The sequence below is a fragment of the Chlorocebus sabaeus genome, chromosome 9 (assembly GCF_047675955.1).
Source record: "Chlorocebus sabaeus isolate Y175 chromosome 9, mChlSab1.0.hap1, whole genome shotgun sequence".
Lineage (NCBI taxonomy): Eukaryota > Metazoa > Chordata > Mammalia > Primates > Cercopithecidae > Chlorocebus > Chlorocebus sabaeus.
This window is the reverse complement of record NC_132912.1, coordinates 52,392,726-52,464,814: the sequence shown is the minus strand read 5'-3', so window position 1 is coordinate 52,464,814 and position 72,089 is coordinate 52,392,726. Positions and strand designations below refer to the sequence as shown.

At 44.9% G+C, this 72,089-nt stretch overlaps 1 pseudogene; it reads left to right on the top strand.

The window, feature by feature from the left end:
- The first annotated feature begins 56,808 nt into the window (after window positions 1–56,808).
- LOC103215847 (regulator of chromosome condensation pseudogene) lies at window positions 56,809–58,945 on the top strand (annotated as a pseudogene).
- The last annotated feature ends 13,144 nt before the right edge of the window (window positions 58,946–72,089 follow it).

The window sequence follows — 72,089 nt, the reverse complement described above, 5'->3', positions numbered from 1 at the left end:
GTAAAGTCTCTGTCTCCAAATGAGGTCACATTCTGAGGTTCTGTGTGTTAGGATATCAACATATGAATTTTTGGTGAACACTATTCAACCTTAACACTGTCATAGCTCCAGTTCCTAACACAGTATCTGGCACTAAAAAAATTTGGAGAATTAATGTATGAAGACATAGTTGGAATCTGTTTTATCAATAGACAGAGTGTGTTCAAGGCCCAAGAATTTAATGTTATAGCAATAATTCTGGGCTGGAAAATTTAAAATAGGTGTTACTAAATGCTCATGTTAGTCATAAAAGACTTAGCAAAGTTTAGCAGAAGATATCTAACTTAGTTATGTGACTTCCTGAGGAACAATCCAAGATAAACCCATTATAAAAAGTACCTCTTAACAAACAAATGAGTTGAACTTGCACCTACATAGGGTCATTACCCAAACATACAGGTACACCTTGGAGATACTATAGGTTTGGTTTCACACCACTGCATTAGAGTGAATATCTCAATAAAGCAAGTTGTATTCATCTGTTCTCATGCTGCTGTGAAGAAATACCCAAGACTGGGTAATTTATAAAGAAAAAGAAGTTTAATGGACTCAACAGTTCCACATGGCTGAAGAGGCCACACAAACATGGCGGAAGGTGAAGGAGGAACAAAGGCACATCTTATATGGCAACAGGAAAGAGAGTGTGTCCTTTTTAAACCATCAGATCTCATGAGACTTATTCACTATCATGAGAGCAGCATGGGGAAAACCCCATCTCCCACCCCATGATTCAATTACCTCCCACCGGGTCCCACCGGGTCCCACCAGGTCCCACTGGGATTATGGGAGCTACAATTCAAGATGAGATTTGGGTGGAGACACAGCCAAACTATATCACAAGTCACACGGTTTTTTGGTGTCCCGGTACATATAAAAGTTATATTGTAGAGTATACTGTAGTCTACTAAGTGTTCACTGTCTAAAAAACATACCTTAATTTAAAAATACTTTGCTGCTAAAAATGTTAACAATCATTTGAGTCTTCAGTGAGCCATTATCTTTTTGTTGGTGGAGGGTCTTACCTTGATGTTGATGGCTGCTGACTGATCAGGGTGGTGGTTGCTGAAGGTTGAGGTAGCTGTGTCAATTTCCTAAGATAAGACATCAATGGAGTTTTTAGCACCAATTGAGCCATCTTTCAATGAAAGATTTATCTGTAGCATGCAGTGCTGTTTGATAGCATTTTGTATACAGAACTTCTTTCAGATTTGAAGTCCATCCTCACAAACCCTGATTTATCAAACAAGTTTATGCAATATTCTAAATTCTTTATCATTTCAACGATGTTCGCAGTTTCTTCACTAGGAGTAGATTGCATTTCAAGAAATCAGTTTTTTTGCTCATCCATAAGCAACTCCTCTTTCTTTCTAGTTTAATCACTAAATATCAGCAATTCAGCCACATTTCAGGCTTTGCTTCTAATTCTAGGTCTCTTACTATTTCCACCACATTTGCAATTACTTTCTCTACTGAAATCTTGAATCTCTCAAAGTTATCCATAAGGTTTGGGATCAACTTCTTCCAAATTCCCATTAATGTTGATATTTTGACCTCCTCCCATGAATGATGAATTCTCTTAATGGCATCTATGATGATGAATCCTTTCACAAGGTTTTCAATGTATTTTTCCCAGACCTATCAGAGTAATCATCATCTATGGAAGCAATGGCCTGGCAAAGTGTATTTCTTAAGTAGTAAGACTTGAAAGTTGAAATTACTTCTCGATCCTTGGGCTGCAGAAAGGATCTTGTGTTAGCAGGCACGAAACAACATTCATCTCCTTGTACATCTCCATCAGAGCTCTTGGGTGACCGGGTACATTGCCAATAAGCAGTAATATTTTGAAAGAAACCTTTTTTTCTGAGCAGTAGGTCTCAAAAGTGGACATAAAATATTCAGTAAACCATGCTGTAAACAGATGTGCTGTCATCTAGACTTTATTATTCCATTTATAGAACTCAGGTAGAGATTTAGCATAATTCTTAAGGGCTTTAGTATTTTTGGAATGATCAATGAGCACTGTCTTAAATTTCATGTCACCAGCTGCATTAGTCCTTAACAAGAGAGTCAGCCTGATCTTTGAAGCTTTGAAGCCAGGCATTGACTTCTCTCTACCTATGAAAGTTTTAGATGACGTCTTCTTCCAATAGAAGGCTGTTTTGTGTACATTAGAAATCTGTTGTGGCTGGGCACAGTGACTCATGCCTGTAATCCCAGCACTTCGGGAGGCCGAAATGTGTGGGTCATGAGGTCAGGAGTTCGAGACCAGCCTGACTAACATGGTGAAACCCCGTCTCTGCTAAAAGTACAAAAATTAACTGGGCTTGGTGGCTTACACCTGTAATCCCAGCTACTCAGGAGGCTGAGGCAGGAGAATCACTTGAACCTGGGAGGCAGGGATTGTAGTGAGCTGAGATCACGTCACCGCACTCCAGACTGGACGACAGAGCAAGACTCCGTCTCAAAAAAAAAAAAAAAAAAAAAAATCTGTTGTTTGGTATAGCCACCTTCATCAATGATCTTAGCTAGATCTTCTGGATAACTGGCTGCAGCATCTGGATCAGCACTTGCTGCTTTACCTTGCACTTTATGTTATGAAGATGGCTTCTTTTAAATGTCATGAACCAACCTCTGCTAGCTTCAAACATTTATTTTGCAGCTTCCTCACCTCTCTCAGCCTTTGTAGAGTTAAAGAAAACCTGGGCCTTTCTCTGGGTTACGCTTTGTCTTAAGGGAATGTTGTGGCTGGTTTGATTCTCTATCCAGACCACTAAAACTTTCTCCATATCAGAAATCAGGCTGTTTTGCTTTCTTATCATTCATGTGTTCACTGGAGTAGCACTTTTAAGTTCCTTCAAGAACTTTTCCTTGGCATTCACAGCTTGGCTAACTATTTGGCACAAGAGACCTAATGTTTGGCCTTTTTGGTTTTCAACATGCCTTCCTCAGTAAGCTTAATCATTTCTAGCTTTTGATTGAAAGTGAGAGACGTGTGACTCTTCCTTTCACCTGAACACTTGGAGTTCATTGTAGGTTTATTAATTGGCCTAATTTTAATATTGCTGTTTCAGGGAATAAGGAGGCCTGAGGAGAAAGAAAGAGACAGGGGAATGGCCAGTTGGTGGAGCAGTCAGAACTCACCCACTTATCAATAGAGTTTGCTGTCTTGTATGGGCATGGTTCCTGGTGTCTCAAAACAATTACAATAGTAACATCAAAGATCACTGATCACAGATCACCATAACGGATGCAATAATTAAGGAAAAGTTCAAAATATTGTGAGAATTACCAAAATGTGGCACAGAGACATGAAGCGAGCACATACTGTTGGAAGAATGGCACTGATAGACTTGCTCGACCCAGGGTTGCCACAGATCTTCAATTTGTAAAAACATGCAACATCTGCAAAGTGCAATAAAGTGAAGAGCACAAAAATAAGGTATGCTTGTAGTTAACATGAAAGGAAAACTTCCAAAGTGATGACTTGGGCTTGAAAGGGCTGGTCTTGATCTAACACTAAGGAGACATCCAGTGAGCTATCTGACCTCATAACTTTAACATGAGCACTTCTGCTCCAAACTGTGCTATCACAGCTGCAATTGAGAGGCATTCCTTATTCTCCTTCCCCCACCAAAATGTAAATAGCTGTGTTTATTTTTTCTGATCGAATGGGTAATGCATGCTAACTGTAAAGAAGATGACTAACAATTCTGAAAATTAAAAAGAAAATGTTCTTTATAAACCTCTAGAAGTTTGTGATAGCAACTTCACAATGAAACTGTATATCATTCCAAACATTTAAACTAAATATGTCAAATTAGACATATATTTATTCAAATGGGATCATACAATATGCACTATTTCATCACTTGAATTTGGCACGTAATGAATCATGACCATGAAGCATGCTGAAACCTACTTGGGAGCATTGTAGGATGTAGCTCTGGCTAGAAACCTGGCTCTTTACTGAAGAACATGCAGCATTTCTAGTTTCTGCTATTAAAAATATCATTTCATAAACCTTCAGATATGTACACATTTGTATGATCACCCAATAATTTCCTAATGAAGTGCCCAGAAGTAGGATTGCCACATTAAAATGAATACATATTATACTACAGATTTTTACAATATCCTTCGGAAATATTGTACCAGTACTCACCCTTACCAATAGTCCTTGAAATTGTGTTTACCCACAACTTAAACTATATCAGATGTTATTCTTTTTTAATTTTGCCAATCTGATGGATAAAACTAATATCTCGTGTTCAGTATAATTTACATTTCTTTTATAACCTGGTCTGTTCATTGGTCACTTGCCTTTTTTTCCTTTTTGAGTTTCTTTTTTCATTTTTTTATGTTTATTATTTATTTGTCAATTTTCTCCCCTACGTCTTCTCCATTGCCCCTTTCTGAAACTTCAATTCATTCAATTTTGGATGCATATTTTGGTTTTTCTTTTGCTTTATATTGTGTGAGAATTCTCTTTATTTTCTATAATATCTAATGAATTGCTATCTTGGCAATTATATCTCTAAGAAGTCTTTATTGTTCTCAGATTGTTCTCTTTTCATAGTCCCTTCTTCTTGCTTTAAATAAATAAATATATAGATACATTTGTTGCTTCTTAATTAGCTTATTTATTTTAATCTATCTGTCTGTCATCTATTATCATCATATGTAGATAAATCCTTTAATTATTTTGGCTTCCAAGAGAATAGGTTGACATATCAGCACTATCAGTTGATATAAAGTTGCCCATATTGTGCACAAGTTCTGCACCCTGCAAGTAGTTTTGGAATGGGTGGAGGGAGAGAGGTATTAGCAGGTTTGGGACTGCCTTATAGTTCCCAGTATCCTCTGTTTCCTTTTCCTTCACTTTTGAAATGTTTGTCCGTTTTCACAGAAGCCATGATTACCATATTAGTTAGAGTCTTTGTTTTGACACAAATAATGCAATGCACTCAGGAGTAGCTAAACATATTACTATGACAGGATGGATATTGTTGTTTTTCCTCATGTGCCTGGGATCTGGTTCAGAGGCTCAGGACTGTCAGAACCATGATCTGAAATTCTTGTGGCCTTTCCTAAATGATTGCAAGATGGAAACACACTCTTGTTTTCTGGGAGGGGGAGAGTGAAGAGATAAGGAAGAAAGAGTGACACTTAGAGCTAGAAGCAGAAACCCCTGCTGATGCTGCTCTCATTGCATTGGCCTTTTAGAACAATTTCCCAGGATCCCCGGAGTTTGAGGTGATCATGTGACACCGTGACTGGCGCAGACACTGTTAGCTTCCTATCTACTGCCCGTTCTTAACTTCTTTCTTACTAATATGCCTCAGATTTTTGCTTAGTCTGTTTTTGTTTTGGTTCCTGATAGATTTTGGGACTTTTCTGAGTGACCTGTTAGTCACCTTATTTTAAAACTCCCTAACAGTGCTTAGCCTAGGCTTGAGCACACAGCAAGCAGGTGTCCACAGTTCCTGGAATTTGGTTGGCTGCCAGTCTAGAACTTAATAAAACATAAATACTACTTCCTGAAATTCACCTATGCCAAGTACACTTCCAAATGCATCACATGTATTAATACATGTTATCCCACCATAGCTTTATGAGATAGATATTATTGTTATTACACCCATTTAACTGATGAGGAAACCAAAGCACAGAGCGGCTCTGAACTTGCCTGAAACCACACAGCTAGAAAGCAGAAAGGAAGGAATTGGAATTTGAAGGCAGGCAGGCTGCTTCCTGCACTTGTTCGCTACCAAATTGCATTAGTAAAGTAAGCCATAAGTGGCTTACGCCTTCAAATCTTCATTACATGTTGAAAAGTGATAAAAAGCAAACAAAATATACAACTACTTTAAACCTATACATTAAGAGGAAATTGACAGCCATGTGAAGCCAAAGAGCAAAGGAAACCTTGGTGCTACAGATGGTCCATCCCTCACCTCTTGTCCACGTGGATCACACTGAAAACCTAATCACCTTCTTCCTCATTCATTCTGTGTTTGTGGAAACTTCACAGTGATCAAAGCTGTCTTGGGGTAAAGGGTGAGCCTGGCGGTAAAGTGAGCTCTATGAAGACTGCTACTTTTCCTCCAGCCAGGGCTCTCAACACGGTGGCTGGGGAGTGTTGTGTGACTCTCCTTTGAACCAATAGGTTCATTGTGCAAACTCCATAGCATGTCCTAGTGAGAAGACAGAAGCCCAAAGGGCCCAGTGTAAGCTCATTCAGAAACTAGGAGACCACAGTTCCACCTCTATGAAATAAGGCTAGTTTGAATTTCTGGGAAGGAAGTAGTTTATAAAATCAGCAGATAATGTGTAGATCCAGATGTGATTTGTTTGCAGACACAATGGGGGTGGCTTTTTCTCACCAAAGAGAGTCTTTGATCTTTGCACAGAGCCAAGGTGGTCATTCCAGCAGCCTAGTTTAACTTCATTTCATTATCTGTGACCTTCTTCGTTCCCAAACTTTCATGTAGGGTATTGCCCATTTAACAGGAGAGGAGACCTAGTCGGGGCATCTGGGAACTGGAGTAATATGTACAGTGCTCCAAGCCTCCATGAAAATAGGCAGGCCCAGGGATCTGACTCTCCTTTTATCTGTCTCTTCAGAGCCCTGCTCATCTTCTCTAGTCTCTTCTATGGTCCAACAGGAAACTAAAATGCCCTTTGTTCTCAAAGCATAGCAGCTAGGGTAGGCTAAACTGTGCTGCAGTAACAAATCACCTAAAACTCTCTGTGGGTTACCACAAGAAGTGGATATCTTGTTCTCATAAAGTCGACTGCAGATCTGGGTGATTCTCCAGGGCAGTTTTCCTCCATATTTAGCAAGTCAGATTGCTTCCTTTTTTGGTCTTTCCATTTCAACACTGAGGAACCCCTCTGCTGGTGCGGATGAAGAAAGAGGTGGAGGGTCAAGCAGCTGTAGTTAATTGCTTCAGCCTAGGAGTGGCACTATTTCTATTCATGTTTCTTTGGTGAGAACCAGTTACTTAGCCATATCTAAGTTCAAGGAATACCTTATGATTATCTGTGTAACTGAAAGTAGCAAAGTACTAAATATTGGTGAACATTAACTCTGTTGATCATACAGACCAAAGCTCTCTTCACTTGCTAAAGAGTTCCATCTGGCTAATCTCTGAGCTATTACCTTTGTGTTAGCCAGATTCAGGATTATGGAGTCTTGGTAAGGAAGAAACATGGAGGCCATTAGTCCAGTTTACCGCAAGTCAGGATCTTTGACATTAATCCTAACAAATGATTATCAAGCCTCTCTTTGGACATTTTCATGATGGAGTCTCACTGTCTTATGCGCCAGAAAATTCTGTGTTGAGACAGCTCTTTGTAAAATTCCTCCATGTTCTGAGCCTGTCTACCTTCCTGGCAGGGCCAGTTCTCAAGTCCAGTTCTCTAGGCTTAATAGAACTGGCTCTATCCACACCCACTGTCCCATGCCCCTTCAAATGCCTGAGGCCATTGACATGTTTCCATTTCATCTCCTTCTCGCTTGGTTCCACAGCCTCAGTTCCCTCCACCACGCCTCACATAACCTCCAATTTCTCTCTGTCTTGATCACCACTCTGCATGTCACCTCCTTTCAGTGTGGTATTCAGAACCTCATGGTCTGATGGTTGCCAGATAAAGTGTTATCACTGATTTTGTTCTAGGTGTTGCACGATTCTAGCAATGTCACCTAAGATAGCATTAGTTTTCTCAGCAACCACATCACACTCTGGGCTTATATTCCAACTGGAGCTATTGGGATTTGAAGTCTGAAACTGATCCCTTCTTCCCTTTCAGGGTTCTGTCCCATGGTTTATAGGCAAAAAGAGAGGTAAATAAATGTGACAGGCTGATTAATGGTTGGGCATGCATCCCAAGATTGACAAAAGGCAGACCTCTTTGATTTAAACTGGAATGGAGAATTCATCTTGAATTTTTGAGGCTGAAGGGTGACCGCAGCTCTCTGCATCCTTTATTGAAGACAACTGGGAACTAATATAAGGCTGACTTAACTCACTCATTTGAAGGTAAAGAAACTGGAACACACACAGGTATGCCTGCACACACACATACACATTAGAAGATGGCCAGGCCTGCCTACAGAAGATTAGCCCTTGGCCTGGCCACTTATGCTTAGACTGCAGAGAAGGAGGAAGAGTCTTCTGGCTCCTCTGCTGGCCTTGAAGCAAGCTGTGAAATAAATGGGTGAAAAGACACAGTAGCCCTGTCCATTAGCTAAGGACTATCAGTAATATGCTTTATTTCTTTATTGAAATGTCTACTAGACCACTTCCCAATCTAGCAAGATAATTTTGAATCATGATTTGATGACTCAGTAGATTAACTTTCCCCCATCCCAGGTGGTGCTGACTGGTTTTGTGTTATGCAGCCTACTTAGGGGTAGGTTGAATTGTCACTGCAACACAATTTAACCTACGCTGGCTCTGTGCTTTGAAAACAGAGGGTATGTGAGTTTCCTGTTGGATCAGAGAAGAGACTAGACGGGCTGGGCAGGAGTCTGGTGAGGCAGGAGAGCAACAGTTATACAGAGAAGTGGGACACACATATTAGTATTTCTAACCAGGCTGATGCTCCTTGAATATCATTTTAAACTATAAATTAATACGTCACATAGCACTAGATTTAAAAAAAAAGTCTTTGAATGTGTTCTGCTAAAATTTTACAAATAGTAAAGCCTTCCCGAAGAGGAAATGGGATTGGTTTGTCATGGCTTATTCTTGGTGAACCCCTGTTGGCTCATATTTTCCAGGTATGCCACCATCTTCAATGTAATGGCTTCACTTAGAATCTGTCTATGAAGGAGTATCTTGTCTTGTCTTTTGTAATCCACCATTTTCTTCTTTATGCTCACCAGGACAACATCTGTCCATCTACCTCTTTACTAGGCTGATAGATTCTTTAATGTTCAAAAGGCTTTTGCGCAAGAAGAATGGTTATACTTGTACATCTTGGATTTGATAGGAAGTTTATGAATCTTAAGATTGTAATAATAAATATTTTTATGTGATGATAATGAATATTTCCTCTAATCATATATTTCTAATATAATCTTTCACAATTATGAATATAATAAATTAAACATTTCCTAATGTTTATACATCATTACAAATCTATTTGATCAAACTTTCCACTTAATAAAAAATGCAGATCAAATATGTGAGATTCTCTTTAATGTCTTACATGCTTTGTAATAGTGGTTAAATATCTGAATCTCTTCTGAGTAGCTGCCCCAATGTAGGTCTCCTGTCTGCCTGGGTGCGTGGGAGGAGCCTGCGGCCCCTAGCAATCTGATATGACTCCTTGGCCAATTCTGGGTGAAGGGCTGACAGCAGAAATGAAATGTGCCTCTTCTGGCTAAAACACTGAACTGCTAGAACAAGACCTTCCAGTGGTCTTTTCCTTTGTCTCATGGTATTGGTTGTTCTTAGCTATATAACAAATTGCCCCAAAACTTGGGAGTATAAGACAACAGACACTTGTTATTTCACAGTTTCTGTGGGTCAGGAATTCAGAAACGGCTTCGTTTGGTGGTTCTGGCTCCATGGTCTCTCGTGAGGTTACAGCCCAGATCAAGAGTGGGCTGCAGTTATCTCCTGGAGGATTTGCTTGTATGACTACTCACTTACATACTGTTGGTGCAAGGCCTCAGTTCCTCACTGGCTGTTGGAAAGAGACCTCCACTCCATACCACATGGACCTCTCCTAGGACTCATTGAGTAGCCTCAAACATGATAGCTGGCTTCCTCAGGAATGAGTTATCCAAGGTAGAATAAGGCAGAAGTCACATTGCCTTCTATGACTGCTCTTGGAAAACACAGGTTGTTACTTCTGACACATTCTATTCATTAAAGGCAAGTGACTAAGAACTTAAGGGGAAGAGCGTCAGTCTCTAATTTTTGAGTGAAGAAGTATAAAATAATTTGTGAACAAAATTTTAAAACCACCACATTGAGTGACTGAACAGGTCACATTTTCTGGATGAGGCAACTGCAAGGCTGTGGAGCACCTGTCAGTCTGGGTTCCTGAGTGACCTGGTGGAGCAGAGAGCTCTTTGCTGAACTAAGATGGATATGAAGTACAAGAAAGAAATAAACCTTCATTGTATCAAGTCATTGGAATTTTACCTACACTATCCTGACTAGTAGTCATTTTAAGACATAAACATAAATAAAATCACACTGATAATATGTAAATGTGGTTACAAAATTATGAATTATCTGTGTTTAAATGATTTTTATTTTTATATCATTCAAAAAGTTTCATTTTTTACACTCACATAGGGCTTCAGTAATTCTAGGAGATACTAATAATCTCAGCAGACCCCAAATCAGGTGCATACCATTTCAGGAGAGAAGAAGTCGCAGATTCTGGTCCAGGATAAGTCTGTTTGTTTAAAGTGATCGAAACCAAACCCCTGATTGAGTGTCTTTTGATAATAAAGTTCTATTTGTTACATTTGGACTTTTAAGCCTCTGCCTTTCAAAAGCTAAATTAAAAGACTTAATTTTTTAAAACTTGGTGTCTTTCCCAGAAATGATGTATTGTAAAAAGTTTCTTATGGCTGGCTGGCAGTACCTAAACTATTGTCCTGTCATTATGATAAATTGGCTTAGTCTATAAATATTAATTGGAAACGTATGCATGCCTTATCAATATTACATTATAATTAGTGGGGTCATCTTGAGGTTCCATCCACTAAAAGATGGGAGATGGAGTGTGTGCAATGTTTAACTAATTAATCATCTTAGAACACTGTGAAATTCTCTGTTTAATTGGTTGCTGTGTAGGATCACGAGAGCAATCAATTGCTTGACTCCCTATACTATGCATGTTTCGGGGGATTATTTTGGTTTATTTATAGTTCTCTGTGTTTATTCTTTCTTATGCACAGAGATAGTGAGAAAGATAACTCTATACTTTGTAAATGGATATATGCTCAATAGAAAAATGTAAATACAAACATAAGTACTTTTCTATTTATTAAAGCAAGAAAACTAAACAAATCCTAATATGTGCATTCTTTTGCACACATTATATTAACTTTGCTTTTTCAAATATTGTTGTAAATTCATGATCTTTCACAAAAGCAACTTGTTTCAGGTAACCTTGAGTATTATTTTATTTTTCATGCTCTGCTTGGTTGATGGGACCCTTCAAACTGGTACCTTTGTCCTTTCAACAGCAACTTGTTGTCATTTTTAAAACAGCCTTATATTCTGGCATTGAGATTGTCCATACTCAATATTTTTTCTGTCCTGAGATTTGGAACCAAGAGTCTTAATTCCTTTTGGGAGGAAAAGAATCAAATCTGCAACCAGAGGCACACAGGAGCTGTGGCAGATGCTGCAGCCACCCAGCCTATAACCTTTCTCACCTTCTGTGATGGTTAATTTTATGTGTCAACTTGACTGGGCCACAGGGTGCCCAGATATTTGGTCAAACATTATTCTGAATATTTCTGGATGAAATTAGCATTTGAATGGGTAGACTGAATAAAGTAGATTGCCCTCCCTAATGTGGGTGGACCCCATCCAAACATTAGAAGACCTGAATACAACAGAAAGGCTGACCCTCCCAAGTGTAAGAGGGAACTCCTTTTCCCTGACTGCCCTGAGTTGAGGTCCTCTCCTTTGGACTTCAACAGAAACATCAGCTCTTCCTAGATCTTGAGCCTACTGACCCTTGGACTGGAACTACCTTCAGTCCCTTGGTTCTCAGGCCTTTGGATTCAAACTGGAACTACACCACCAGCTCTCCTGGGACTCCAGTTTGCCAATTGCAGATCCTGGGACTTCTCAGTCCTGATAATCATGTGAGCCCCTTTCATATCATAAGACTCTCTCTCTCTCTCTCTGTCTCTGTGTGTGTGTGTGTGTGTGTGTATGAATATATATATATATATATATATATATATAGTTGTGTTTCTCTGGACAACCCTGACTAATATGCCTTGCTCCTTATGAGAACTCTGATTGCATGCAGGTGACAATGTGCTCAGCTAGATAGATGTGCCTTCATGGACTCTTGCAGCTGAAGATGGCCCAGGTTGGCATGGTTAAGCTGCATCAACTCTTGCCTGGATCATTGTAGCCGACTTCTAGTTCCTGATCCTGCTTTGCTCCCTAAACTAGTTCTTCTCATGCATCCAGAGCAATTCGTTCACAGTGTAACTGGATCACATCACTTTTATGCCCAAGACTCACCAACAGCTTCCATTTCTACAAAGCGAGAGCAACATCTCTACAGTGGTCTCCAAAGCCCTGTGTGATATGAATACCGAAAGTGTACCTCAAATGTGGAAAGGAATTACATTTCCGCACCTGTTTCTCCCATGTCCACTTCACTGTTTTTCAGCAATGCAGCACTGTGTGGAGAAAATCTTTCCATGTCCCATTGGATTCACAGTCTTGAGGCATAGTCCTCACATATTACAGTAGACGTGGTGCCCATTGACTTGCTCCAGGCCTCTTTACGCTGTCCTCACAGCACGCTGTACCTTGTCCTCCATCTCAGTGTATGACTGTGTCTTGTGTGCTGGTCCTGGGTGTTCTGGCACCTCACCAGAGAACCTGTGACACAGACAGTTACAGGCAAATGCTCATCCTTCTGTTTTACTCTCTAGAATTTCTTCTGTAAAGATTGGGGTAAAAGGTGGGGTACAACATACACGGGGGATACAAATGAGAAAGATTCAACTTGGTACTTATTTATTCACTTCATTTCGTCCCACAAATAATTGGAAGGGGTTTATATTTCAGCTTAGTATTAAGAAGAGCTGCCCAACAAAGACTCCTAATGGAATGGAAAATTTGGGGAGGCAGTGGATTCCCCATCTCAGCAGGCATTCAAGTACAAACTGAAGGACAGGGCACTAAGGTTGCTGTAACAAAGTGTTCTGAGAGCCCCTGCTCTGGATGCTCAGTCTGTTTCCTGTCCAGTTTTCTCTGGGATGTTGTCCTCCTTCTGAGCTCCACTGGCTGAGCTAAATGCTGTTCCTTCAGAAATCCTAGAGAAGCCAAGGGCCTGTCACCATGGTTATGCTCATCATAGACATAACCATGACAAAAGACAGGAGAGGACCCCCACCTCTCTTTTCGCAGGTTCATCTTCTGACAACAATGGTACAAAGGGGAGGGAAGCTGGGGAAATGCACCACCTGATTACATGACATCAGCATGATGGAATAGATTAGAAGTTAGGCTGCTCTCTAAGCCAATGAAATGAGTTTGATTTTTCCATCCTTTCTCAAGAATCCCTCCTTCTCCATTGCTTCTTCTAGGGGATTGATATTTAAAAGTTGTTTTTGGCATTTGTCAACATACATTCCTTCCAGATGTTAACCAAAGGTCCCAGACCAGTTTTGATGGCATGGAAGTGCTCAAATAAGTCATAAGAATTTTTTAAAACACTAAATTGGTGGTGAGTCTAGCCTGGGTCTTGAACAGGATTTTTTATTTGCTGAAGGCAAAAGCCTGTCCTCAATGCTCTACTGGCCAAAAATATTATTTGCATTTAAAGAAAAATAATCAAATGCTTTTTTGGGTGATTACACCTATTTTTCCCTTCTGTTTAGACTGAGGACAGTGGGGCCCTGTTCTCAGTTAACCTCAACATCCCCAAACCCCTGCCTTCATCTCTAATTAAAGAGATAGAACCAATGGCATTTTAAATTTCTTTAAAATTGTTCAATAAACAAACACACATTTCAGCATCCAGTATTCTATTTATTCTAAAGATGTTCAGAATAAATAGAACAAACAGAATTTACGTTCTCTGCTCCCCACTTCATTTTAAATGTCTTGAATAAAACATCTCACCCTCCCTTTAGAAAATATGACATCTATTCCAATGAGATAGATGAAGATCCTGAGTTGAAAAACAGTCTGTTTTTACTTGCCCAAATTCCTACTGAAATGAACCCAGTAGAACCTGGGAGTTCTTGGCTGGAACAAATTTGTTGATGGAGATTAGGGCCTAATGTTTTTCTTTTAGTTTTCAACTTAGATCAAGCAACAGTCTGATTTTGGAAATTACCCTGTAGGAAAGATGGAAGAAATATTTTTTTTTCACAGAGTCTGGGATGTCATATTTTAAATATGCACAAGAATATGTGCCTGCAAAAGAGCTTTCTTTGAGCAGATTGCTGTTGGTGCCTGCTTTCATCCTTGTGCTTAAAACCCGATTTTGGAGAAGGAGGATCAGTGTCAATTCGGCAGAGGGAAAAAGAAAAGGAGATTTCAGCTGGGTATATGTATTTCAATTTATCTGCTATTCATTTTGTGGCAGGTTGTATATTCCCAAAAAGAGTACAACAACAGTTTCCGTCCCACATGCTCTTTGACAATGTGACTTTGCAACCCTCACATGGACAGATGGACCCCACCGTGTTCCGTCCTCTTGAATTTTATGAGCTTGTAAAAAAAAAATAAAGCAATACATCTTCCTCCTTAACCACTCAAATAGTAGCGCTAGAGGCCTGAACCAATTATCCACGTGGCCGCCATCTTATGAGGAAGACAAGGTGACATGGAGAGGCCACACATAGGAGCTGAGTGAAGAGGTCATCAGATGATTCCTGCTGCCAGCCATCAAGTCACTCCCAGCTATTCTAGGAATCCCAGCAGAGGCTGCAGACCTTATGGAGCAGAGACAGGCCATCCTACTGTGCTCTGACTGAATTCGAGACCCAACAGTCATGAGAATAATAAATGAGGATGGTGTCTGGGGCTGCTCAACAAAAGCCCCTGTGACATCCTTGTTCTCAGGTGCCTGCAGGAGCTCTGCACCCCCACCCCCCCGGGGTAAGCCGAACAGCCTCTGGGCAGTCAGCTGCCCTCAGGCAAAGGCCCACACACAGGTTCTAATGAGTGGCAGAGCCAGCAGAGGCCTCCCTGAAGCCACAGCCTCCTGTGGGGGCTCTGATTGTGCTGAAATGGATCTGTCTTGAGGCCACTTTGAACTCCTGGGAAACTCCACAAGTTGAAAGTATCATCCACCAGAATGGCTGATACATGAACTGGGCACTACGGTTGGCTTAACTTTACAGAGGGGTTGGAAGTCAACTCATATGTATGGAGCATACCCTTTGTGCCGGACCTTGGGTTAAGGTTCTCTCTACTGCAAATCCTAGGCAATAAGCCTCGAACCCAACAAGCTTCAGTTTCTTCGACTTAGAGTTGCTGTCTCTATAGGGCCTCAAGGCTGATGAGAGACAGATCCTCATCACCTCATCACTTGGTGGAAAAACTTGGTGCTGGGCAGAGCATGGTTAATATTTGTTATTATTATTACTATTATTATATTATTATCCTCAGTACCTAAAGTCAGCTCCACAAAGAGAGTATTGTCACCCCCATCTCATGTGCAGTAATGAGCAATCAGGAGGCTGAGAACTTGCCAAGAGCCACAGGTCTCTGAGAACTTGAGCTAGAATTCAAACCCAGGTCTCCTGTCCTCCAGGCAGGGCACCAACTGGCAGCCACCACCTCAAGCAAGCAGCCCTTGTCTTTGACTTGGACCCTTGCAGTGGCTGCCAATGAGGTCTTTGTCCAGCTCACTTTCTACTCTGCAGGTACAGCAGTTGGAGGGATCACTCCCTCACAGTGTCCCCCTTCCCAGGTTGGGACTGTGTCCCTTACCCACAGCAGTTTAATCCATAGAGACGGAAAGGAGAATGAAGGTTGTCAGGGGCTGGGGGCTGGGTGTTGTGTAACGGGAACAGAGTTTCAGTTTGGGGTGATGGAGATGGATGGTGGTTATGGTTGCACAGCAATGTGAATGCACTTAATGCCACTGAACTTAAAAATGGCTAATATGGTACATTTTATGTTATATGTATTTTACCACAATTTTAAAAAGTGACTGCATCCCCTAAAGGATGAGGCCCAAGCTCCTCCGCTTGGCATGTGGGACTCTCCCCGAAAGCCATCTGGTGGGGTTTGAGCCGCCCCTACAGCCTCATCTGTCTGCCCTGTCTCCCCAGCACCCTGCAGCTCTCTCCTGGCTTCCTTACATACACCACACCATTTCTCGTTCTTGCTCAGGCTGTTCCTGAGATTCTCCTTAATCCCCACTTTCTTCTCATTTTGAGGGTTCGGCCCAGGTAGGACCTTGGTAAGGCCACCTCTCCTCACAGGCCTCAGACTTTGAGCCCATGCTCTGTGCTCTGAGGTATTTGCAGGCCCACCCTGCAGAGGACTGTGGTGATCTTGCCATCTCTCTCTGCTAACGTGGGGGCTTCTCAGACTAGGAACTGCCCCCAAGTCATCCTGTGACTCCAGCTCATCATACCGGTGCTAGCCAATGACCCAGTCAACTGGAGGAGCAGCAACGATGTGGGGCAGCAGCCTGGAGCCCTTGCCGGAGAGTAGAGGTCCTGGGGAATGGTGTGGCCCTGAACTCACCCTGACATCCACATCTGGGTCCAGGGATGTGGGGTGGAGTAGACTGGCCTAAGGGCATAGGGTTGCACAGGTGGGACATGCCGTCACCCTGCATCACAGAGGGCTGCATGGAGAATGGGAGAAGGTAGGGGAAGACATTGACAGAGAAGGTGTCCTCTTCCTACGTAGAGGACAGGGCTGTGGGCCAGGGTCAGATGCCTCAGTGCTCACCTTCCCCATCTCTGGCAGACCCTCTGGACTGTGACATCCAATGGGAGCTTGTGTCAGAGCTCCCGGGACAGCAGAGACAGGGATGGGGCCAAGAGGCATGTGGCTGTCAGGTGAGAGGGATGGAAGATGGTGGTGAGTTTCGTACTACCTTTTCCTCCTGGGATCAGTGGCTGAGGTGTGACCTGATGCCCAGTCCAGTCTGGACCCAAGCCCGCCATGGTGGTGTCTGTAGGGAGGCGGGAGCCTCAGAGCTCAGTGGTGACAGGCCTTGCCAAGTAGCTGGCACAGGGCCCTTCCCCACAGCATCTCCCTCAGCAAACCTCTCTGGGGGTGATGGCACACTGATCAAAGACATGCTTTATGGAGCTAGCCTGCCCTGGTTTGAATCCCAGTTCTAGCACTGACTGCCTCCATGACCTTGAGCAAGTTGCTTAACCTTTCTGTGTCTCCATTGAATCAATAATAAAATGAGGATACTGATAGCACCCACAACCTCAGGTTGTTCAGTGTCAGTCCTGTTGAAAACATTGTGTAGATCCTGGGTGTTAAAATTATGACCCTGTTCCTGGCATCTCCTTGAGATGCCAGTAGGGAGAGTTTTGGATGACCATTCTGAGTATGGCCTGGTAGATGAAGTCCTGTGGTTTGTCCCCTTGGGGATAAAGCCAGGCCATTGTCACTGCAGGTTAGCTCCTTTAACTTTTCCAAGAGGCACCTAGACCCTGGGGCTCCCACATTCTTCCTTCCCTGCACACCACAGTGACCCCACATCCAGGGCAGGTTTGGGGGTCTAGGTCTGGGGGGCATGTTGGGGCAGCAGGAAGCTCCTCCCCACTCCATGCAGCCTGGCCCGAGCAGTGCTGGGGGAGGCGGGCCACTTTAAGCCAGAAGATAAACATATTAACTGAACTTTCCATCTGTCATTTCAGAGAGTCATTTACTGCCTAGCTGTGGTTGGAAAAATTAAGTCCTTGTAATTTAGAGTCAACATTTCTCGCGGAATCATGTTAGACAAGTTGGCGGCATTTGCAGCCTCTCGGCAGTTGCCTACAATCAAAACAACTTTGCCCGGGCCCTGTGGACTCCCCTGCCAGTGGCATGGCTGGCTGTTCTGCACTGGATACACAGCACCACAGGCCATGGGGCTGACCTGGGCACACCAGGCCAGAGGCCCCAGGAAGAGCGGCAAGGCAGAGTGCCCTCCTCCCGGGTTTTGCTCTCTGCCTAATGCAAAACCAATCTCCCGTCTATTAGTGTGCTAGGGCCGCCATACAAAACACTACAGACTGTCCTTAAACCATAGACATTTATTTTCTCACAATTTGGGAGCCCTGGAGCCTGCGGTCAAGGTTTCGGCAGAGTAGATTTGTCCTGAAGCCTCTCTCCTTGGCTTGGGGACACCGCCGTCTCCCTGTGCCTTCACACAGTCTTACCCCTGTGTCCATCTGTGTCCTAATCACTTCTTAAAAGGACACCAGTCATATTGGATTCGGACTCACCCTACTGACCTCATCTTAACCTAGTCACCTCTTTAAAAGCCTTATCTCCACATACAGCCACATTCTGAGGCATTGGAGTTAAGGACTTTAACGTATGAATTTGTTTGGAGGGAGGGTCACAATTTAGCCTATAACACCCAGCCCATTCTGGATTAGTTCATTCTCAGTCTACCCAGGAGAAACTGGTTTCATTGGCTCCATTTTGCCGAGGAGGAAACCGACTTTGGAAAGACAGGTGGTGGTCCCCAGGTCCCGCAGCAGCAATGCCAGGCCAGGAAGCCAGGGTTGGGATTTCTGGTTCACACAATTTGCATCACAGCCCAGTTGTGTCTGCCCCACAGCCCCAAGGTGAGCATTCTACTGGGTCCCCTGCACAGGTCCCGGAAACCCCCAGAAGCTCCATGCAGATGACAGGGAGATGAGCTGCAGCATAGACAGAAGCATCCAGCAGTGGGCGGGGAGCCCTGGGAAGTCTCAGGCAGAGACCCCTGCTTGCCTGGGGAGGTTGTCTTCAGTGATGGACTCTCTCATACGCGGTCTGCTCTTGCTGACCCTCCATCCTTACCCAGCCTGAGGGGCTTCCCCAGAGACCTTCTCATTATTCAGCCTAGTTTTAGTAAGGGAAATATTGGGGCCCACTAAGACTGGTGCTAGACAATTTAGTTTAAAAAGGGGCCGCGCATGGTGGCTCATGCCTGTAATCCAAGCACTTTGGGAGGCCAAGGCAGGCAGATTACCTAACGTCAGGAGTTCAAGACCAGCCTGGCCAACATGGTAAAACCCCATCTCTACTAAAAATACCAAAAGTAGCTGGGCATTGTGGTGGGCACCTGTAATCCCAACTTCTTGGGTGGCTCAGGCAGGAGAATCACTTGAACCCAGGAGGTGGAATTTGCAGTGAGCCAAGGTCATGTCACTGCACTCCAGTATGGGCAACAGAGCAAGACTTGTCCAAAAAAAAAAAAAAAAAAAATCACAGCAGACTGTCTGAGAATCAAGGGGGCTTATCCCTAGACCTTAGGCTACATAGTGGATATTGTAGGACCAGCCCAAATTCCTCATTTTGAAATGGGGAAACTGAGGCTCAAAGTATGGCCCTAGTTTATCCAAGATCACTGTCTTAGTCCAATTGCATTGCTATAAAGGAATAGCTGAGGCTTGGTAATTTACAAAGAAAAGAGGTTTATTTGGCTCATGGTTCTGCAGGTTGTACAGGAACTGTGGCACCAGCATCTCCTTCTGATAAGGACCTTAGGGAGCTTCCACTTGTGGTGGGGTGGAAGGGGAGGCACCTTTGGTTTCCTTGACTCTGTTTGATAGTCTGTTGTAACTGTGTATGCAAGAGATGGCAGACACAGGCAGGCGGAGGAGAGATCGATCTTTCAAACCAGGTTCAGGCAGACTCGGCTTCTCCCCAGCGGAGCGGAGCAGGTCACTGCCACACAGATCTGCAGTATGGTCTCCAGGAGCAAAAGGCATGTGGAACACATCAGCTATATGTGGCCATCAGAAAACTTGCTTTCATAGAGGTCTCTCTCCATACTGCACCTACGCCCATATTCTGAGGTAGAAACTGATGCTCAGCCAGGCTCAGTGACCTGCCCCAGGCCAAAAGCGAGAGAGAACTCAAGTTCCCAGCTCCAACCCCAGGACAGCCCATGAGACTCAGTGTTGACTTTCAGGTCCCACATGGGTTTCAGCCTCACAGTCAAAGGACTGAATTCTGGCTACTGGGCTGTGGTTCCTGTTCAGAAGCCCTGCTGGCAGGGAGTTGAGTGGGGCATGCCTCCGAGTGACGGCCCCTGGACCGAGGCCAGGGCATCTGTTTCCAAAATGGGGAGGGTTCTCTGACACCCCTCACACTGTGTGCCAAGGCCCCACACACATCTGCTATCACTTCCAGGGCCCCCTGCCCTCCGCTTCTGACTGGGGAGAAGAAAATATTAGTGTGGCTGCCCCAGGGGTCTGAGGTCTGCTGCCCCTGTGTGTGTGGCATTGCCCTAATCCCCCAACCCTGCCCTCCCACAGGCTGCTCTGCTCCCCCACCTCTGCATGCCCTTAGGAAGATGCACAGGGAAGGAGGTATACTGCCTGCAAATGAGAAATCCATCTCTTCTCTGCTCCAGCCCTCTGCCTTGGGGACTGCAGAAGGCCCCTCTCCTGACCAAGGGCCTCCGAGTCAGAAAGAAGAGCTCTCCTTGCAAAACATGGTTCTTTGCAACTGCCCAGGACGCTTAGTGCGTGTGGTCTGGAGGCTTCCTCTAACTGTGAATCCACTGACCTTGGAAGCGGGGACCCCTGTGGTGGGCAGATTCTAAAATGACCCCAAGATTCCTGACCCTGAAAGTAGACACCCATATAATCTCTTTTGCTGGGCTATGGGCAGGACCCGTGAATATGCTGCGGAATCACCCTTGTCATCAGGTTACTGTATTTGACAAAGGGGCCTGGGAAGATAGAATTAAAGTCCTTGATCACTTGGCTTTGATTTAATAAAAAGGGAGATTATGCTAGGTGGGCCTGACTTTATCAGGTGAGGCCTTAAAGGGGACACCTCCAAAGCTTTCCTGCTGGCCTGGGAGAAAGCAAGCAGCCACACCTGTGGAGGGGACCACAGGGCCAGGGACTGCCTGCCGGGTCTCTAGCAGCTGAGTGTGGCCTCTGGTCGACAGTCCTCAAGGAAGCAGGTACTTAAGTTCTACCACCACAAGGTGCTGGATTCTGCCAATCACTGGAATGAACCAGCCAGCTTCCGTCATGATTTCAGCCCAGGGTGACCCTGGCCAGAGGACCTCACCCACCTGCACCTGGAATCTTGGACCCTGGAAACCGAGATGACAGGTTTGCATTGTTTTAATCCACTAAGCTTTGTAGCCATCCCAAACTAACATGGCCCTCTCCACCCCCAGGTTCCTCCTCCTGATAAATCTCTCAGAGCTCAGCCTGGCATGACAGTGGGCAGGGATGTATCTCAGTTCAAGCATGTTTGATAGGAAAAGTTAATCATCATGCTGACAACATAACATTGAAGCAAAAATAAATCCATTACTATCATGGTTGTGGGACAGGGGTGGGACCAATGAGAGAGGGAGAGGGAGAGAAAGACAGACACAGAGAGAAACAAGGAAAGAAAAAAACACACACAGAAAGAGAGACAGAAAGAGAATGAGACTCAGAGACAGACTCCTTAGCTGTCACAGACACGGTGCTTTTGTTACAAATGCTTTCATCTTGCTTCTGTTTTACTCATTCATTTATTTTTAAACCTTCTCATCCTAATAATGCCAAGAATGAAATAAAGCTTAGTAAATTAATCCTCACTACTTCTGATTAGAACTTTATTTTTCTTTCTGGGGAATGGCTGGTCCCTGCACACAAGGGAGCTAGCTCTGGAGGGAGAACAAGCCCAGATGGAGAAGCTCACTGGGTGTGGCCCCGTGTAGCTCAGCAGCAGGCACGGTCCTAGGGCTGCCTGGGTGTGAACACACTTCCCACTCTGTAAAGTGCCCCAGGAGCAATAATTTTGTAGAAGGCGAATATCTCCATTTTGAAGCTGGAAAACAGAAAATAAGGATGGCAGTTGAGTCACTTGCTGTGGTTTCGAGGTGCATCGGTGGCCTCATGTATAGTGTTGTCTTTCTTAGGCCTTGGTCAGGGCATTGAAGGGTGACACCAAGCCATAGGCACCAGGAAACTTTCGCAAGGGATCTCCTGACAGCACTCAGCTCACAGCAGGCCCTTATGGCCAATGGTGCTGCCCGAGGTACCCAGTCCCCCTCTCCTTCCCAGCACAGAGCAGGTTAGCCTCCTCCGTGGGGAAGGCCCTGTGACTGGTTTTGGCCAGTGGGGTGTGAGTGGGAGTGATGTTAGCTGCCTCCATGATGGAGCATTTCATTATGGATGGGAGCCACTTTATGTCTCCTGCCCCTCTACAATCTGCAAGGGGGACCCACAAACCCCCAGGCCCAGCAGCTTGCATTCTGAGTGAGGACAGTGAGGAGCAGAGTGTCCAGCTGAGCCACTCTGGACAGGCAACCTGAGTGAGGAATAGACCTGTGCTGTTTGGAGCCACTGAAATTTCATGGTTGGTTGTTACTACACACAGCCTAACTCATATCGACCAGTGGAGCCTGTCGGGGCCACTTGGTGCAAGCAAGTGTCCTTACTGGCCAGGTGCCTCAATGACATGTGTACTGACCTGAGCCATGCAGGGGTGCTACCTTGTAGAGGTAGAGTTAGGAGGTGCGGGACAGACAGGTTTCCTGGTTAATAGAGGAACATTTAAATCTATTAGAACTCTGAAGTTCTTCAATTTTATTTTCTTGTACACAGAAATACTTGAATTTTTATTTACTTGTACACAGACATACTCATAGTATATATACAGTTATGTTTCCCACTTTTTTGCTCATTTTAAACATTTCTCCTTATTGCTATAGAATGTGTAAGCATCACTTTTAATGGCTGAGTAAATACTTCAGGGTGGATTATGAAAGAACTTAATCACCGTTCCCTGTGGTGGGACATTTGGATTGTTTGCAATTCTGTGCTCATATAAGTACCGCTGCAATAAACATCTTTGTGCATAAAGCTTGTTTTCTGTTTAATATTATTTACTTTGGCAAAGTTCCTAGAAATGGAATACCTGGGCAGAAATGTCATGAAGGTTTGCCTTTCTCAAACATAGGTTTTTAAAGTAAAGCATTCATCCACGCTGATGCCATAGGATGGTAAGTCCGGGGAAAGTAATGCACTCTGTCCTTAATCATGAACACTGAGCCGGGCCTTGACCCCCGACCTGACTGTCTGTTATCACTCTCCAGGACTTCAGGGATGCAGACCAAGCTCCAGAAACCCAAGCCCACCTGGGAGGTCTGACCCCAGACACCTCTACTGACTCATCGGCCCCCAGGCTGTCTCCTGGTGGTCAGTGGCAGCCCTCCTTCTCCACCTTGAGGTTCCCAAGCACATCTGCCTCTGGCTGCTGACGCCACTTCTGCAGGCCCAGAGCTGCTGCCCTGCCCCAGACTGCGGCCCCTGCCTGCCGTGGCTCCTCCCTCTGAGTGTCAGTGCCTGCAGCTCACTGGGGTCTTACAGCTGGAGTGCTGCAGGTATATCCTCTGTCCACCGGGAAAATGCCCATGTTGGGCTACACACCAGCATCCCTGGGGTCCAGCTTTTCTCTGCCACCTCTTCTAGATCTTTCCCCTAACCCACAGACCTGGCTTATCTCCCTGGGAACCTGAGAGCGCTCTGAGGGACTCCACAGTGCTTCACTGAAATCATTCTTTCCCTTCAGTGCCCATGCCAACTGGTGCCTCAGGCAAGCCTTTCTCTTCTCAAGGGTGACAAAGACTGTCCTTGACAAAATTTTAACCAGGCTCCTCTGAGCCCTCTTTCCACCTAGGCTTTGGCCTTGGTCTGTCCTTGCAGGCCAAGCCCAGTTTTAGCAAAGAATCCAACTAACTCAATTGATGAAAATCTTCCCATCCTTGAGAGCTGATCAAACTCCTCTTCCTCCATCCCTGATTCCTTTCCAAACTCCTCACAGTAATTTTCCATCTACTCCTTCACCCTGCTTTCTGTAAATCCCTGCTTGTCCCTGGTATATTCAAAGTTGAGTTCAATCTCTCTCCCCTACTGCAATAATCCCAAATAAAGTCTTGCTATTTTTAATATGTGTCAGAATAATTCTTTTTAACAGAGGATATTTCTTCCATCCAGGACAACACGAAGTTAGTATGTGGGGTAAAGTTAGCCCTGGGGAATGCCTCCTACCACCCCCAGCCTACAGCCTTATCACTCTGATAAAGAACACGATTCTTGGTGCAAATCCAACCCATCACACACACACCAGTGGGTGGGTCAGGAGACGGCCCCTGGAAACTGGAGTGTCAGGCAGGACATCTGTGCTGTGAAATTTTTGTGCTGTGTTGGAGAGCTGGGATGCCCTGATAATGGAATGTTCTGAGCATCTTCCCTTGAGAACAGAGAATCCCATGCCCCTCTACCTAGCATCCCAGCCTCACCTTCACTCCACAGCATTTCCTTTTAGGCCAAGTATCCATTCATTCAGCATACATTGATTGTGTTCCTCCTACATCATCTTGTCTTAAATTATTGGTGGAAACTCAGTATCTTCAGGGATTTTTCTCCCTTAACTTTTAGTTTTATTTTATTCATTCCGCAAATATTTTTGAGTGGCTGAGCACCTGTGAGGTTCTGAGGACACCACCATGGGGTATGAGACAGACGCAGGCTCTGCCCTTATGCAGTTCCCAGTCTCAGAAAGAAATTGGCCCGAAGCAGAAGTTTTGTGTCTGGCAAGATGATGCCTGATCTCAAGGCTGAGTTGTCAAAGACTGGGTCACAGAGTGGAAAGCCAAGCATCTAGACAATGGCTTTTTTGTGTGCATGTGATATCAAACATTTCAAGTAGATTGCAATAATTTTCAGGGTGTGATAGGAAATAAATTCTTTGCACCTTTCCCAGTGCCTACTCCTTCTCCTCTTCCTCTCTTCTTTCTCTTCCCCTTCCCTTCTTCTTCTATTGTCCCAGAAGGTCCTTGAGGTAATTACACTGCAGGCCTGTGCAAACTCGCCCTCACTGCATCCTGGTAGGAAGATGGGGCCTCAGGTACCAGTAGCTCAGGATGGCAGCAGCCGAGCCGCCCTCCAGTCTCCCAGTGGGAACGTCACCTGGGGATCTGGTCCCTCCTCTCTGACCCCCTCCACCCTACCTCCTCTTCCTCACCCCCGAACCTCTACCCTGCCACCGTGAAATCCTTGCCTGGTCGTCTGAGGAGGAGGCGCCACCACTGCTTCGCTTCCCTGCACGTTTGTGCCTCCTTTGTGGCCCTTGAGCCCAGTGACACTCTGGCTGAGGGTGTTGGCAGATGTCTCTCCTTTATCAGATGGCTTACCCTGGGGATAGAGATATCTTTCTCTGAGAGCACCTGACACAGTAGGTGTTCAGAAGATGCGTATTTAGAAGATGAAGGAGAAACCAGTGATCCATTGTGGTTTCCCTCTATAGTGGCCACAGAGGGGGTCTGCCTCCCGTGGCCCCACACACCAGCCCTCCTGCCTCAGTTCAAGGCCTCTCTCAGAGGCCAAGGTTCTCAGACGAGGTGGTGTCTAGCCAGGTGGTATCTGACCAGGCCCACTTCACCTGGGGCCCATTCGGAGAAGGCCCAACCATGCCATGTTTCTGAGAACTTGTTCTAGAAATGTTTGCATTCCTGAAGCTGTGGGACCACCCTGCAGCGGGTGAGCCTGTCTCCTCTTCCTCGGGGAAGTGCATCCTCATGGCCAGCTGCCTGCATCTCTGGCCCACTGAGATCGAGGTAAAGATATGAGGTCAGCAGTTCAAATCAGGTATCCCTGCAATCCACACAGAAGTGCAGGAATGGACCCAGCATCTACTGTGACCAAGGGTGCTAGCAAACCACCCCCTTCACTTGGGTACCCTGCTCAGGTGAGTAGGGTGTATATGTGCTTTAGAGTTCAGATGAGAAAGAGAGAAAGAAGGGGGCAGGTGTGAGACAGAAAGAGAGAGTGCCACATGGTGACAAAGCAAAGGGCTAGCAACACAGTGGCCAGATGAGGGGGACACATGCCCTTGTGCTCTGCTCAGTGAAGCTCTGCAAGGCTGCTGAGTGAAAAGGACCTTTCTGCTTCACCACTGCAGCCATCCTTGCCTCTGCCTTTAGACGTGTTGCATGGTGCACGCTTGCACACACTGCCGCTTCTCTGTGGTTGATTCACTCCCACGCAGTTCCTAGCACGTGGTTGCCCTAAACACCTCCCTTCTCTCAGGTCCCATCTCCGCCTGCTGTCATGACTGTCTCCTGCCTACTTCCCCCCAGGCATCATGTATATTTGTTCAGAACCTTGCACCTTAGGGTCACCTTTCTGCCCACGGTCACATTAGTCCACATGGCATCCTCAGAGGTGACACTGCTATTACCATTGCAGACAGTCAGGGTGGCACCCATCAGGCTCAACTCCCAACTGCATGCTTATTTTTGAGGTCAAGGTAGTTCTCCATATTGGATGGACAGGGAAGCTGCCGTGCAAAGGCTGCATAACTACTCCAAGGTCCAACACGGCCCATGAGAAGAGACAGAGAAGATACGGCAGGCTGTCTCTGTGTCTGGCTTCTTTCACTTAGCATGACGCATTTGAGGTTCAGTCATATTGCTGCATGGATCAGTAGTTATTTTCTTTTTATTGATGAGTAGCGTTTTATTGTTTGATGGATCATGATTTTCTTATTTACTCATGGACATCCATGTGAGTTCCAGTGTTTGGAAATTATAAACAAAGCTGCCATAAACATTTGTAAGAAGGTCTTTGCATGGAGTTCCATCTGGGTCCATCTGGGTCCATCTAACCACCGAGCCTCTGTTCCTTAGCCACCAGCTTCCACAGACATAAAATACAATTGCGAGAGCACTCATCCTGTCAAACGGCTACTTTGGAATACCCTGATAATTGTCACATTGTTTCTTGGGGTGTGTATATTGCGAGGTTTCCATTTGCTCATCAAATTATCAGAATTGAGAGCCAATTATAGAATACATTAAAAAACTAAAATACCCAGCACACACAATAGACGAATCAGAAAGACTAAACAGGCATCCTGACCATACAAAGGTCTGGTGGGGATGTGGAGCAGCTGGCGCTCTCCCACACTGTGGGTGGAAGGGGAAACGGCACAGCCACCGTGGTGAGCACCCTGGCAGTGGCGGGATGGTTATTGTAGAGTGAGCCACGCACTAGCCACATGACCCAGCAACCCCACTCCTAGGTGTCACCCAAGAGAATGCAAAACGTGACTCCATACAAACGCTCACAAGTGTTTATATGAGCTTCGTTCATAATTACCAAAAGCTGGAATCCATGCAGATCCCATGAGTGAATAAACAAATCATGGTACATCATACAATGAAATTCTATTTATCAATAAACAGGAAAGGACTACCGATTCCATGCAGCAGCACAGCCAGATCTCGCATGCATTATGCTAAGTGAAAGAAGCCAGTCACAAAAACAACACACTGTCTGATTCTATTTATATGATGTTCTGAAGAAGGCAATGCTATAGAAACAGGGAGATTCAGGTTAGGGGAGAGGTTTGACTATAGTGGGGCATGTTCAGGAAATATTCTATATGGACATAGATGATGAAATATTATTCCAAATATAATAGGTGGAAATACTCTGTATCTTGATTATGGTGGTGATTACATGGCTATATATATTTGCCATAATTCATGGAAAAGTACATCTAAAAGGACAAATGTTATTGTCTGTAAAATTATACCTTAATAAATCTGAGCTACAAAAACTACCTAGTTCAGCAGATGCTCTTTGAGAGTGAGTGAGCCCAAGCTTCACCCTTGTAGGTTATGTAAATGCATAAACCTCTGTGAAAACAGTGATTCCTGTATGTGGCTGCAAGTTACCAAGCTGAAGGTGAGTGGCAGGAGAGGTGCAAGGTGTAGCAGAAATTGTGCCAGAGCCCAGAGAGGAAGGTGGGGAGGGATCCAGGCCAGAAAGGAGTCAAGGTGCAGCAGGGCTCAGAGCCCTGCACCTCTGCAGTGGTTGTGGCCTGCCTAGAAGAAGCAGTAACCGGGTGGTGATGGAAGCAGAATCCCTGGAGAGAGGGGCAGGTAGGGGCAAGACAGGGGTCGAGGCCCTGTCTGGGGTTCAAGGAAGACCCAAGTTTGCCAATGCAGCAAGAATAGCAGATCTCAGGGGCGGAGGCTGCAGCACGGTTGGGCTCATGGTCCTCGGTGAGACCTGCACACAAGCACTCAGGTCCGGGGAACTGGACCAGGCAGTACTGGGCGCCAGATGAGGTGCTGTCCACTCAGGAGCCCAGGTTGTCCTCCCCACTGTGAGGGTAAGAATGTCATGCAAGAGGGCAAGGGCCCGCAGCTGTTACTTTACCTAGGACGCAGTACAGGGCTGTAGTCCATGCTCTGCCCTGTGTGCTACAGTCCATAGCTTCTCTCATGACCACGCTGGCCCTGTGCAGCCCTATCTCAGGCAGCAAGATACATTCCAGGCCCCAGGTGGTGTCCCTGTGGCACCTCGATGTGGCCCCCTCCAGGCAAAGTAACCCAGACACAGCGGGGTGGCTGGTGGACAGAGAGGTGCTGGCCTCTACAGCCATCTGACTCCAGTATAGTGAGGTGGTGACACCTGTCACCCCTCTGCAGCCTTTGGCCCTGGTTTTCCAGCCGCACCTCTTGCGGATGCTGCAAAGTCATGAGGTCAAAGACATTATCCTTTCCCTCTGAAGTGAGTACTTGGAAAGTCCACATTTGCTGGAGAGCAGGGGAGGCCTCTGTAGGATGGTTACACCGCCTCACCAAAGGGTCCAACCCAGCCTCAGTAGCGGTGTGGGAAGAGCAATTTGCTCCCTTTGAATGTCTAGGTCTGTGGCCTGCAGTAGCTTCGGGAGTGGCCCAAGGGGGTTTCCCTAGTTAAGTCCTGCCAGTTCATCACCCCAGACTCAATACGCACCTGGCATTAGGCACAAGTGGTGAGCCCAAAGAGGCATAAAACAAGGCCAAGGCCCATAAGCAGACTTACCCACTGGCTGGAGATAAAACATACTGATGATCCAGCTGCCTGGTGCCCATCCCTGGGAGGGGCAGGTGGCTATGTCTCTGAGAGCAGTGGGCTGCTGCACTGCCGGTGAGTTTAGAAGACATGGCCCCTCAGGTGCTGGGAGCACTTCCTGTGTTCCTTCCTCTTCTTGCGGCTTGTCCTGCTCCTGCACCTCCAGAGGCTTCATTTTCATTGCATTTCATTGCTGGGCTCTGCTCTAGGTAGGGGCCTGTTTAAAAGGCGCCTGTTCCTTGGCACCAAAATTGTCCTGGGCCCACTCATGTGGCATCCACCTCATTGTGTACTCCCTGGGGGTCGTTCTGCCCCCGACTTTGTCCCTCACCCTGACTCCTCTGTGTGAGACCCTCTGCCTTCCAACCACAGAGGTGCTACCCCGGGTTGCCCCTGGCTCCTTGGCTCCAGGGAGAGGCTGTGCTTTGCATGTTGAGTGATTCCTTTGGCCTTGCTGGAACGTCATGTACCCATCCTGGCGGGATTTCATGATCCTGAAATGTGAGGTCTTTTTTGGCTGCAGAGCCCTGTATAATGAAACAAGCCTGGGAAATATAACCTGTGATAGGCTAGGACTTCTCCAAACCTGGGCTGTCCCTCAGACAAAACTACAAAGCCAATTGTGAAGTCCTGGCAGTTTGTGGTCATGGCTGCTCTGTTTGCCACATACAGCTGTACCTTCAGAGCTGCAGGCAGATGGGCGGAGGGACCAGTGCTGACTCTTGCAACTAGTTTTCATCACGGCAGTGTGCTCCAGATCTCTGGGCATCTGGAACTAATGTGTGAGGAGTGAGGAAAGGGAACTGCGGTCTTTGTCAGCTCCCTCTGCCCAGGTGGTGGGTTGGGGAGGCCCAGCGGTGCCAGGTCCTGAGGGTAACTTCTCTGCTGCTAGACTCTGATTATGTCAGAGTCTCCTGGCCAGACTCCCTATGTGAGAAATGGGGCAGGGATGTCATGGGACAAGTCCAGCCACCGAGCCCTCTAGGTCCAGGGTCTGCCTACATGGGGGGACACCTGGAGGCCAGATGTGTGCTCACAGGGCACCTGGTGAGGTGAGAGGTTGAACAGAATCTCTTTCTTGCGTGAACTATGTCCTCTGAGTGGGGCAACCCCCCATCCAAGCCTCTTCAAATATTTACATGTCTACCTAGGCCTAGACAGCCGTTTGGCAAGGGAGGCAGCTGGTCAACCTCCATATGCTTTCTAACTTGAAATAGTGCAGATGAGCTGGTCCTTGCTAAATGAATTAGGCTCTGACCATTTGAGTCCAAAACCTGTCTGGCTTAAGATATCTGGTCCTTCACTCCCAGACACTTGAAGATCTGTGCAGTGTTTCCGTACCCTCAGCCATCCAGCGCCAATGTCCAGCCTTCTATGATTTACTTAATAGTTTCTTTAAATTGATCCACTCATACTGCCTGCATAAATAGAATTTAAAAGGAAACTTTATACCACAAGTATAAATAGGAAACTATTAATACTTGCCATAAGTAGAAGGGAACTATATTTTAAAATACAATGAAAATAAAGCAAGTTTATTAAATTCTAGCAGGACACTGTTTTGCCAAGTTTCTCAGACTGAAACTGTTCTCTCTTTGTTAAACAGTGAAATTATCATGTGTTAGAGCAGTGTTACGGACATGCCTTTGAGAATCTAAAGAGAACTAGAAAGAGAATCACATTCACATTACAAAAGTCAGTGTTATTTTATTGACTCACTTATTAAATCCCAGCAAGTGGTTGAGTGGAGTGGATGGTTCTTAGGACTACAAAGGCCAAATTAAATATAAAATAGGAAAGTCTGTTTCCTTGTAGAACTTATGATCTAGCAGAGAAGACAGACAAGGAATAAGCAAATAAATTTTAAAAAATCTATTTCAGTTTGTGGGAAGAAAAGAAAGCAAAGCACGTGCATAGAGAGGAGTATATTTTGAGTAGGTGTGTGTTGCAATGTGGGGACTGCACCTAGAGTGACCATCATACTGAGTTTGAGACTCCAAATGGATATTTGAATGGTGACTTGAACTGGGTCTATGTGAAAGGCTGGGGCTGAAATGATAAATTTAGGAATACCAGTAGCATAGACTGTGTTCGAAGTCACAGGCCCAAATGTGGTTACGTAGGGGGCACACGTGCGTGAAGAGTGGGATCTGAGAGCTGAGCCCTTGATCCCCCATCTTAAGGAGTCAGGAAGAAAAGAAGGAGCCAGCCAGGGAGATGAAGGCAGACAGACCCCTGTTGTCCTCCGTGGTTCCGTGGAAATACAATGAGAGTACTTGGGAAGGATGGAGTGATCGACTGAAAAACGTTGCTGAGGCATTGAGTCGGATGAGGAACCCTGGGTTTGACAAGATGGCAGCAGTTTTGGTGGGATAGTAAGAGTGAACACCTCATCGGAGCGGGTTAAAGACAGGACAGGGAGCGAGGAAAGGGAGACAGGGAGCACAGGTTTCTCTTGACTTTTTCAAGGAACGGTGCTGGTGTTGAAGAACTCGTCTGTGCAGCTGAGTCTGCAACAGCTCACAAAACACCTGAAATCAAACTGTGGATCACACGGCCTGAAAATCCACCCTGGACACCAGACCCCTGAGACTGGTAACACCCCCAGGAAGGTGCCTTCTAGGTTAGTTTTCCCCTAGGAAGGGTCTTTACTCTCTGGGAGCTGGGGACCCAGGAGCCCACACTCAACACAGACGTGTATAGAAGCAGGGCAGGCCCATGCCAGGGCCACAAGGCCGCACACAGGCCGGGTCCTTATCCCAGAGCACAGCGAGGCGCCGGGCCAGTCATGCTGCAGCATGGATATTTATTGATCTTGATTCACACGATCCAAGAAAAGCTTGGCCACAGTGCCTCTGGTTCAATCACAAGGATATGGGGGCTGGGCATGGGTGAAAGAGAAGGAAATGGAATTTAAAGAAATCTGTCTTTAAGAAAATAACTCTTTGTAAACCTGATTTCTGGGAGCCTGTGCACGCAATAGTGAAATGCTCTGTTAATCCTCAGAGGTGGCGTGAATAGGGGCTCTGTTAGGCACTGGCGGGACCTCCAGAAGCAAAACATGCCAGGGGGATGGAAGAGTGGCCTTCCTGGAGTCAATCTCTAGCAGGGCCTGCGAGGAAGTGGGCCTTCCTCCTCCAGCCCTCGGCCGGCAGCCTGGGAGACAGGAGAGCGCTCACATTGATGTGCATTATTTTGAATGAACAGAGCAGTTAAAGTGCACCAGGGCCAGATTTAAGTTTTCTCCTTGGGCTGTTTCGAGGCTGCCTTCAGTCTGACCTCATCTGCACCCACACATTTTCTTTTATAAATATATGGCCACAGACTTTTTTTTTTTTTTTTTGAGAAGGTGACTCACTCTGCCACCTAAGCTGGAGTTCAGTGGCACAATCATAGTTCACTGCATCCTCAACCTCCTGGGCTCAAGCGATTCTCCCTCCTCAGCCTCCCAAGTAGCTGGGATTACAGGTGCATGCCACCATGCCCAGCTAATTTTTTTAAAATTTTGGAGAGATTGTGGGGGGTCTCACTATCTTGCCCAGGCTGGTCTAGAACTCTTGGCCTCAAGATATCCTCCTGTCTCTGCCTCCCGAAGTGCTGGGATTATAGGCATGAGCCACCACACTGGTCAGCCACAGAAATTAAGGAAGGTCTGCACTAGCCATCAGAAAGAAAGTTGGAATAGTTTGACTTATTTTGCAAGGGAAGAAAAACCAAAACAACTGCTGAGGGCCCAGTGTGTTCCAGGTATCTGGTGTTTGCCTTCTTCCTTAATCTTCACCAACACCCTGTTTTATAGATAGGAAGCTAAGGCTGAGCAAGGGAAAGGGCTTGCCTAAGACCACAGTGTGACAGAGAGGCATGCACCCTCTGATAAATGGCCTCTTCTGATGTTCTCCCAGCTGTCTGACTTCTGGGCAGCCAGTGGAGATTTCCATCCTTGGCCATGGACTTTTCATAATTGCACACAATGTAAAGCGACGGGCACTGTTGTCCAGAGGTTGCGTCCTGGCTCCTCAGGGCTGCCTGCTCTGGTTAGCGTGCATGGTCAGTGTGGTTCCTTCTGGTAGGGTGATGGTATTTGTGCCCTCTCCCCACACTCCTTCCCCATGACTTCACTCCCTATTTCTTCCCAAGGTGGGCTCTCACTCCTGCACCTACTTGGCTCATGTAAGCATTGGCCTTGTGACCCCTGTCTAGCACTCTATCCACTCACACATGGGTTTTCTCATGAAATCCTTGTCATAAGTCCCATTTATTCAGATAAAGCAGCTGAGGCCCAGAGAGGTTCAGCAACTTGCCTAAAGTCACAAAGCTAAGACTCAAACCTAGGTCTCAGGGTTTCAGACTCCCAAACTAACGATCTTTCCCTGATCCGCATATACCACTGTGTGAACTCTTAAAGCCCCACCTCGACTCCCTTCATCAGGACTAAAGCCCAATGGTCAAATTGGAAAATAGAGTCACCTACAATTGACTCAGCTAGCCAACTCACAGGGCTGCAGAACTGTACTCATCTGCTAACAGCCCTATAATAACATCCTCTATGAAACACTTTGTGTGTTTTCTTGTACCTTTCCAATTACCAGAGGTTGATTTTGCTATACCCATTTTACAGAGGAAGAAACTGAGGTGCACGGACTTGCCCAAGGTCACAGGACCCCTAAGTGGGAGATTCAGGATGCAAACCCAGACTCACCTGGCTCCCAAGTCCACCAGCTTGGTACCACATTTGGCAGCTGCTGTTTGGGCCCATGGCTAGGGTGCAATTGAGAGTGGTTCCCAGCACCTTGCATTTGCCTTGTTGATGCACGTTTCCCTCTTTACACATACGCTTTGTATCTGCTACAAAGCCAAGGAGAAGATCTGAACAGACCCTAAGCAGCACATTCCATACTCTTGCTGCAATGCCCCACTTGGAAGGGATGTGCAGCCTGCTTTGTCCTGGGGGTGGTCTAGCTGCCCCTCCCTCTTATCTTTCTCGTGCATGGCTCTCCAGAAAAACCGTGTTGCCTTCCCTTCTTCCTCCAGGCTGGTAACACTAAGATGGGAAGGGCTGAGTTCAGATCCTCACTCATGTCCCTCTTCCCTGAATCTCAGCAGCTGTGGATAGTATGTGTTGACAGTCTGGAGGCTGATTCAACCTGTTAACTCTGGGGACCATCACACTCCTCTCTTCTTGCTCCAGATGCTATGCAACACCTCAAAATGAAAGGCAAAGCCATCAGTTCTGGGCTCAAAGCTTCATTTCAACTACCCCCAAAGACCATGACTGATGAGCTCCTTCAGAGCTATGAGATTCTGTCCTAACACTGCTGTGCTCTAAGGAAAGCTGTAATGAATAAGCATGAAATATGCAGAGGCCAAGGATGGGAAGGCTTCAAGTGGCCCAGTGAAAGCCTCTCCTCTGAAACTGCATCTGGTCAGGGATGAGGGCACTTTCTCTGAGGCTGAGTTTTCACTCAAGCCTTCTGGCTTCAAGGGTACAGACCCAACATGAACCTTTGGAGATGCCAGTTCATTTACTCTTGGCAAAACCCGGCTTCCTCTCTCAATACAAATGAAAGCATGGGAGGCTTGTAAAGTTGACTCCAAATGCATTGTGCATATCTACAAACCCTTAAAACCCAACATTTGGATGAGCTGCTAGGAGATGGATCAGAAACACATGGAGTGGATTTTCTGTAAATTGCACTGTACGCCTCTGAAATTAAAGGGAAAGAGCTTGGCATGGTCCATTTGGGAGGTACAGATCTCCCAGCACTTGAAGCATCAGTGAATGTTCCCCAGGCGGAAGATTCTTTGGCTCACTTCCACAGACTCTCATTTTCCTCCCAGCAGAACCTGTTAAGGGGGAAAGGAAATGAGAAATCAAAGAGGAAGTGAGAGGCTATTGAGAAGGCCTTCAGGAAGATGGGCTGCAAAGTCGGGGACTGTAAAGCATGTGGACAATTTGGGAAGTGTGGGATGAAGCCAGTTCTTAAAATCTGTATCTGTAACCAGGTTCTCTTGGCTTCTCCCTCAGTGATTCAGGCAGAGATTTTTCTGGGCGGGCCACGGACCTTGCAAATGAGTATGCACATCATTTAGAAACTATTCACATCCTGGAGTGGCCAGAGCACGTAGTGATTAGAACCATGTGGACCATTTCCATGAAGCCTGGTGACACATAGGTCATACTGTCATGTGCTACTACTCTGCTGGTGTTTGAAGGCATGATCTGTTATTTTCCACCTGTTTACTTTTAAAACAAAGCCCTGTTGACTAAGTGCATTCTATTTTAAATACTTCAAATGAATGATACTTTGAGACCAAGTCAACTGTTGACATTCAGCCAAGACTATATCCCGTATGTTCAAGGTTAATGACTATCTGGCCTAGAAAAGGCCAGAAGGATCACACGATGTGTGGAAAGCACATTGCAGACAATCTCTGACTTTCTGAAGCACTTACAGACCCACCCAAGAGCTGACAGCCCCTCACCGAAGCCACCACCATGTGAGCCACCCTGCTGTGCAATAACCTGTCTACATGTCAGTCCCTAGCACTGGGCACTGAGTCCCATCAGAATAATCTCATTCTTGTTTGTTGTTGGGTGGGTATCATTGCAGAGCAATGGGCATGTGTTTAGGCATCGGGCTGGCCTAGCATTTAATCTCAGCTCAGTCAGCCTTCCAGCTCTGGGAGAGTCCACCACTCATTGTTTTCCTACCCTGCTCTTTGTGACATCCGGCCCGTCAGAGGTCTGCGTTTACACATCTTCGTTGAGCCTGTGGGTTTAAAAATCAGAATTCTCAGTGTCTATCCCAGCCAAACATCTGCAGCATGAAAGCTGTTCTGTGCACTGAATGTGTCATGAAATGTATCTCACATTACCCTTTTCCAGGATCTTATCAGTAGGAGGGTGGAGCTGTCAGGGACAGATGCACAGGCACTGGGGACTTTGGAACAGGGGCTCATGGGCGTTAGACACGAATCTCCAGAATGAGTAGGTTCCTAGCATATGTTCTGCCTAGCTCTGAACCACCCACTGCTCCTGGGCACAGCTTCAGCAGGTGGGAGGTGTCTCCCCCGCCCCCAGGGGTATCCCTTGCATGGAGAGACAGGTAATTACAGAAAAACTGAAATGCACACTGGCATTAGCAGAGTTGTAGGGCAGGTCCCTTCTGAAACGCATGCATTCCTGTACTTTCTGTTTTATAATAAGCACATAGCCCTTTGGAAATTAGAACAAAGGGACTAAAGGTCTAAACAAGGACAATGTGGTACACAAAACAATGAGACATAGGAAGGGAGAGACGTAAGATATGACAGCGGAGTGAGGGATTTGGCTCTGCTGAGGTCAGGAGAGGCTTAAGAAAGAAAAGAGGATGATCACGGCTTCTTGGGCAGCCAGGAGGAAAATGCTTCCAGGCAGGCACCTGGACACCAGCAGCATAGTCCCCACGCAGGAGACAGGGCAGCACGGTCTGGGAACTAGGATTAGCTCAGGGTTGCTGAAATGCCAAGGGAGGCAGGGCAGGAAGTGAGGAAGAAGAGATCAGAGCCTCATCAGAGAAGTCCTATGTGCCAGCTTCAATTTGTATCCCGAAGGCAGTAATAAAAGGTAATTAAGCCAGGGCCTGACCCAAGGGGCTGCATTTGCATTTGAAAATTTCTTCAGGGCATGTGGAAGGTGTTTGGAGACAGGCAGGGCTAGGATCAAGAAACAAAGCCAATTAGGGTTTATTTTTCACCTGCCTATGAAGGCTAGCAGTAAGACAGCCAATTTTGCTAAGGGTCTGAGCAAGAAGGAATTGCGGATGCAGCCGCCAGCTGGCATCTGCCCCCTAAGGCTCTGCACAGTCCCTCTTCCCACAGTGGGGAAGGGGGCCCAGTGGGGGTTCCCTGGGCCATCAATCTTCATTAAGTCCATCATTGTCCGCAAGAGGCGGGCAGTGCTTGGAAGGGCTGCTTGATGGAAGCACTGTGACCCCAAAGTATTTAGAAATAAAGGCTAATTGACCATAGGAAAATCAAACAGATACCATCACTGGTGTTTCAGCTTCTGGGCTCTTGGACACGTCTCCCAGTCACACTTCTACCTCGTCCCCAACAATGGAGATGCCTGTGAGGCACTCGCCGACCCTCCCAGCAGTGGAACTACCCAGGGACATGATGAATGGCTCTTCACTGGGCACGTTGGAGACAGGGTGGGAGTAGCAAGTGGGACAGAAGGCAGCTCAAATGCCAGGCAGAACAGGCCCTTTGCTGCCACTCCAACCCAGCGTGACGCACTGTCCCATCATTTTGGAGACTTTTTTACTAAGATATAATGGACAAATGAAAATTGTATATATTTATCATGTATGACTTGGTGTTGATATACATATACACTGTGAAATAATCTCTACAATCAAGTTAATAAATTCATTACTTTATATAGTTACCATTTCCTTCCTTCCTTCCTTCCCTTCCTTCCTTTCCTCCCTCCTTCCCTCCCTTCCTTCTTTCCTTTTCTCTCTCTCTCTCCCCTCTCCTTCTCTCTTTCTCTCTCTCTCTCTTTCTTGGAGTGAGAATACTTAAGATCGACCCTCAGCAAATTTCAAGCACAACTATGCTTTCTTATCAGAGTAAAAATCCTACTGCTAGAAGGAATTCAATGGCAGAACCATGTTTGTGTTGTACTATTCTCAGCTGGATATTTGATAGGATTTAATTGTTACAGAAATTGACCATTAGCAATGTGCTTTCCCACATATCATTAAGTAAATTTTCAATGGGCTGGGACTGGTGGTTCAGAGGTGAAGACCTGCCTCTAGGCAGCTAGTGTGTGCATGTTGTATGTGCCTGTGAGTCTGTGTGCTGTGTGTGATTCTGTGTATGAGTGTGTGGGAAGTGCTTTAAAGCACAAGAGTCACCAAGGAAACCCAAAGTTTCTAAGGAAAGCACAGCACAGGGAGGGTTAGAGAGCATAGATAGGGTCAGCTAACTAGGCGAGGACTTTTACAGCATCAGGCTTGCAAATGGCCACCCTCTTGCTATGTCCTCACATGGCAGAAAGAGAGAGAGGGAGGGATGGTGTCTCATTCTATGAGGACACCAGTTCTATCAGATCAAGTCTCCAACCTTATAACCTCATTTTACCCCCACCGGACGTGGAACCCTGTCAGAACTTTGGTCTTAGATGTTCCAGCCTCCAGGCTGTGAGAAAGGAGATTTCTGTTGCTGCACGCCTGTGATGTTTTGTTGTGGCAGCCCGTGACTAATGCAAGCACCCTCCAACCGAGTAGCAGTTCCTCAGCGTGAGGAGTCGATTAAACACCCAGGCCATTAAAAGGCTTCACAACCAGGGGTTGGCCTTTTCTCTTGAATCCCTCACTCACCCTTGTTAACGCTACAGACATGGTCCCATGGGGTTTGAGAAAGGGAATCCTGTCATTAAAAAGACGACTTTCTGTTCCCTGCAAATGTAATCGAAAGATACATGATTCAAACGTTGTCCTGTTTCTTGGTTGACACATTGTAGGTCAGGGTTTTCCAAGCCAATGTTTTCCACATAGAACCAGGGGACTTAACACACAGACTAATGTTCAACTGGCCGCCACTTGGGGTAACATAATGATTACGTTGGTTTGTTGATGAATTTCATTGCATTCCAATGACATTTAATGTATTCAATGTAACTTGTTTATGAACAAAAACTACATAAGGTCAACAAATAGTTTTGCTTTTGAATCATGGGCCAAACTCGCAAACGTGAACCATGAGCCAGGAAGAATTATCTCTTGACAGAATATGACCTTAAATGTTTCCAGCAGTGATACTGGTTCAAAATCATTGACTGGCTCTGTCTATCTATCTATCTATCTATCTATCTATCTATCTATCTATCAATCATCTATCAATCCACCTACCTATCTTTGATGTTCCCTGAATTTCTAATGATAAAAAAAAACACAGAAATGAAAAATATCATAACAGCAGTGAGAATAGGAAGAGAGGACATATCAGCATAGGGCTGTGCCTGACTCTTTAATCATAATCATATTTAATCATAATTTATTCATAAATAGGGCCATACAGCCAAAGATATTCAGATTCTTGAGGGAAACATCTACAAAACTAAATACACTGTTAATAAACCCTGTCTGCAGCCCCTTCTCACTCTCCCCCCGCACCAAGGTGAACTAAGGGGCTCCAGTTTGCAGCTGTGGGTGTTCAGGGGTGGGTTGGATTGCTCAGACATTTGCCATTTGAGGTTTGGGATTCTGCTCATCCACTTACCATTTATCCTTCTCCTTTTTAGCTTACAGCATTTTGTTGATATTAACTACTCTCCTGTGTCCTTTTTATAAAAAATTTGTGCTTTTAAAAATCACTTTACTGACATTTCAGTGGGGCTTGGTGGGGGAGCAGAGAAAATGAACACGTTCAGTTATCTCTAGATCTGTAAAAATACACTTTCTTCCCACTCTTCTAAGAAAAATGACTTGAGGATGTACTACAAAACAACGAAGGGATCAATTCCTAAAGAGAAAATGTATGCTTTCCACAAAATGAAGATGCAAATGGTGCTCAGTACTGGGAGAATCTAAGGACAGCAGCTATGTGGCAGGTCTAGAAACCAGCTGGTCCAACCAGAAAGTCCCTAGAAGAACGTCTGAAGACAAATGTGGAATTTTCACAACACATCTTTTGATTTAGGATCCAAATAATCTTGTGATAAGGTGAATACAAAATATTATTTTTAATGCTAAAATATATACATAGACAGTCTGGGAAAGAAACATAAAATCAGAGCTCCACATGAAGAACATTAAAATGGTGCATGATTTAGGACAAATTTAGGCTGTAAGAAAAGAATCTTTTTGACATCTAACCATTCCATGTGGGTAGCACTGGTTTAGTGACAAAAGCTTATATCCCTCTTCGATGATCCTAATCCATTCTACTGAAATATTACACAATGATATCATAAAAGTAGTTTATTTTTATTTTTAGAATTTACCTACAAAGTACAGGAGACTAATTATCTTTTATAAAATCTAATAGCACTCCCCCCCTCACATTTTAGCCTCCTTGAAAATGGGATGTACTCTGTAATCAATAAAGTATCATTGACAGCATTTTTTTTAATTTAATGAAACAAACAACTATGTGGCATATTAGATTTGATAAAATATGGTATACCGACAGAGGAGAATGAAAATATTATAAACCTTACAGCTTGAGATAAGAACAGAATTGACAGATGATGAGATGGAGAGGGAAGGGGAAGAGCAGGAAAACAAAGGTTTTAATTCCTTCAGTGTACATGGTAGAGAGTCAAAGGTGCCCTGTAAATAGAGATCAAGAAATAGCTTTGACATATTTTAAAGTCATAGAACAAAAGAACTAAAAGAGAACTAAAATAATCACACATATATAAATAAAGTTTGGGCTGAGTAAAATTTGATGTATGTAATTTAATTTTTTTTTAATGGAGAGGAGCCAAGAGACACTGTTGAGAGTTGGCAGATCAAGAACTAGGGCCCTGAACATATTATTTAGAGCTATGAAAACCAGGGCCAGAAAAAGTAAAAGCAGAAACTTTGGAAAGTTATTACCCTTGGCAAGAAGGGTGGGAGGGAGAGGGAGGGTTTTATTCTATAGTTGCAGCATTGTTTGGATTTTTACTACTAAAGGTATTACTGTTAAAAAAATAATTCATTCACTTGGAATGGAACAATTCCCACAAATTAAGAAAAGCAAAAATATTAATGCACTCAAGTAATATATTCTAGAACTTACAATTACCACTTCTCTAACACTTATTTGTTAATTATCTTATACTATTCACAGCTAAGGTGACTACATCATTGCCTGGTATGGAGAATGTAGGTAATATGAACACACGCATCTTCTAGGTGGAGGATGAAGTGTGCCATCTCTAGCTGTGACTCAAACAGCTAAGCGTTGTAGCTCTGCCTTATTTCAAAGTAAGACCAACTAGTCTCAAATTCAAGTTATGGTTTTGTAGACAATCCTCATCCCAAGAGGTTTATAAACAAAGATTTGTTTAAATAAATCATTTCACTAAAAATTTGCCTTCTCAATTTCAAATGTGAGGTGCTTTCTGGAGAGTCTTTTTGATGGGGATGCTTAACTGATTTCACTTGTTCTGAACATTCCCAAAACTAAAATGACTGTGTTCATTTAGTAAGGAGTGCAAATGTTAAGAGCTCTGGTCATCCGTCATAGTTTGTGTTTTCTGGTGGATCCAAAATCATTTTCTACGGAGGATTGTGGAACACATACACACACACCCCTGAGCAAGGACTCAGGCCTAAGTCATTGTTAGGCATCTTCGTTTCCTCAGGAGGCAACCAACACTTCCTCCACTCAACTTCTTGCCAAAGTTTATGGGTCTGCATTTAATCAGCAACAGAGAACAGCTGCCCATCCTGTAGCTTTTGGAGAGGACAGCCTTTAATTTGTTGACATGTGATAGGGATGATTTCTTTAAAGTTCATCAGCTATTTCATGCTTCCCAGTATTGTGAAACCAACATCTATATCAAGTCAGCTCAGCAAGCAGTCGAAGACCTGGAGTGCACAGAGAATCACTTTCACTAGTTGCTTGATACTGTTTTTCCAAGCTGAGAGATTACCTCATGGAAGAAACTGATAGAATTGCCCTGGGACTTCATTCACAATCTTACATCACAATCTCTGTACAAAGACCAGGAGGTGAAAACATTTGAAACTTACTCTTAGTGAATTTGAAATGTATAATGCATTATTATTATGTTTACTATGCTCACCACAAAAATGATTTTTGAGATGGATACAGTAATTATCTTGATTTAATTATTTTACCTTGTACAGTTGAGACTTGAACAATATGGGGGTTAGGGGTACAAACCCCCAGGCAGTGGAAAATCTGTGTATAATTTTTGACCTTCCCCAAAACTTAACTACTAATAGCCTACTCTTGACCTGAAGCCTTACTGATATCATAAATAATACATATTTTATATGTTTTATGTATTATGTACTGCATCCTTAGACTAAAGCAGAGAAAAGAAAATGTTATAAAGAAAATCATATGGAAGAGAAAATACATTTACTATTCATTAAAAGGAAGTGGATCATCATCAGAAAGGTCTTCACCCTTGTCCTCATGTTGTGTAGGTTGAGGAGAAGGAAGAGGAAGTGTTGGCTATGCTGTCTCAAAGTGGCAGGGACAGAAGGAAATTTGCATATAAGTGGACCCATACAGTTCAAACCCACGTTGTTCAAGGGTCAACAGTATTTATAAATCATAACATCACTACATACAACATAAATTGTATGTATTTGTACCCCATAAATACATACAAATGTAATTTGTCAATTTATAATTAAATAAAATTAAATAAGACTACCAGGCTTATTTTCCACCTCATCCTGGTACCAAGAACAGTTGAGATTCTTGTGGGGACCTGGTCTGCTTGATCCTATGACCTCCATGAACTGCAGAGCGTGCAGGGCCCCGTTCTTATGCGGGTAAGAATCCTTACAGATAAAAATGTTCTGGCCAGGTGCGGTGGCTTACACCTGTAATCCAGCACTTTGGGAGGCGGAAGCGGGTGGATCACGAGGTCAGGAGTTCAAGACCAGCCTGGCCAAGATGGTGAAACCCCGCCTCTACTAAAAATACAAACAAATTAGCCAGGCGTGGTCGCGGGTGCCTGCAATCCCAGGTACTCGGAAGGCTGAGGCAGAGGATTGCTTGAACCTGGGGCGCGGAGGTTGCAGTGAACCGTGATAAAGCCACCGGCACTCCAGTCCGGGCAACAGAGCAAGACTTCGTCTCAAAAAAAAATGTTCCTTTGTGACAGATTGGATTAAGAAAATGTGGCACATATACACCATGGAATACTATGCAGCCATAAAAAAGGATGAGTTTGTGTCCTTTGTAGGGACATGGATGCAGCTGGAAACCATCATTCTTAGCAAACTATCACAAGAACAGAAAACCAAACACCGCATGTTCTCACTCATAGGTGGGAACTGAACAATGAGATCACTTGGACTCGGGAAGGGGAACATCACACACCGGGGCCTATCATGGGGAGGGGGGGAGGGGGGAGGGATTGCATTGGGAGTTATACCTGATGTAAATGACGAGTTGATGGGTGCAGCACACCAACATGGCACAAGTATACATATATAACAAACCTGCACGTTGTGCACATGTACCCTACAACTTAAAGTATAATAATAATAAATAAATTAAAAAAAATGTTCTTTACTCTCAAAAAATGAAGTATTATGTCACGTGGTTTTTAGTTATTACTGAATTCATTTTTTGTTCTCTTACTTATCTTCCTTCTTTTATTCTTCTGCCACTTTAATCTACTTTATGTATCTATAAGTCACCTTCACCTTATTGTAAATAAGGACCCATAAATAACTAACCCTCGCACCAAATCCTTAAGGTTGGTGTCCTTGTTCCTATTTCACAGGTAAGAAAACTGAGACTGAAAATGAGTCAGCCAAGAAGGTGCCACTGAAACCATTGCTCTCTGATCCCAAAGTTCATTGCTCTCAGCACCCTTTCCTGTCATATAAGAGCCTCTGTAAAATTCTTAGGAGCAATACTGCTTTCTAGAGATTGCAAGGAAATTAATAATGCAGGGCATGTTATATTGTAAAGAATATTTGTTTATAAGACTCTGAAGCTAAGTTACAAACCTGGTAACTATATGTGACCAACATCCAGGCGTGACAGTTCACAGGCCAGTTGTTCACCCCCGCCACATCTTGATGGAGCTGCGCTGTTCTTCCTGGTGAGGCTTCCTCCAGGTCAAACATGGTGGAGCTGGCTCAGATTTCCAGGGGCAGAAGCACCGGCTTCCTTCAGACAGGGTAATGCTTCTGTGTCAGGAATTGGTTCCTTCCGGTGGATTCTGGCTGACTTCAAAAATGAAGCCGTGGACCCTCATGGTGAGTGTTACAGTTCTTAAAGATGGTGTGTCCAGAGTTTGTTCCTTCAGATGTTCAGATGTGTCCGGAGTTTCTTCCTTCTGGTGGGTTCTTGGTCTCACTGACTTCAGGACTGAAGCCTCAAGTGTTAACAGCTCTTAAAAGTGGCACATCCGGAGTTGTTAGTTCCTCCTGGTGGGTTCGTGATCTCCCGGCTTCAGGAATGAAGCTGGAGACCTGCGCCGTGAGTGTTACAGCTCATAAAGGTAGTGCAAACCCAAAGGCTGAGTAGTAGCAAGATTTATTGTGAACAGGGAAAGAACAAAGCTTCCACAGCATTGAAAGAGACCGGAGCGAGTTGCCGTGGTTGGCTGGCGTGGCCAGCTTTCATTCCCTTATTTGGCTCCACCCACATCCTGCTGATTGGTCCATTTTACAGGGTGCTGATTGGTCCGTTTTTACAGAGTGCTGATTGGTGTGTTTACAAACCTTTAGCTAGACACAGAGCGCTGAATGGTGTGCTTACAATCCTTTGGCTAGACAGAAAAGTTCTCCAAGTCCCTACCCGACCCAGAAGCTCAGTTAGCTTCACTTCTCACTTCCATGCTGCCGAGATCCCTGAGACCCCTGGAGCCTCCTTCCTCGGCTCCTCACTGTCCCTCCCCGCCGTACCCCATGAGCTCCCTGAAGCTTTGGGCTGAGGCCAGGCCCTGATCCACTCGTGATGCAGGAAAAGAAAGGAAGAGAACCCAGAAGGCTCCTCCTGGGCTTGCATAAATTTCCCTCTGCTTGGTCTGAAGAGGCGCACACGAGGAGAGTGCACAGGTAACAGGGAAGCCCCCTTAGCCAGTGAGCCCTTCCTCCTGGTTGCCACATTCCCCAGTGGCGCCTGGTCTATGACAGCTGTGTCTGTCTCCCCAGGACTCAGGGCAGGTCCTGGGGCACTTCTCCCGCTGGCCCTGGATGAGCCAGCACCTCAGGCGCATGCAGTAGGTGCTCAAGACTCAGATCCCTCCTCTTGTCTAGGCCTCCAGTCGGCCTGGATTCGGGGGGCCCTAGGGGACCCCTCCCTCCCCTTCTGGCTTTCGCTCGCACACACTGGACCTGATAAAACTTCCAGCATGATTTATCAAACACCCTGGCTCCTACAGGCCGAGTCCCTGGGGGATTTTGAAAGGAAACAGGCTCCATGTGCTTCCAATCCACTCCACGCAGCTCATCTCGCTGTTGTTCCGTCGAGCGGGGGATGTGCGGGACACCCTGGAACCGTTTGTGGCTCTGTTTAAAGATGTTTTTCTTAGAAGCAGGAAGTTACGTCCTGCCAAGAAGAAATGAAAATAAAGCCCCGAGGGTTCACTCGGGGTTCGCTGGGAGCCTCGCTGAGCTGTTGCAGCGTCTTGGCCTGGCCGGGGAGGAAGTTTAAAGGGGCCTCTGTCTAGAGCTCTGAAGGTGGGCAAGGCGGCCTGGCAGTGACCATGGGGCGAGTCAGAGGCACACACGAACCCTCTGCCCCTGGGGTCCCAGGGCGGCTTCACAGGGCACTCGGGTTGGCTGCTCCTTCCCATTCGTTCCTCTGAATCTCTGCAGAGGTCGGGGGCATGTGGGAAGGGCCCAGGAAAACCTCAGGTCCAAATCTTGGCTCCTTGTATGATGGACGTGTATCCTGCACAAATTAATTCGCCTCTCTGGGCAGCAGATCTCGTGCTGTGAACTCTGGGGCTGCTCTTCCCCTTGCTCCAGGCTTTCTTACACCCCTCCTACTAGCCCCCAGCCTCCCAGGGCCAGGTTCAGACAAAACTGTCTATCAAAGTCATTCCCTGGGTGAGTGTGACTGAATAAAACCAACAGCCCAGCCCAGTAATGCCAAGAGGCTCCAGGCCTCCCAGGGAGGAAGGGGATCCTCCCTGGCTGTGGGTGCAGGTGTTCTTCTGGGGTTCCCAGGGCAAGCTGGGCAGGAGTACTGCAGAGCCCTATGGAAGGATACATGAGCACAATTGCTCTTTCTTGCCTCTGAGGAAACTTCTTGGCAGACAGTGTAGAATTCATTTCTACCTCTTTTCATTAATTCAACAAATACTGAGAGCCTTCCATTTGCCTAATAAGAAAAAGGGGCTAGGACTTTGAAAGCCAAAACTGTTTCAGTCATTTACTGACTTTGTGATCTTGGGAAACTATGCATAAGTCTCAGTTTCTAACTATAGAATGGGAATAAACGTGTCTACCTTTTAGGTCCTCATAAAGATCAAGCACTCTTGGATGTCCCCTGCACTGCAGGGAAACGTGGCTGCTTCCTCGTCTGGTTGCCTGCAGCTCTTTGCATAGAGTTCACCTTAGCCCTGGTGATTCGTGAGTGCCTGCTTGCCACCAACACGTGTTTCTGAGTCCTGCAGGGCAGGGGCTCCACTTTATGCCTCAATCTGTACCCAGATTCTGGAAGAGTCCCCTGCTCACTTGAGGGTGGGTTGAATGAATAGCAAACTGATTTATTTCCTCCATCATGTCCTGAGAGAATACCTGGGCTGCAAAAATAAACATGCCTGAGGTCTACCAGATCTGGGCAGCATGGTGGGACAGAGGCACAATTGAAGGCTCATGCCATGGTCACCTCCCAGCCAGTTGAAGGGCTGTTGGGGCACTGACAGTAGACCAGACATCTAAAGCCAGCTAGTAAGACTCCAGGGCTTACAAATACTGCCCAGTTCCTGAAAGTGGCATCCTGCAGGCACAGGAGAGCACACTGTCCAAGTCATAGTTGGAGGCACATTGAAGGCACCAGCACCATCTGGCCCTCTACCCCAGAACTTGGAACCAGCGGGAATTACAGCACCATAGGTTTCAGCTCAGACAAAGAAAGGAGTTCTCAACAGTCAAAACTGTCTGACTATAGAATGAGCTGCCGAGGTGGTGAGTTTCCCAGCCCTGAGGGTTTTTATGTAAGGCACCCACAGCTATATTCTAGGAATGTCTTATTGGTGTGGTGAGTCATGAACCACTGGAGGCTGGATTGTGTTCCAAAGTGTGGCGCATGCACGACTGGTGGTCCATGTGCTGATTTTACAAAGCACACAGACCATTTTTTTAACAACTGTGTTTTCTTTCAGTTAAATTATGTAGATTTTGTAGTTATTCCCTATTTTATAGAAGTGAGATCTGTTTTTCATTTATGGAACAACATAAAGTTTTATTTTAAACAAATATATCAAATACAATACCATTTATAATTGCTCAAAAATAAGATATTTAGATGTGAATCTAACAAAATGTGCATAGAACTTGCATGCTGAAAATTACAAATACTGATGAAAGAAATCAAAGAAGATCTAAGCAAATGGAAAGACATACCATAGGCTGGAAGATGCAGTAGACTGAAGATGTCAGTTCTCCCCAAATTGACACACAGGTTTAAGGCAATACTATCAAAACCTCAGCAAGATTTATATATATATATATTTTTGGGCAGGGGAAAAGTATTCTAAAATTTAAATGAAAAGGCACAAAAACTTGAGTAACTAAATTTAAAAATTTAAAGAACAATCAAGTGAGAAGAATCAGTCTATCTGATTTCAAGACTTATTGTATACCTATAGTAACTGAGGTTGTGTGGTATTGGTGGAAGGCTAGACACATAGATAGATCAATACAATAGGATAAATAACCAAGAAACAGATCCAGAAAAATATGCTTATCTAATCTTTGACAGAAATGTGAAAGCCAGCCATTGGAGAAAAGAGCCTTTTTAATAGATGATGCTAAAGTAATTAGATATTCATAGGCAAACAAAACAAAACAAAACAAAAAAAACCCTCAACCTGTCTTACACCCTTTGCAAAAGTTAACTCAAAATACATCATGGACCAGGCATAGTGGTTCACACCTGTAATCCCAGCACCTTGGGAGGCCAAGGCGGGTGGATCACCTAAGGTCAGGAGTTTGAGACCAGCCTGGCCAACAGGGTGAAACCTCATCTCTAGTAAAATACAGAAATTAGGTGGGCATGGTGGCACGTGCCTGTAATCCCAGCTACTCAAGAGGCTGAGGCGAGAATTGCTTGAACCCAGGAGGTGGAGTTTGAAGTGAACCTAAATCACGGCTCTGCACTCCAGCCTGGGTGACAGAGCAAGACTCCCCCTAAAAATAAATAAAGAACTTAAATATACAACATGAAACTACAAGACTTAAAAGAAAATAGAAGGAAATCATCAGGATATGGGATGAGATAAAGGATTCTTAGACTGATACCAAAAGCACAACCCATAAATTGAAAAACTGATCAATTGGATTTCTTAAATATAAAAACTTTTGCTCTTCAAAAAGCCTATTGTTAATTTTTGAAAAGCCACAGACTGAAAGAAAATATTTGCAAACATCATGTATGACAACATCATAGTATCTAGAATATATAAGAAAGTCTTAAAATTCAACAGTAAAAAATCCAATCAAATAAGAAAACGGGAAAAAATCATGAGATACTTTACCGAGGAAGATAAACATTTATCAAATAAACACATCAAGAGATGTTCAAGATTGTTAGCCATTAGTGAGATGCAAATTAAAACCACCATGGTATATCATTACACACCTATCCAAAATGGCCAAAAAAAAAAAAAAAATTTATGACCATACAAATGCTGGCAAGCATCTGGTGAAATGGGGTCACTCACACATTGCTGATGGAAATATAAAACACTACCATCACTCTTGAAAAGTGTTTGTCAATTTTTTAAAAAAACCAAATATCCAACTACCATGCAACCAATCACAGTCCTGGACATTTCTCCCAGATTAAAGGAAGCAAATCTACACAAAATTTTGGACACAGATGTGTATAATAGCTTTATTTTTAATAGCCAAAAACTGGTAGCAACCCAGATGTCTTTCAATGGTGAATAGGAAGACAATGGAATACCATCACCAAATACTACTCAGCAATGAAAAAGAAGTTTATTTAACTTTTATTTCTAACATACAACAATCTGGATGAATCTCCAGAGAGTGATGATGAATGAAGAAAGCCAATCTCAAAAGGTTATTAGACATACTGAATGATTTTGTTTATGTAACATTCTTTAAATGACAAACTTATAGAAATGGAGAGCAAATTAGTGTTGCCAAGGATAAGGAGGGTCTGGTAGTGCTAGGGAAGTGGGTGTGGCCACAAAAGGGCAATAAGAACAAGCTTGTGGTGATGGAATTTTATGTATCTTGACTGTATCAATCTCAATGCCCTGGTGCTAATAGTACTATAGTTTTGTTAGTTGTTACCATTGGGGAAAGCTGGGATACAAAGATCTCTAGGTATTATTTCTTACAACTGCATGTGAAACTGCAGTTATCTCAAAATAAAAAAGCTTAACTAAAATCTAATAAATACACCAAAGTTAAAATGCACCTATGTAAAGAAAATAAAGTAAATAAAGTGACAGTGGCAAGTAGTATGTAGAAATGGCAAAACTTTTGAAGGCGTCACTCTAGTAACTGGCACATAGGAAGCACTGACCCCGAGGATCCCCAGGTAGGATGGTAGGGGGTGTTTGAAGTTAGAAGTCCTGGCTTGAGTTCTGCCGTCCACACACAACAGTGTCACGTTGCTGAGCAAGTCATTTAAGTCCTTTGCCCTATTCTCCTCACTGTCAGATAGGAATGAAAATGAACTTGTATGACTGCTTCACAATACCTTCGTGAGAGTCAGGCAAAGAAAAGTCAGTATGAAAAAGCAGCTATGAATATCAAGGTCTCTTCCCAATCTGAGATTTTATGAATTTGTGTTAAATTAAAGAAGTCCTAACAACACTATTTATGTAGTTATCACATTAAAAATGCTGTGTGTGGGTCCCGGTGGGGTCTTCCCTCCTCACGCCTTCCCTTCCTCCCTCCATCCTGTCTTCCTTCCAAAAATGTATATTGAAGACCTACTGCATGTCAACTCCTTTGCTGTAAGCATGAGCTACAGAGACAAATGAACATATTCCATACTTTGAGGAACTAGCATGTAGTCTGGTGGGGATAACAGACAGACCCTAAGTTATTACATGGGGGGGTCATTTCCATTCTACCAGCACCAAAAACATAGCCCCTGAGTCATCCTGGTGGATTGAAAGGGATGTTGAAAGTGCATTTAAAGAGCTGAGAAAAAAGAGGAGGAGGAGGGGACTGGGTTTCCTGTCTTTCATTGTCCAGAAGTTTCCCTAGACTTAATTGCATGGCAGGAGGGCTATAAGATCAGCAAGGGGGAAAGTGAGTGAGGAAGAGAGTCGCTGCTTGTGCCACATTTGCTACTATCCCATTAGCCAAAGCAAGTCACAGGCCAGCCCAGATCCTAGGGGACTGAGAGAGATTCCAACTCCATGGGAGGAGCTATAAGCTCTGTAGCCATTGGTGATCTATCATAGAAAACGAGCTTGATAAATATAGCTGCATTTATACAGCTTGTCTGACTGGAGGTAGGAGCCTTCCATGGGTCCCCGGGGACCATGGCCCATGTTAAGGAACATGGCCTGCACCCTGTCCAGCAGAACCCACTTCTTGCCTCATCCCTCTGCCAGGGAAGTATATTCAATCCTTGGAAAACACAGTTCACAGCGGGGACCTGGATGCCAGGGATCAGCACAAGAAACTCCCAGGACACTCAGCTGAGCCCATTGATGGACACATTTCCCCTTGCGCTCTCCGGTCCCTCAGCATCCTGTCCTCACCTCCCCCAGGGGAGAGGACAGTCATCTGCCACCTGCACATTTTCTTACAATACTCCTGCTTCTTGGAAAACTCCCAGGGCACTCTAGCACAACACTAAGAAGGTAATATTGGAATGCCTCCCTTTCCAACACATCCTAATGCTAAGATTCTGGCTTCAAACAACACCAGCTTACAAGTAGCACTCCTCAGCCAGGGACGTAGAGGCTTCCCAGGGCGGTCGCCTGGTTGCTGATGTGGCTGTGGCACAGAAAACTGCTTTTCCTGTAACTTATTTAGAGAATTAAAGAGCAGGTTTTGCCAAAGTCCTGTTGACAGCAACTTAAGAAACTGTGGGATGAAAGATCCAGGATGCTCCCTGATTCTGTTAGCAGCCTCCCCCGAGGGTACCAAAATGTGATCTTTAGACAAACAGAGCCTCATTAGAACACAGTCCTCTGCCAGAGAATCCTGCCGGCCAGCTGAGGCCCAGGGAGTGCTCAACTGATACAGAACAGATTGCTCTGGAAGTCAGAGGTCCCTTGCAGGACTGGCCAGCACCGGGGCGGCATGCCCAGACCTAGAAAAATCTTGATTTACTAATGTGCCCAGGTAAGGATGTGTCACCCTTCTAGCTCTAACCCAGCAGCAAGCACTGGGCAATTGCAAAAATGTTTTGTTAACGTAATGGGATGTACTGCAGAAAGAGGGTGATTAAAAGCAGATGAGGGCAGGAGCCAGTGATTGGGCTCCACCGGGGGTGCATTCCACTCTGGGCAGAGGGGCCCGCCAGGCTGGTGTGGGGAGGTCTCTGAGTCTCCAGCACCGCCTCCAGATTGGCCAGATTCATGGGAAATGTTCCTACGTGTGGAGGAACATGCTGAGCACAGGACAGAGAGTTCTGATGCTGAAGTTCACCAAACATTCAGATGCCCCAGCTGCAGATTTTACATTGGCCGGGATGGGTGACTGCCGGGTCCCCCTGGAACCATCCAGTGGTCACAGATTGGCTGAGTCCCACCCACTGGATGAAAGACTTCCTTTTAGAGAACTAAAATAAAGACACCTGGCTGATACCTGACCAAAGGGAGCCTCTTCTGCTGTTCTCTTTACCTGACAACCTCTTATTTACTTCTCAAAACCCTGTCACCACCCTTGAGCCACCTCCTGCAAGAAGCCATCCTTCCCAGCCCTGCAGGCTTCATCACACTGCCTGTGTCACATGGCATCAGCACAGATGATTAAGGTGTTTCTTTGCCCATCTGGGGCATTCCCTGTGGGCAGGCCGTGTTGATTCTGTGCATCCACTGCCTAATTTGGGTTCTGGCATAAAATAGTGCTAACTAAACACATTTGATCCATAGATAAATATTCTTGCCTTGATTACTTTGACTTCAAAATAGTAGTGGCAACTCATGAGCTTGGTGTACAAAAAAAGTCTCATTGCTTTTAATATTTAAATTTAAAAATAGCATGTGTTCATACTCCTCTTTTCCTCCCCAAGTAGCATACTCCACACCCCTGGGGTTGGATCATCCAAAGACTCTTCAAAGTCTGGCCAAGGCCCCAGGGCAGGACAATTACTTTCACCAGCATCTACCATGGGGCCACTCTCTTCTGAGCATCTCTCCTGCTGTTAAACACTATTTGGGAAGCCCTGGTCAGATGTAGAAAGTTCTGGGTGCATGGCAACAGTGATTCAGGACCCGAGACAGAGAGGGACTCTCTGACCTGCTTAGTGATGCTCAGCACTGGTGGATCCCCGGGGAATGCACCTGGGCTCCCAGTGTTAAATTACTCGAGTAGATAGCTACTTTAACTTACCTACCCGCACATGCAGTAGGTATGTATAAGGAGACACCCTTACACTCACACATGTTCGTGAGACATGCCCATAGAGACTGGGTAGGAGGTTCATCAGCTTCAGCCACATCTTCTTGTGGCCACCTAGGTCCTTAGTTGAGCCAGGATGGCCAGTCTCTCTCTCTCTGCTTCCACGGCACATATGCCATGAGGGACTCACTCCCCTGTTCTTTCTCATCATCTTTCCCCAATAGGATCCTTCTTAATCCACTCCCTAACATTGAACCTCAAAGTGGGAGGGCTTGAGATATTGACTTCTTCCCAGAAATCATGAGGAATATTGGAAAACGTGGCTTTCTCAATGCAGAACAGTAAATATATGCTGTAAATGCTACAGGCACTTGCTTGCTGACATCTAGTTACACAAAGGGTCCTGGCTAACATCTAGTAATCAAAGAACATCTACTCCAAGGTAATGTGATGTTTTCACTGATAATCAGCATTTAATCTTACCAAAATAATTTGAAGTTCAACCTCAGTGGACACCACCTCCATACACTCATAACACACAATCATATAGATGGTTGAACATTACGGCATATGTGCAAAGGGGATGGTGCTTATGAACTTCAAATCAGGAAAGACATTGCTTCATTCTTGTTGTTAAGACCATTGACTAAATGAAGAGAAAGACCAAATGCATGAGTATCTATTTGCTTCATTATTTCTGTTCAATTCTAGCATAGGATCTTAGTAGGAGTTTTATAGATTGAATTGCGTCCTCCTAAAATTTATACACTGAAGCCCTAACTTCCAATGTGGCTGTATTTGGAGGTAGAATCTTTGGAAGAAATAAAGTTAAATGAAGTCAAAAGGGTAGGCCCTAATCCAATTTGACTAGTAGCTTTATAAGACGAGGGTGAGACACTGAGGGTATGCATACAGGCAAAACGCCATGTGAGGACAGCAGGTAGGCAGCCACCTGCAAGCCACGGAGAGAGAGTATGGGAGAAACCAAGCCTGCTACTGCATTCATCTCAGACTCCCAACATCCAGAACTGTGAGAAATTAATTTATGTTCTTTAAGTCACTCAGTCTATGCTATTTTGTTACGGCAGCTTAAGCAGACTAATACAGGCACAAAACCTAGACATCCTGCTCAAAGAAGATGATGCCTGAGATGCCCAGTGAAAAAGTAGGAGGTAAAGAAAACAGATGCAAGGGTATTTGAGGTGGAATCATGTTGTCTGATGTTTGGAGTGTTTTCTGCCAGCCTCTTATGGGCTCAGAGGATGGTGATGGAGCTAAAATGCAGAGAGAAAGAAAAGATCAACACTTGATCTTCACATTTCAAAATAGTCTTGTGAAACTCATCAAAGTGAAAATAAGGTGGTTCAAAAAAGTTATTTTAGGGATATATTTAAGATGTTGAAAAGCTAGAGCTACACTCACAAACAAAATAAGCATCAGCAGTGACAAGAGACAGAATGTGGACTCACATGGCCCAAGGCTGAAGCTGCAGAAACGGTTGCTGGTCCCACAAAGCCAACTGCCGCTGGAAACAGGGCCCAAGCTCACTATTGGGGAGTGGTCCAGAACCAGCTTCCCTGTGTGAAACCTACAAGTTCATTGGGCTTCTGGGCACACAGACACGAAATCAAGCCTGAGATGGTTTTCCTGTGGCTGCAGATGATGATGAACTTTTCCCTGGGGTAGCGGGAGGGAAAGGTGGTATCCATTCATCCTCTGGAAGCCACGAAAAGCTGTGCTTTGGCCTGGGCACAGGATCAGTGATATCTCTATGGGTGCAAACCGTAGGTCACAAATATGAGAGCATTGATGGTGCAGAAAACCCAGGGACTGGGTAAAGGCAACAACAAAACCACCAGGCAGGAGAAGTGAATGCAGGGACAAGAAAAGGCAACTAAAACAAAAACCAATACCACACCATGGGCACAGTAGGAAATTCGTAGCACACGAGGAAAGCTACCACTATAACAATCATCCAACAGACAAAACAACCAAAAGGATTCACTCAGAGGAAATGAAGATAACATAGACCAATCCATTCATTGACCAATTCAATAGGAGTGTTGGGAAGCTACACATTTACAGTGCCCGGTACTGTTCTAGGTACCGGAGATGCATGGACAAGCAGACAGAAGTCCCTGCCTGGCTCAGGGGAAGGAGATAGCCAAACTAACTTAGATAGTACACTAGGAATTAGTAAGTGCAACAGAGAAAAATGAAGCAAAGTCAAGTCAATTCAGAATATGGGGCTGGGAAAGAATGGCTTACAATTTAAGTGGGATTTAAAAATAAAGATATTAAGCAGTTCTCCAAGAAATAGTGAAAGAAATACTATCAATCAAAACAACAGTTGATTATAAAACAAAAATTGGTGAAAATGAATAAAAAACAAGTGGATGTAGAAAAAATAAGAAGCAGCCCATGAAATGAAAAATATAATCTTTAAAGTAAAAGACTGAAAGTTCAGTAGATGGGATGAAAATAAATAAACCAGACACAGTAAAAGATACAATTAATAAAATGGAAAATAACATTGGAAAATTTACGCATAATTCCACACAGAGATATATAGCAAGGAAAGGCTATTAAACAAAGTTGGATAAAGCCAAATGTTGATTAGGATCAAATTTTCATTAGGATATAAGGATGTAGGAACCTCATACACAGCTAGTGGAAGTAAAAGCTATTACTATTCTGAAAGGCAATCTTGCACTAGTTAAATTAGGTATGTTCCTGGAGATAGGTAGAGACATAGATGGATACAGAGAGAGAGAGACAGAGAGAGAGAGAGACGGATAGACAGATATGTGTATAGAGGTAGGAATAGGGATATCGCAAAGAAATGTTCTAAATCCAGTAAGAGGACAAATACAAGTGGGATTTATCTGTCGTGTCAAGGCTATAGAGAAGATTGGATGCTATCATTGGGAAATGAATTAGTAACACTTGGTTGGAGTACACCAAGCATTAATATGCAGCAATTAAGGGTAATGAACTTGACATGCACACAACAATATGTGTGTCTCTTACAAAATACAGTGTGACATATATAATTGTTTCCATAAATTAAAAATACATGTTCAGAAAACAATATGTGTTTTAATATCACATATGAACAAAATAATACACATTAAACACACAGGAGTGGTTCTTCTGTGGGAGAGGGGAGATAAATAAATCATGGTAAAACAAAATAAACACATAGATAAAACAAGTGAGGGACCTTGTTATACACTAGTTGTCATGAAGTGAAGTGTGTGATTAACACAACCCTCAGTATCTGAGCTCCATGAAAAGGAAAAAAATAATTAAAAGCATAGTTATTTAAAGAGAAGTTAAAATATATGAAAAATGATTGAGAATTTATAACATCAATCTAATGCAACTTTCAGAAGTAACAGTAGAAGGGAAGGAGGAGGGACAATATTAGGAATGACAATGGGTGATAATTTTCAAGAGTTAACAAAGAATGGGAACTTTATATTGAAATCATATGCTGAGAATAATAAGTTTATACATGAATATTAATCATAAATAAAATATAACAGCTCAAAATTAAAGAAGAATTATCCAAGTCTACCTAAGAGATTGTCTACTGCTATGGTCTGAATTTTTGTTTCCCCCTGAAATTCCTATGTTGAAATTCTAACCCCCAAGGTGATAGTATTAAGAGGTGGGCCCTTCGGGAGATGATTAGGTCATGAATATGGAGCCTTCATGAATTAGATCATAATGCTTTCATTTTTATTCATTTATTTATTTTTTTGAGACAGAGTCTCACTCTGTTGCCCAAGCTGTAGTGCAGTGATACAATCTCAGCTTACTGCAACCTCTGCCTTCCAGGTTCGAATTATTTTCATGCCTCAGCCTCCTGAGTAGCTGGGATTACAGGTGAGTGCCACCATGCCTGGCTAATTTTTATGTTTGTAGTAGAGATGGGATTTCACCATGTTGCCCAGGCTGGTTTCGAACTCCTGACCACACGTAATCTGCCTGCCTCAGCCTCCCAAAATATTGAGATTATAGGCATGAGTCACCATGCCCAGCCCATAATGCTTTTATAAAGTAAACCCCAAAAAGATCCCTTGACATACTACGTGAGAACACAGTGAGAAGGTGCCATCTGTGAACCTGGAAACAGGCTTTTACCAGACACTGAATCTGCCATAGCTTTGATCTTGTACTTCACAGCCTCTGTAACTGTGAGAAGTAAATTTCTGTTGTTTATAAGCCACCCAGCCTGTAAGATTATTGTATAGTAGCCTAAACAGACTAAGACTTCTACAAAAGAATTATACCCAGACTGACAGCAGACTTCCAATCAACCACAATAGAGGCGAGAAGAAAATGGAAAGTCATCTTCAAAGGAGCTGTGAGCCTAAATTCTGCACCCAGTTAACTGTCATTCCAGAGTATTTGAATTAAGGACATTTTCAGACATACAAGAATTAAGAGAGTTTATACCTCCACTGAAAGAACCATTAAAAGATACATTTTAGCAAGAAGGAAACTAAATTCAGAGGAGTAGAATACAACAAGAAATGGTGATTAAAGGAACTGGTAAACTATGTTGGTAGATGCAATGAATTCTTGATAGAAAAAATAAATATGGGCCTTGTGGCCGACGTGCACTGAGGACAGGAAGATGTCACCCAAGCGCATAGCTAAAAGAAGGTCCCCCCTAGCAGATGCCATCCCCAAAAGCAAGAAGGTGAAGGATGCGAGGGCCGCTGCCTCCCGCCGCATTCCTGGTGCCTGCTCCTGCCAAGTCTCACACAGGTCCCACAGCACAGAACCCGGCTTGGTGCTGACACTAGGCCAGGGCGATGTGGGCCAGCTGGGGCTGGGTGAGAATGTGATGGAGAGGAAGAAGCCAGCCCTGGTATCCATTCCAGAGGATGTTGTGCAGGCTGAGGCTGGGGGCATGCACACCGTGTGTCTAAGCAAAAGTGGCCAGGTCTATTCCTTTGGCTGCAATCATGAGGGTGCCCTGGGAAGGGACACATCAGTGAAGGGCTCGGAGATGATCCCTGGGAGAGTGGAGCTGCAAGAGAAGGTGGTACAGGTGTCAGCAGGAGACAGTCACACAGCAGCCCTCACGGAGGATGGCCATGTCTTCCTCTGGGGCTCCTTCCGGGACAATAACGGTGTGATTGGGCTGTTGGAGCCCATGAAGAAGAGCATGGTGCCTGTGCAGGTGCAGCTGGACATGCCTGTGGTAAAGGTGGCCTCAGGAAACGACCACTTGGTGATGCTGACAGCTGATGGTGACCTCTACACTTTGGGCTGTGGGGAACAGGGCCAGCTAGGCTATGTGCCTGAGTTATTTGCCAACCGTGGTGGCCGGCAAGGTCTTGAACGACTCCTGGTCCCCAAGTGTGTGATGCTGAAATCCAGGGGAAGCCGGGGCCACATGAGATTCCAGGATGCCTTTTGTGGTGCCTATTTCACTTTTGCCATCTCCCACGAGGGCCACGTGTACGGCTTTGGCCTCTCCAACTACCATCAGCTTGGAACTCTGGGCACAGAATCTTGCTTCATACTCCAGAACCTAACATCCTTCAAGAATTCCACCAAGTCCTGGGTGGGCTTCTCTGGTGGCCAGCACCATACAGTCTGCATGGATTCAGAAGGAAAAGCATACAGCCTGGGCCAGGCTGAGTATGGGCGGCTGGGCCTTGGGGAGGGTGCTGAGGAGAAGAGCATACCCACCCTCATCTCCAGGCTGCCTGCTGTCTCCTCAGTGGCTTGTGGGGCCTCTGTGGGGTATGCTGTGACCAAGGATGGTCGTGTTTTCGCCTGGGGCATGGGCACCAACTACCAGCTGGGCACAGGGCAGGATGAGGATGCCTGGAGCCCTGTGGAGATAACGGGCAAACAGCTGAAGAACCATGTGGTCTTATCTGTGTCCAGCAGGGGCCAGCATACAGTCTTATTAGTCAAGGACAAGGAACAGAGCTGATGAAGCCTCTGAGGGCCTGGCTTCTGTCCCACTCAACCTCCCTCACAGAACAGGGAAGCAGTGACAGCTGCAGATGGCAGTGGGCCTCTCCTCAGCCCTGAGCACTATGTCAGCTCCTGCCTTTTCCCATCAGCAGAACAGAATCCTTTTCCTATTTTTCTTCCTCCTCTTTGGAATCCTCCTGGGACCTACAGAATAAAGGAGGGGATGGACAGGGGATTTTCAGAAGGAACATGGCTCGCTCCAGAGCTATATGGTTAGACGTTTCTCCCCTTTTCCCTACCTTCCATGGTCCTGGTTGGCCCGGGCTTTACCTACTAGAAAACCAAAACCTCTCCCTTGGGGTTTGGTGCCCACTCTCTGAGAAGTTGGGCTCCATCAAGCCCCATTCTAGTCATGTGCCCCTTTCCTGTCCCTAACAGTCTACAGGCAAACAAATGGTACAGTCATAAGACCCATCTGTCATGGACCCACGCCCAGAGAAACGTGCAGAAAAAGCAGAGCTGCATGGCTGTGGGCAACTCTAAGCCAAATATTTGGCTCAGAACAGGTGTCCATGGGACAAAAAAGAATGATCCTCCACTTGACCAAGATAAAAATGATTCTCCCAGAAGCACAAAGCGTACTCTTGCCCCTCAGGCATTGCCTTTGTCCATCGCACCCATCCATTCATCTTTACCTGCAGCCAAGGGCCTGGAATCGCAAAGAGAAGCCATGCTGGGCTGGGCAGAGCAGAGCAGGGTATGGGGTGGGGAGAGGGGGTGGAGGGTTTTATAAACAAACTTAACAGCAATAATAAAAGGGGAGGGATTGAGGGAGGGACAGAGTGTTGGAGGGCCAGAGACTAGTCCTGAGATGGAAACAGCAACTTGTACAGTGGCTGAGAAAATAGGATATAGTTTTGATTTTTTTAAATTGTAAAATATTTTGGAGGGAGAACAAAATCTTTTAACATTTTGTATAAATTTAGAGTTTTATAAAAAAAAGGAAAAAATGAATATGGAACTAAAGTTTTAGAGCAATAACACAGATGATGGAGCGGGGTGTGTGAAGGGCATTTGAAGCATGCTAAGAGCAGTATCATATTTGGATTGAAGACAGATATGCTGAATAATTTTAGATACTGCTTGAAAATATAAATGTGATTTTGTAAAGTGAAAATCCTAGGGGACAATCCACTCCACCCAATTGTAATAGAATCTCCAACTTCCAAAGCAAATAATAGGAAAAAGGAAGACATCTAGCATTATTAATCCGTCAGAAGGAAGAAAAGAAGGTAGAAAATGGCAGCAAAAAAAGAAAAAAAAAACACAAGAAATGGAACACATTCAAAATCAGAAATAATAATAAACCTAAATGAATTACATTATCTCACTAGAAAACACAATCAAATTCAATTTTTAAAATTTTAGTATAAGCTGCCTGCAAAAGAGTTACCCAAATAAAACTAAAAACGTTTAAAAATAAAAGTGTGTGTGCTGAGGGAGGGGAGGGGTTAAAAAGAAATAATCTAAGCAAAATCTGTCTCTACACTAGAATTAAGATAATCAAAAACTTGCAGACACCTAGCAACATAGCTTCAATGAGTATTTATTGAGTATGCACTTATAAATACATACCTATATATGTGACTATGTGTATGTGTCTGTGCACATATAACTATATATATATATAGGCATATGTGCACAGACACATACAATGAATTACAAGGAGAATTTGAAAAACTAATAGCTGCAGTGGGGGATTTTGAGAATGCTTTTCTCAGATGCTGGTTAAGGTCTAGAAGAAAATAACCTTCCTCAAAGGACAAGAAGGAAACCCTCAGCTGGTGGTGTGGCATGCACATGCTTTAGAGTTGGCCTATAGAATCTGACCCTCTTCTGATCACCTTGGACTCTTCGTTCATCTGCCCACCCACTCACAGCAAGACATGCTTACTGAGTGGCCAGTCAGCATCAGGCATGGGGCAGGGGATAGAAGTGAGCAGGGCCCAGCTTCTGTCTACAAGGAGCCCACAGACCCTCAAACAGACGGTCCTATTAGAGACAACCATGACATTCTGGCAGGCAGAGAATAAGAGGATTCCGGGATCCTGGAAGTGTTCCTGGAGGAAAAATCATCTTAGGTAAGTCTTGGAGACAGTTAGGAATTGGCTAAGTGAGGAAGGTGGATGGGGTTGTAAGAGAGAGGGATAGACCCAGAGGTATGAGAGAGCACGGTGTGTCAGGAACCTTGGCTGAGTATCCTAGAACATAGCAGGTGGCAGGGGATAGGAGGAGAGCAGTAGAAGAGGTGGCAACTCAGCCATGAAGAGACAGAGTCAGGTTGCCTTGATGAGGAATCTGGACTGTATCCTGAAGGTGATGGGCCAAGAACATAATGGGACTAGTACCAGATTTCAGCAAGACCAAGGTCTCAGCATTGCAGAGGGGAAGAGACTGCAAGCCAGGTGGGAGCTTTTCTTATGCCATATGAGGATATTGTGTCATTCAAGTAATTACTCATTCAGTTGTTTTTTCCCCTTCAACCTTTTATTAGAACCTTCATGTGCTATTCCTTTTCTCTCCACCAGGGAAATGAAAACAATCAGACCTGGTCTGTTCTCTGTGGGTTAATAGTTTAGGTGAGGTGGTTGCTGTACTATGCAATGGAAGCTGCAACAAAACTGATGGCATGCAAGGTTTCTGGAATGATTGAGAATGACCTGCTTATTCTGCTTGGGGGAACCAGGGAGGGCTTCTTTGGGGAGGTGGCATATCTGTTGAGTTCTGAAAGATGATGAAGGTCTCGTGGAACACAGTTGGCAGAGGAACTCTCACACAAAGGCACAAACTTTTGAGCATGTCAGGTCGTGGGTGGGTTATAAGCGTTAAATGATGGAGGTGGTTTCATCATTCATATTTTTCACGTGTGGAAATTGAGAACTGGAGAGATTATGTTGCTCGTCAAAGGTCATGATCAGTCATTGCGGACTCCAAGTCATTGCTCTTTTTACTATTCTGCCTACATCGCTTTCTTTATTGTTGTCTTAATTTTATTCAAAGAAATGATAATGGAAACGTGGTTTTTGGAGGAAAGCATTTGGGCCATGTGTATTGGTGTATGTGCCTAAACATGTGTGTGGGTGTGGGTGTAAATTTGTTGCAAATGAGTATGGTTCTGTGTACTCTGTGAGCCAGATATCCATTAATCAACCTCTAAAACCATGCCTTTGTGGGTGACAGATGTTTGGATTCAATTATAATGATGGGAAAGTTGCTTTTCCTTCCAAGGAAAGAAGGTATTATTTGAGGGTGAAAGTCAGCCATATATAACATTGGTGATGAATATTGTTCATTGTGGAAACACTCTGAAAGTGGCCTGTTTAAAAGAGGGTAATGCATTCAGAAGCTTTTAACCCACTGTATTTAATTGCAACCGAGTGCCAAAATAAACCCCCTGTTAACAAACCTCCAGCTTTCCACTGATTTCTCGCACTTGCTCCCAGCTGTGAGTGAAGAATGGAAGTCAGATGCTTGGATTGCTTGCAATGTGTATAAAGAATTCACATGTGAGTCTTTGGCTGCTCTACAAACAGGAAAGTATCCTTTCATAAAAACGATGTTCAGGCCAGGGGCAGAGGGAAACCCAGGGCCACGTTGTTATCTGTGGACTAACTCCTGTCCATTACACATAATCAAGACTTAGCTAAATAACTACCATTAACTGAACTGAATATGAATAATTTTCGGTTCATCTAAGACTGATTAAGGGTAAGTATTTTTCATAAGTCATCCAGAATAATATAATCCACTATTGCTCCAAAGTTGTCCCAAAGGGCTTCACTTTGGTTCAACTCAATACAAGTACATTTTGTTCATTTGAACAGATATTAAATAATACCTAGTAGATGCCAGACACTATGAGTAGCCCAGTGCTCCTCCTCAGAGAGAATTGTCAAGAATCGGAACAGGCAAATGTAGCAAAATCTTTTGTTGCCAACTTCCATTCGTTAATTAAATGAAATTTGAAACACTAAGAGTATACAAAAACAAAAAATGGAGAGAGGGAAGGGAAGCAGTCAGTTGTCACTGTCCTGCTGATGGCCCACAGGCCACAGGGCTGCTATCTCGAGGGTGGCATTCAACACTCTCTGTGGTCCATCCCCAGGTCCTTGTGCAACTTCTCTGGTATCTCTCATCTCTGCCATCTTCTAACCCTCCAATTATACACAGTATGTGTCTTTGTGAATGTCATTTCTCCTGCCTAGAAGCTGACACATTTGTCTTCCTCAACGAAGCACCTTCAACACACAGGAAAATGTGACCTTTGGATAATCACTATTGCCTTCCCAGTACTTACCACAGATGCCCAATAAATATTAGCTGAAGGAATGAATGTTCATGTCGTATATACTGTGGGCTCTAGGGCCATTACAATATCCAAAAAGTAAACATCAGCTATATAGGTTTTATATTCAAAATCGGCATACATCTGTAAGACTAAGAACATGCACGAGAAGAGATCATTAGTGTGTCTTTATCACCAGCTACAAGAGATGTCAAGTCCTTCCTCACCTGCGTGCTCTAGCAATTGTGTGAGGTGGATGTTTTGTCCCCATGGTACAAAGCAAGCTTAAGGAAGTTCACTAACTTAATCAGAATTACCCAACAAAAAAATGGTGAGATGGAGAATTGATCTTACAGCCATCTGCCTGATTCAACCATACCACCCTGAATCTGCACCTGGTTGACCGACCCAGTCATGCTCATTCCTAGGGGCCTGTCTGCCATGTGGGAGCAGATGGGACTCTACCATGCACTCAGTGTTGGGGTCACTGCTTTGCTCATGGGGGCTCATACTGTGAGTGAGCATCATGTGGTACACTTGATGCTGTGGCTGAGATGAGCTTCCAGAAGCCCATAAAAGGTGCTTGGCTGCCCACGTGTTTTCAGTCCTTCTCCAGTTTGAACAGTAAAGAGTGGTGGTAGGAGGCTCATATGTCATACCCAGATGCTCTGCTGGCTCTCCTGGGTGACTTGGGCTGTTCTCACAGGGCCATCCTGAGGCCTCATGCAGACCTAACAAATCTAGCCCAACTCAACCAGACATCTACATTCCTCCCTTTGGTGGCTGCAGCAGCTCTCTCTACTGGTTCTCCTCCTGCTTCTCTGGCTGGTGCTTCTCAGTCTCCTTTGCTGGTTGTTCTTGTTCTGCCCACAGCTTGATTGCTGGTCATCCCAAGGACTCTATGTACTCAATGCCATAGATGCTGGGGATACAAAGACAAATGATACCAGGGAGACTGTCCATTTTTTTCAACAACCTGTGGTCCTGTAGAGGAAAAAGGTAATGCAAGATTAGATTGTTCTAGAGACTCTAATGGGAACCAAATGTGTTCTGTTTGGGACATAGAGGAGAGTCATAACTGGAGCCTGGAACCTTTTCTGTAGAGAGAGAAGAGAACAGTGGAGCTGAGTAATAAGAGATGAGCAGGTTTTAACAGTAGAGGGGACATGAGGGAAGCAGAGGGCAATTTATGCAAGTGCAGACAGCACTAGAAAATGTGTGGATGTCTGAACAGTTTGTCAGGTCAGAGGCACTGTGAGTAGCTCCCAGTGCCTGGAGCATTGGGTGCAAAATGGGTGTTGTGGATGATGGAAGAAGGCTGGAGCAGTCAGTCTGGTCTGGATTTGGAAGATCCAAGGGTCCTAGCCTTTCCCTTGAAGTTAGTAGACATTCACTGAAGGAATTTTACAAGGAGGGAATCTGATCCTGTTTGTATTTTAGGAATATTATTCATGATCTGAAGAGGACATGCCTATGGGTTTGGATAAGAGAGAAAAGAGAAAGACAAGACTGGAAGCAGGAAGATCAGTGAGGAGTTGTTGCTTCAGTGGAGGGGGAATATGAGGATGCCCTGCACCAAGGAGGATCAGTGGAAATTGATGGGTGGCATTTTGGACGACATGATCCAGAGGTAGAATCCACAGGGCTTCATCTGAAATTGAGTCAAAAAATGAAGTGAATGAGAAGAAGTAGCCCAGCTAACTACTCTATGTCTTGTATTTCTGGATTGGACATCTGAAAGAAGGGTATTGGTGTTTTTTTTTTTTTTTTTTTTTTTTTTTGCCATTTAAAAAAAAAAATTCTTAAATTTTAGATTTACAGAAAAGTTTCAAATATAGTACAGAGCATCCCCATCTTTCCCACACCTAGTTTTCTCTGTTCCTTCTAATGAATCAATATTGATACATTGTCTTTAACTCAAGTCCACACCTTGTTCAGATTTCATTAGTCTTTGCCCAGTGTCCTTTTTCTGTTTCAGAATTCCATTCAGGATTCGTGACCTTTAGTTGTCACATCTGTTTAGGCTCCTCTTGGCTGTGATGTTTTCTCAGACTTGAGAAGTACCAATCAGGCATTTGTTTATTTTTCCTTTCAGGTCTATCATTTTTTGCTTCATGTGCTATGGTGCTCTGTTGTTTGAACATTAAACATTTAGGATTACTATGTCTTCTTGGTTGATTTATTATATAATATCCCTACTGTCTCTACTAATTTTCTTAGCTTTGAAATCTATCTGAGCTTAATATAGCTACTCCTGCTTTCTTTAATGTTTGCCTGTTATATGGTTTCCATCCTTTTATTTTCAGCCCATCTACATTGTTACGTTGAAGGCAAGTTTTCTGCAAATAGCATATAGTTGAGTAGCGCTTTGTAATCCACTATGCCAGTGTCTTTTAATTGATATATTTAGACCCATTTATATTTCATGAAATGATTGATATTTTAGGGCTTTACATCTGCCTTTTTAATTTTTTTGTTTTCTGTTTTGCATTTCTTAGTTTTCTTTTGTTCCTGCCTACCTATAGGCTACTTAAGCATTTTTAGAAATATATTTTGATTATATTTAGATTTTGTGTATCGTTTTGTATAGCTTTTCTTAGTGGTTGCTCTAAGTATTACTAGATGTATATAGATATGTATACATATACGCACATAACTTATCATGATGTACTTAATGTCATCTTACCAGTTTGCATAAAGTATAGAAAAAATACCTTCTTTTAGATTAATTTATCTCTCTCTTAATATAAATGTCTTACATATTTTCTCTGCATGTATTTAGAGCCACATCAAACAGTTATATAATTTTTGCTTTAGTCAGCCAAAATAATTTAGAAAACTCAAGAGAAAAAGGAAAGTCAATTGTATTTGCTAATATTTTTGCTTATCATGTTCCTTTTTCCTTTCTTATTTCCAAGGTCCCTTCTTTTATTATTATTTTATTTCTGTTCAGAGAACTTTCTTCAACTATTCTTTCAGGATATATCTGCTGTCAATAAATTCTCTATTTGTTCTTTGTCTGAGAGTATCTTTATTTCTACTTCATTTCTGAAGGATATTTTCACTTCTGAAGTATATTATCACTTATATGTGGAATTCCAGGTTGAAAATTTTTTTCCTTCAACACTTGAAAAATGTAATGTCACTTCCTTCTGGTCTCAGTGGTTTCTGATGAGAAATCCATGGTCATTCCAATTGTTTTTCCCCTGTATCTCAGGTGTTATCTCTCCTTGACTGCTTTCAATTTTGTCTTTGGTTTTCAAAAGGCTGATTATGATGTGTTTTGATATGGATTTCTATGGCTCATCCTGCTGAGGTCACTCAACTTTAAAAATCTGTAGATTTATATCTTTTACCAAATTTGAGAAGTTTTGGGACATTCTATCCCTGAGTACGTTTCCAGCCCTATTCTTTTTCTCAACTTCTTCTACGACTCCAACAACACAAATGTTAGATCTTTTGTTATAGTCCCACAGATGCTTCAGGCTTTGCTATTATTTTTGCTTAGTCTATTTTCTCTGTGTTGTTCAAATTGGGCCTAGGCAGAGTCCTCAAGAGGCCCAACAATTAAACTGTGGGCAGAATAAGAAAAGCCATAGAGGAAACTGGGAACAAACAGCCAGAGAAGCAGGAAGAGAACCAGTAGAGATATGCTGCAGAAACTAAAAGGAAGATATTGCAAGAAAAGGGCAGTTGGCAGGGCTGGATACCAGAGAGGCCAGAGAGGTGAGAACTGAACAAAGTCTTTGGGATTTGACATGAAGCAGTCATTGTAAAGGCAAAAGATTGATTGCCATGGCTTAAAGGCTGAACAAAAAAAGGAATTATTACTTCCATTTTACAGACTAGAAAACTGAGGTTTGGGAAGATTATCTAGGTAATGTATCCAATGTCATTCAGTTAGTAAAATGACTCAACAGGGACATAAATCCAGATCTTCCAAAGCCAAGGCCAGGCTTTTCCTCTATAGTACTGGAAGAAAAGGAAAGATGGTCAGTGATGAAGCAGCCCATCTGTAGGGTGACCAGGGATCCAAGCGAATTCCAGTTTGTGCCTGTTATTTTGATATACCTATTGGCATTGAGGTACAGACAGAGAAACATAGATATCTGGATCTCCTTTTTCTCTCTCTCTGTGTTCCTCTTTGTCTCTGTTTTTCTGTCTTTCTCTGTCTCTCTTCCAACCTCACTTCACTGTCAAACTGCTCCAAGTTGAAGGATAAATTACATGGTCACACTAGTCACTACTCATCACCCACCTCCCAGTGTGACCTCTAGCCGTAAATTGTCTGGACATCCCCATGCCTGTCTCACCACTTATAAACCACCTCAAATTTAGTGGTGCAAAACAAAAGTCGATTTGTTATAGTCATGGATGTTGTGGGTCAGGAATTTGAATGACATGGAGGAGATGGTTTGTCTCTGCTCTCTGGTATCTGGGACTCAGCTGGAGGCTAGAATCTTCAGATGACTTCTTCACTCATCTGTCTGCCTGAGCTGAGAATACTGCAAGTCTGGACTTAGCCAGATGTTTTGTTGACACCCAAGCCACTCTCTTGGGTGTGGACTTAGCATGGCAGCTGAGTTGCAAGAGGAAGTATCCCACAAGGGAACCAACAAAGTCTCTTCTGACCCAACCAGAATCATGTAGCATCACTTCGAATGCATTCTGTTGGTTACAAGCAAGTGGCTACACCCTGCCAAGATTCACAGTGGAGGGGTCTGGTCTCCCCATCCCGTGGGCAGAGTGGCAAAGTCTCATTGCAGAAGAACATGTGGGAAGGAGATGCTGCTGGTGCAATCTTTAGAAAATGAGCTCAGTCACAATGGCCTACTCCTTTCTGCTCCCAGACTGGAGCAGAAAATGAAGAGGGAGCCAGGGAGTCTGGCTAGTATGAACTGTAGATGAACCACAAAAGGACCTTGCTGTCAGGTGTATAAGCATCTTAACAGCAAAACTGTCAATGGGGCAGGTGAGAAATGCAGTTATGTGAAGGCACTCCAAAGTGAGCTCCCCCACCTGACTGCTCCAAGTCTGCTCTGTAGTGCTGGAGCAATGAGCGCACAGTGTCTGCTAAGGTTTGAATATGTCCCCCAAAAGCATGTGTTGGGAACTTAATCCCCAACGCATCACTGTTGGGAGGTGGCACTTACTGCAAGATGTTTAGGTCATGAGAGCTGTGCCCTCATAAAAGGATTAATGCTGATTATAAAAAGGCTTGAGGCTGCGAGTTTGATCTTTTGTTCTCTCTCGCCCTCTCTTTTCCCTTCTGCCATGCTATGACAGAGCAAGAGGGCCCTCACAAGATGCCAGGCCATCAATCTTAGACTTCCCAGCCTCCAGAACCATGATCCAATAAATGTTTATTATATATTACCCAGTTTTGGGAATTCTGTTATAGCAGCATAAAAAGGAATAAGATAGTGTCCCAGGGAGGACTCCTCTGGAAAGTGAATTCATTTCATGGAAAACATTTTAAAGCATATAAAGTTAACTTGCAATTTGGCAAACATGTAGCAAGTCACCTGATTAAAGCAGACACTTACTCAATGTGGATAAGACAGTATTACACACCAGGCTCTCTGGGAGTTGCTCATTCAGGGACATCACCACTGCCTTGTTGGGGAGGAAATGGAAACTTTGTCATTCACCCAGGTATCATTCTAGGGATGGCAGAGCTGAACTGTGAACCAGGGCCCTCCATGCACAACCGTCACTCTTCTGGTTAACTCCTGCTGTTTCCCAGAAAACAAACAAACAAACAAACAAAAACCCAGCTGTGTAGGCTCCAGGGGCCTGTGGGACGGCAGTGGGTTTCTGGGTGTCTCCAACCCATGTGTGTGTATGTTGGTGGCGGGGGCTTAGTGTGAATGTGCACACAGGTTCGTTCCATAGCCTTTCCTCATTTCAAAAGCCCCATCACACAATCAGCACATTCAAAGAGAATGCACATTTTGGGCTTCAGCAGGGACTTCAAAGGGCTTTACAAAGCTCTCTTACTTGGTTTATAGGTCTCCAAGGCTTCAAGTGTTTTTGGATTTTTTGCACCAAGTGGTGAAGAACGTAATTAAATGTGAACATTAAAATGTCAGGTAGTAATTAACAAAGAAAAAGGGCCTGTGTTGCCTGCCAGGGGTCCTCCTCCATTAGGCAGGCAGGCCCAAGCCAGCAAGCGGGGCAGGGCCAGCAGGAGTCCAGGCAAGGCCTGGACCTCCCAACTACCATTCCAGTCCCAGAGGAGGGGATATGAGAGCTCACAGCACTGGGACTAAAAGATCACCACTTCTATTAGGAGATGGTCATCCCCACATGCCTGCTCTGTGATGGAACCTGGGCTGGGCCTGGGGACACTGAGGCCCTGAATATGGCCCCTGACACAGGCACCCAGACATACCAGGGCGTCACCATGGCTTCATGAAAACCTCACTAGAACCTCATGAGGGCCTCGCTAGGCCTCCCCAGGGCCTCACCAGGACTGTACTAGGGCCTCACCAAGGCCTCACCATGGCTGTACCAGGCCTCACTAGAGCCTCATGAGTGCTCATCACAGCTTCATCAGGGCCTCACCAGGTCTCACCAGGGCCTCACCAGGACCTCACCAGGCCTTGCCAGGCCCTCAACGGGGCCTCACCAGGGCCTGGCTTCTCTCCGGCTTCCCCCCTGCCACCCCAGAGTACCATGCTGCAGCCCCCCTGCACTGTTCTCTGCCTCCCCAGGGCACACGTGCCCTACCTGTTCAGAGGCTTGTCCTGCAATTGTCCAAGCACCTAGAAGACCTCTCCTCACTCTTTACCTGAACAACTCCCATGGGCTTCTCAGGATTCGGTTTCAAAGCAACCTCTGGGGGACGTCTTCTCTGACTTGCTCTTAGTAAGTCCTCACTCCTTTTTCTCTAAAGGCACTTGCTTCCGTTCTTTTCCCCTCTGACCACAGTGTGTCATTACATTTTTCTGTGTGTGTTTATTCTTCAGCCCAGCCCCATGTGGGTTCCTTAGGATGAGGACTGAATCACATTCTCCCTGAGAGAGTGCCCAGTGCCCACTACCAGTGTGTGCCTGATGAGTATATATAATAGTGAATGAGGGGCCTGGTCAGGGGAGACCCCCCACGCCTGGATAGTGGCAACACAGAGGGAAGAAGAACCCAGCTGAAGGCCCCTGGGGAGTTACTGAAGCACTCGGGACCCAACCAGTCTGTGGGTCTCTGGAGTTTTCCAAAAGGGATAGGAACTAATCCCCGACACTGACAGCCTTTCCTCTTCACCATGAGGGTGATCCCCCGGCTTGTTGCCGTCCTCCAGAGCCTGAGGCCAATGGATGGAGCAAGAGGTGGGGGGACCCATGGCTATCTGTGGCCACTGCAGGCCCTGCTGTTGTGTGAGCTTCACCCTGAAGGGGTGGTGGATTTAGGCTGGCAGCAGTCTGGGCTCCATCTCATCTGTCTGTCCCTGCTGAACCCCCCCACCCGTAGACTACCTTCATTCAGGCTGACCTCCCTTGGCTGGTGTGTGACTACAGCCTCCTTCTCTCCCCTAGCCCCAGGGGAGCCAGTGCCTTCTGGCTCTCCTCTGGAAGAACTCCCTATCCTTCCTGCAGCGGGCAACCTGGTGGAAACCCCTTAGCAGCTCACACTCTGCCCTGCCCTGTAGCCTGAGCTTTTTCTCCCAGCACTTCCCATAAAGACCACCAACTACTGGGTCCTGAACCTGCCGTACCTGTCCCCAGGCTTCCACACTTTCACCTGCACCCCCTCCCCACTATGCTTCTCCATGACCACCTGGAGAGCACTTCATGTTTTAAGACAGAGCGTGATCCTCAAACACCTTCTTCAGGCAGCCTGAGCTGCCCCTGCTCTCCCGACAGAGCGGGCTGTGAGAGTGTAGGTCTTCCAAGCTGGCTTGGACAAATGGAGCTTAAGGGGCCGAAAGTAGGTCTGGCCCATCCTGGCACTTTGGTTTTGGGACCAGAGCACTGGGTTGTGATTCAGAACCCACTTCAAGGAAGAGATGGGGCATAACTCAGTGGTTGTAACTCCCACTATCACAGCTACATGTGCTCTGTCTGCATTTCCAAGAGTGTGTGCAATCCCAGCCCAGCCACAGCCCAAGGGTGTCCACTGATCACCACAACCCCGACCCAGGAGGCCTCATTCAGCAGCCTTCTGCCCCCCTTTCTGTTCCTGACACAAATCAGGGAGCCTCAGGCCTTCTCTGGATGCCGTGAATCCAGAATGTAACCAGAAAGAAGAACACAAAGAGGCATGGACTCTCTGCCCTCTCCACTTCACATGATAGGTGTAATACACAAAAGCTGCTCTTTTAGGGTAACAGAGAGCCACAGAATCTCAGTGCTAAGTAAGCTACCGTGGACTCGATATTCCAGAGTCAGCCCCTTCCTGGGCTACAGAGGCTCCTGCCTCTTCTAGTAGGGAAAAGAGGCAGATACGAATTCAGGGAAAGGCCTTCTCTCAAAATAAAAAAAGTGCTGCTGTGGCAAAGGCCCTGAAAGAGTGGCCTGTGGTGTGCACACACATCGACACATGCTAGAGCTTGTATTAGTCCATTATTGAACTGCTATAAAGAAATACCTGAGACTGGGTAATTTATAAAGAAAAGAAGTTTAATTTGCTCCTGGTTCTGCAGGCGGTACAGGAAGCATAGTGGCTTCTGCTCCTGGGGAGGCCTCAGGAAACTTACAATCATGGCGGAAAGTGGAGAAGAAGCAGGTATCTCACATGGCAGAAGCAGGAGCGAGAAACAGGTGGGAGATGCCACACACTTTGAAACAACCAGATCTCATGAGAACTCTATTAGGAGAACAGCACCGAGGGGATGGTGCTAAACCATTTGTGAAGGATCCACCTCCATGATCCAAATGCCTCCCACCAGGCCCCACCTCCAACATTGGGGATTACAATTAGATATGAGATTTGGGTTAGGGACACAGATCCAAATTGTATCAGAGCTATTTTCTCACTAGGAAGACCAAGTACCTGAAGGAGAGAGGAAGCCCTGGGAAGAGGAGAGGGGAGAGGAACCGAGGCACAGAGTGCATGCAGGAAGGGCCTGGGGTGGGCGGGAGCGTGGGGTGAGGACATGGTGGGGAGGAGGCTTGGGAAACAGAGGGACTGGTTGGGGAGGAGGCAGGAGAGGAAAACAGGGCAGTCTGCACATGGACTCTGGCCAGGGGGAGGGATTTTCTCCATCCCACAAGCAAGAATAAATCCAGACGTAGGTGAGCAACGGACAACCCCTGCAGATGCTAATGGGAAGGGGATGTGGGCCCAAGACAGGGGATGGATTTGGGCAAGATGGATGTGGTGAACACAAAGTGAGGTGAGTGGGTTTGGAGGGTATAGGAGGTGGTGAAATTATGAGTCTGAAATGGGTTGGGTACAAGACGCGGTAGAGCAAGATGCCAGGGAAGCCCCTGGTCCCCGACCTCTGCACCTGCTCATGGTTGCTGGTGCCTCTGTGGATCTCAGATGAGCTTCTTTTCAGCCTGGGCCCATCTCTCATCAGCAGTAAAGACTGCTAAACCCTGAT